The following is a 72,089-nucleotide window of genomic DNA, read 5'->3' on the forward strand; positions in this document are numbered from 1 at the left end:
CGGACAGTCCAGAGAGACTGCTACCCGGAGGAATTCATTCTTCTTTCATCAGGAAAACCTGTCTCTGCAGCCAGCAGACTGCACACGTTGGCTCCAGACGGTGACACCAAGGCCCATCTGATCTGTGTGGGGGGGCGGCTCCGCAAGTGTGAGTCCCAGGAGGAAGACACATTGCACCCCATAGTGCTGAATCCTCATCACCCCATCACCAAGCTCCCATCATCCCCACCGGATGCAACTGGCTGGAGTTACTGGAAGGAACTTTTCTACGCAAAGTTGGGGCGGCTGTACAAAAGGCTGCTCTCCCAGCTGCATCCAGCAGTGCACCCTGCGGTGTAGGCCACTCACAGTACCTGGGGTCCAGGCAGAGGTCAGCCTATCAGCTGATCCCTAGGTTCTGTGGGGGGTCGTAAACCGTGGAATGCCACTGTCTATTGGCCACCACAGAGACTGTTTCATGAAACCTACATTCCTCTGTGGACTGTTTCAAGTCTCCCCCTGAGGCATGCCTGGACATGCATCTCAGCCCCTCTCGCCCCTATATAAGCCCGACCCCCTCTCTGGCCATTTTGTGGGAGCAGAAGCTGGAGAGAGGAGCACTAAGGATTCAGAGACTTTCATTCAGAGACTTTCACTCACTTGCCAAACCACGGATCATTGTCTCATTCAGTTCACGGTTCAGTTCACGGATTCATGCGTGTTAGAAGTCCTTTACACGGATAATTCCAGCATTCATTCATATCTTCACTGTGTGTTGGCAATAAACCTTTTCATCATTGGACATTGGCATTCTTGCACTGTTCTTACCGGACAGCCTGTGGCGATTGTCACTCAACAATCAGTAACCAGCAATACAGTCCTTTCTGGGGATTCAACAACAACCCCTATTTTATAAGAGTGGAAGAAGGAAAGAAAAATGGAAGAAGAAAATAAGAAAGGAAAGAAGAGTGAAGAAGGAAAGAAGAGTGAACAAGAGTGGCTCTGGATGAAGAGATAAAGAGAGAGTGAAAATATTGAAAAAAGGATAAAAATGGAGTGAAGAAGAGAGATTGAGTGTGAGAGAAAGTTGACTGAGAGAGAAAGATGGAGAGATGGAGAAAAAAAATAGAGAATGGGTGGTGTCTTAATGTTCCTAGTTACAGTTAAATTGAGAGGGACAGAGAGAGAAGAGGTTTCTTTGATTTGGCACAGGTGTCAGTAAAGCAGGTGCAAGCCAGTTTAAAGACTCTATTATGATGTCATAATGGCCCAATGTAAGTCAATGGGAGAAATTTATATTCGTTTTTCTTTAATATCTTAAAAAGTATAAAGTTTAGAAAAGTGAAAAATACATAGCATAAGTGTCGTTTACAAGACCTATGCGACAAAGTTTGAATGAAGTTTCTACGTTAAGTGGTTCGGGCTGAATTAATCGCAGAAAAAGGTAACAAGAATAAGAAGAAGAAGAAGAAGAAGAAGAAGAAGAAGAAGAAGAAGAAGCCTAGGAATAACAATACAGGGCATATCATGCACTGTAATTAACACAATACCAACCTCTTAGAAGAGAACATGCCTGTCCTATTTGAATGGGATTTGACAACTTTTTTTTTTTACATTATTTTTGTAAAATATAGTATTATTTTGCACCATATCACATTATTTTACATTGCACTTAATGGAAACAAACAGATGTTGAACAGAAAGAAGAAAGCTTTACACTCAACATACAAAAAATTAAATGTCAGACAGACCTGGTAAATTCTCGGTTGACACCATCCTTGAGCTGTAGTAGCCTCACAAATAAATTCCACACAGTACAATATAGAATCATTTTGTACAAAATGGTTTCATAAATCTCTTGCATACAGAAAAAAAAAACATTAGGCACAATACTTAATTTGCCATATAGAAATTGTAAAAAATATAAAAAATAAACTCTAAGTAATACAACCCCTAATCAGTAAAAGCTTGGATGGTATGTTCAATTTAAATTAAAACTGACAAACAGTGATTTGTAAATTCTCTTTTACATGTATGTAAGTGCCTTTAATTATTAAATTAAGTGCCTATTATCCATTTGTCACCCCAGTGCTGAGCCCTGCTCCTGCCACGCCCCCTCCTGCCTAAACTTAACTGCCTCAGTCACCTTCCCAATCTCCTGATTGCTTTATTACCCAAGCCTGTCACTCCCTCCACCACTATATGAACTTCTCATTCCCTTCCCTTCTATTCTGGCCCTGTTAAAACTATGACTATCCTCCGAGAAGCTACCGCGATCGCCCCTGCTCCGCGTTCTGTCTTCCGTTTATGTCCTGTTTGCTTCTGAGCCCCCGCAATCTTGCTTTGCCGTGTTCCAACCCTGTTTTGCACTTGTTTTCCTGTTTATTCCCCTGTTTCGCTGTTCCCTGGCGGTTTCCGAATCAACCCTCTGAAATCCTATCACTGAGTCCTTACGTCCCTGGCACCATTGTTTTTGGTAACAACCAAGCAAGAAACCAGACAGTCCAGTCGACACAACATTCCTTTCCTTTGCTCCTTTGTCTACTTGCTAAGTTAAAGTATAATTTAGTTTTAGCAAACATCTTTGTGTCATATGTCTTGATAATCATTAGGTTAAAGAAAGTAGAATTTGTGATAAACATACTTTAATTCATATATACCTGTATGGTAGGACTGGTAAAACAAGGTGAACAACACCAAAATCATATGTTCAATTCCCAGTCAGGAAACACACGTGGATTAAATACATTTTAATGTAAATCAGTAGGTCAATGTAAATCAATTACTTCTAGAGCTGCACCTACAGGAACATATGCACAATTTAAGTGCCCTTTTTGGTTCAGCAGCAGAAAAACCAGTTAGACTGCAACACAAGTGTGTCACGCAGAGTAAGGCATTGTCTCGTGGAGAATATACAGGACCATATAACCAAGGCGAGCATACAGAGCAAGATCAGACACAATGCCTCTCTCTACACTTGTGCTGCTTTTGCTGATGCAGTTTTCGATCTCCACTGCCAGTCACTTCTGGGGCGGATCAATGACTTTCTCCCCCAAAGGAGTGTACCCAGATGGGTCTTACAAGGTAATGTAAACTGTTCAGCATTTATCGTGCATGGACCATTTTTTTATGAGCGGCATATCAATTCTCCTTTTGCCTTCTCTCTCCCTCTCTCTCTATCTCTCTCTTGCTACTGCTGAACAGATCTGATTTTTGGTTTAAGGTGGAGTTTCGCTTCAAACAAACTTTTGATTCTTGCCAATATTTCACCTGGAATACCTGTGTCATTGGAAACTGTGGAACCCAAATCAGCTTAGAAAAAGGCGAGATCTACGACACAGCTGGGAGGAATGCAGACCATTTCAACTGGTGCCAGACAGAAGGGGTTATGACCAGGCAGATTCCTGCTGACCACATATTTGCTTTGAGGTAACTTTGTTCCACAACTGCCATAAAAAGGCTCACTGGTTAAAAATGTTTTGACACTTTTTCTTTTGGTTACAGGGAAGACGGTGGCAACTGGGTAAACCTCGCTAATTCTTTTAGAAATTGGAGGCTGCTCACAGTTGTAGATCTTGGAAATCGATCAGACACAAATAAAGCAAACAGATCCCCAGTCACTACAAGCATATCGTTTGTCAGGTAATAGAAGTACATCATTACTCAGTTCACTAATGTTGTGATTTAGTTTTACCCCTTTTTTGAAATAACATTGAACAAACATTTAATGAACAATACAACATAAAAATCAGTAGGCCTATTATGTTATATCGATTCACCCACTAGAGTGCCTCAAAACTGCCCACGGACATACAAGCTGATAACGTTTGATCCAGACAATGACCAAGCCAGATGCAGATATGGCACTGACCGGGTTTCTGAATGTTCTGGCTGTCAGCTTCCTGCAGGGTTTAGGCTGAACCAAACCAGAATCAAAGAGAAGGTGTGTACCTGCTTCACACAAACATTCTTCTCCTGCTTCAAAATTTTCTTTGGAAACCCAACATGTGTTAAGTTCGTGTGTGAGTGTGTGTAAGTATGTGTATACATTTCTGTTTGGGAATCTCTGTAATATGTATGGCATGCATTTTATATACTTTATCATGTTTGGTTGATGCTCTGTATTGCACATACAGTGCCCTCCGCAATTATTGGCACCCTTAGTGAATGTGACCAAACTATACTATTCTCCTAAACAGGGTTGCCACAATTATTGGCACCCCTTAATTAAATGTTATGAGCAGCCTCCCTTTGCCAAGATAACAGCGCCAAGTCTTCTCCTATAATGCGTGATGAGGTTGGTGAACACAAGGCACAGACCTGAGACCATTCCTACATACAGTATCTCTACAGATCCTTCAGATTCTGAGGTCAACACATTTGCAAATTCAGCTTCAGCTCTTCCCCCAGATTTTCTAAGGGGTTTAGGTCTCGGGACTGTGATGGGCATGGCAAAGCCTTTATTCTGCTGTCGGTGAACCATTTTTGTGTTGATTTTGAGGTGTGCTTCGGATTATTGTCCTGCTTGGAGGTCCAACCACGGCCCATTTTAAGCTTCCTAGAGGGGAGCTGTTAGGTTTTTATTTAATATCTGCTGGTATTTGATGGAGTACATGATGCCATGTATCCTAACAAGATGTCCAGGGCCTTTGGAAGAAAGACAGCCCCACAACATCAGAGATCCGCCACCATACTTCAAAGTAGTGGCTATGGGGTGCTCTTCTGTATGGCTATCTTTCTGTCTACGCCAAACCCACCTTTGATGTTTCTTGCCAAGAAGCCTTATTTTGGTCTCGTCTGACCATATAACTCTAATATAAAAGTCTGACTTACATTTGGCAAACTGTAGGCACTTTAGTTTTTTGTTGATTGACAGCAGAGGCTTTTTTCTGATAACCCTCAAAAACAACTTGTGGTGATGTAGGTGCAGTCTGATGGTAGTTCTGGAGACTTTCTGACCCCAGGACTTAACTAACATATGCAATTATCCAGCTGTGAACCTTGGAGATTCTTTTACCAGTCGAACCATCCTCCTCACGGTGCGTGGGGTCAATTTACAGATAGGTCCTCTTCCAGGCTGATTCCTTACATCTCCTGTCGCTTTTAACTTCTTAACTATTGCCCTGATTGTGGTAGTGGGTATTTCCAACTGTTTAGATATTTTCTTATTTCCCTTAATCTGGATGTCAGCAGCTCATCAACTTTTTGTCGCACTTTGACACTGTGTTCTTTTGTCTTTCCCATCTTGATGAATGACTAAGGGTATTTGGCCTGTGTCACCTAATATTTATACCTCTGTGAAGCAGGGAGCCTAATGAAACAGGTGAACTCAAAAATGTAAAACATGCCTGGTAATATACTTTGGTTAGATTTTAATTATAGGATTTTCTAGGGGTGCCAATAATTGTGGCACCCATGTTTTGGAGAAAAATATTTGATGCAATGTCAAAAAAATACATTCTTTCAAGAATTTTACTTCGATGAAAAGGTAAGATTTTTGTGAATATTTCGAGGGAAAGACCAAGATGATAAACAGCAAAGATATATTTTTTCATAGCCTGTTCTGGTCACATTCACTAAGGGTGCAAATAATTGTGGAGGGCACTGTATAACATAATACACACACATATAGGGTAGACACACATACACAATTAGGATAATATACACATGAAGATCATGCAGTCTTCAGTAGAGGGTAAATACATATATTTTTGTGTTTATATGACAACTGCATCATTTTAAGATGTTGATGAAAGTTTCTGCCCTGAGGATTTCTGCATTCTTAGTTATAGCAATGATATATGCAGTATAATACTACCTATAGTCCACTGGTCATTATTGAAAAATAAATACAGACAGGACAAACAGGATCCAGACAATTATTGTCTATAATTCATGTGAATTCTTCACTTCATGCCGTGGAATTATTTGCCTCCACCTCGTCCAAAATATTCGTATAACACAACACCTCGGTTTCTCTTACATATCGGACATCCAAACGTTGGGATGGCCCATTTAAATAGATGTTGTTAAGAACCTTTTCCCTTATGCATATAAAGCAGACAGACATACTGTTTAAGTGAATAAAATGTGTCATAATATTATATTTTTAAACATTTATTTTTCCCTCCTTAGGATTTCTGCACTCTAATTTATGACAATTCCTTAGTTGGTGTCTATGGGATAGAGCTGGCTGTGGAAGATTTCCCCAAACAAAACATCAGTCTCTCTTATAAGAACGGTTCCCACTTTATCAGGAGTCCATTTAATCAAACTGGCATCAACACACTTCCACTTAGCCAACTTCCTCTGCACTTTGCTGTCAAAGGTGAGCTATACTGACACCTCCTCCTTCATGATATATACTGTATTAATGAAGTGCAAGAACACAATGTAATATATCTCCCTCACGTAACATAGATCCTACTTCTTAAACAAATTGCCAGCTTGGATCACTATTCTTAAGTCATTTTGACTGAGTTAACTGCTGTTGTGGATGTCTACATTTTAAAAGTATCATTGATAATAAATCCAGCTATGTTGCCCCTCTTCAGTTGACCCCGCTGTGGAATCTTGTGATGAGGGAGTATACTTGCCAAAGTTCCTTCACCCTACCCCAGAGAACGGAGAACAAATTCACGCTAAGATCAACCAGGAGCTTGAGATCATAATCAGAGCAACAGCCTCTGCCACTGTGTAAGACAGGCAGGGTTGTATTAGTTAAACACTATGATGACAAAGTGGCACTGGTTGAGTGCATGTTTTGCATTTTGTTCCTGATTGCAATATGTATCTCTCATTTTGAAGGGTTCATGACATCATCATAAGTGGACCCCTGAACATCACAGTCAACAAGTACAACAATGGTTCTGAACAGTTTGTTCTGAGATGGACTCCAAGGATCGATGATCTTGGGGAATATTTTCCCATCTGTTTCATTGCTGAAAGTCACACAGTGAAGTAAGAATATTAAGGAGGGCACTGTTTTTCTTGAATACTTTTGGTGAAAATCAGTCAGGTTACCTCATATGAATATTGATTTTAAAGTTCAAGGGCATCAAAAAGGAATATTTACCCATTTGATTCATTGTTGAAAGTAACCAGGGAAGGCAAGAAAATGAAGAAAGAAATTCTTTCACGTATTCTCTTTATGGAAATGGTCAGTTTTGTTAATTATTCAAAAAGCCCACTTTATCAGTACTGTAGTGCTACATTTGGGGTATCTGGAGTGTCTACCAACCCAAAAACTCTAAAATACGATATGGGATGAATTTAGTGTCAACTACCCTGCAATTTGCAGACAAACAGAATGTAATCTACAAATGTCCAGCGATTTGCAAAAATGCAGACCATGGCTGTGTCTCAAATCAAGTACTTTACGAAGTACACTGCAATGCAAGCGTAGTGCACCATACGCACTTACAGCTTTAGTGTGTTCTGTCGCTGATTAGTGTTGTCTTAAATGGAATACTTAAGATATGTCTATGCTTACGTTGCAAATCTGCCAGCCTGTTACCCATAAATCTGTGCACCAGCTACCTCCAGCCAACTGGAAATTTTAAACAAAGATGCAGACCAAACTCTAGTGACGGCCGTGTTTTGTATGTAAATATACATTTTGGGGCGTTTTCTCGCTTAAATGTTTCAAAAGTTACCGAGAAACAGACACTGTTCTATCCGATAACACAGTTATTGTAACCAGCAATAATGGTTGAAGTGATTTGCGAGGCATCAGTCAGCCAACTTTCCAAACTGAAAATCTGCAGAAAGGGCTCCTCCTCTTCCGCCAAGTAGCCAAGATAGATCCCGTTTAAGGCGAGAAGGGTCCATTGTTTCACACTGCATTTGTGGACCGTTTGCAGGACTCAATCCGGGTACTTTCAATGCGCTTAATTCTGCTGGTTTTGTGAGTGTGAACGGCCTATGCCCTGAAAGTCAGTGTTTTAAGTGTGCAAGTATGCAATTTGAGACACAGCCCATGTTTTGTGAGTCTGTCTTATTGATTTTATAAGTGCAACACATTTTTTTACACAACATTTGTGGATCAGATGATTTTTGGCACCTTTTGGCATGCTTTTCATGTTTATAGATAGCTCTATCTTCAACATTATGTTAAGATATGTCACACATCACTAAACATTGCAGACACGTAACTAACAACAACTAACTAACTAATATTGTTAGCTGTACTGCTATAGCTGTATGGCTAATGCTATAATGTTAGCTAGCTTCTTCCGGTTCATACAGGACATCCTGCAGTGCTTTTCTCTTAATAGTGCTATTTTTGATAGCTGAATGCTCAATAACACTTAAGTAAAGTTCTCTAGCTATAGATCCATCAGCACTGTGATAAAGATAATGGAAGGCAGATGCCCCTGCTGTTTTGGTATACCTTTGCAATTTCAAAGGTACAAGCGTTTAATTTTGCAACTCGTACAAGCGTAAACACAGTGCCAAAAATCACCTGATCCACAAATGACATGGTTGCATGGTTGCCCTCTAGTAAAAAATAATGTGTTTCACTCTAAAAAAATGTTTTGCCCTTTTTGTTTTTTCCTTCATTTGTTTGCGAGTATAATTGTTATTTGCAAAAAAACATTGTATTCTTTGATAGACGTGTCGAAACTCTTTTCTAAAAGTGAAACTGGTTAACTGGTTTTTAATGTTGCACTACATATACACCAATTTTGTCGATTATTGTAAAATGTGTATATTAACTCCTGTGATTTGATGAGTATTGTTTTTTCATTATTATACACATCCAATGTAAACTACAGATTGGGTGATGGAAGACTTACATAATGGCTGTGAAAGAGAATTGAATGAAGGGATTTTAATTATGTGGTTTAAATGTTTTCAGTAACACCTACTATCAATCTGACATGAGATGCGTCATTGTTGAAGTTGGAATTGCTAGAGGTTTGTACAACCTTGATGACACTTTGTATTGTATTCCACTTTGATCTTAGTCCCCAGATAAGTAAACATTTCTGTGGTTTTTGTTACATTTATGGACTCAAGTGAGACTAGATGCTTGTGCAGATTCCAAGCAAGAAGGTATTTTTAGATTTATAGACAACGTTATTCATATGATTTTGGCTTCTTGTCATATTTGTGAGATCAACAAGTCCAAACCGATATGTATTAGTTTGATAAAGTATTCATGAAATACTATAGTATTTATTAAGTGTTGAACTTATCAGCTCAAGATACATTCAGGTCCTAATCATCTTTTCTATAATCACCCCCTTCATATTGTTATAGATTGGATAATTGACTTCTTTCTTTACACAATTTACTTCGGGAATACACTGTAATTTTAATAGCATAAAACATCAATGTGATACTGATTCTCATTCATCTTTGTGTTTCTTTCATTCCGATGTTTAACAATTCCTCTTACTGTTGACAGAGATTGTTGGCCTGAGGATGAAGATTGCATCTAAAACTTCCCTAACTGAGACTGAGATTGAAGAAGCAGCCATACAGCTGGTGAGTTTATCTTACTGCTTCAACACAAGGTTGAAGTTATCAAATATTTCAGTTACACTCTGTCTCAAAGATTCAGAAGTTTCACTTATGTTTTCAATCATTTGCTCAGACAGTACAAATAAACCCATTATTCTGTGTAATAAAGTATTAATATGCCTAATCATACAATTTTTTTGTAACAAATTGTCTCAATTGTCAGTTTCAAGAGGAGCTTATCCGTAATGGTCTACCCAACACCACTACCACTCTAAGTCTGAGACGAGTACACCAGATCAACCCATGAGGAATCCATCAGGACTACTATTCCAGGCACAGAGGTGCTCTGAAAGGGACTTTCTCTCTGTCCCAAACCAGTGAAGTCCCTAGTGCACCTCCATGTTTATCTCTCATGTCTTATCTCCCTTCTCTTCATTTCTGCCCCTCTGCTGCTCTTGATGTCTTTTACAAGCTGCTTGCATGTTTTACAGAGACAATGTTAATTTCATGTTACTGTCTTATAATGGAATCTGATGAGGATGGAAATGTACCCGACCATCAGGAGGTGGTGCCTAAAGCGAAATCTTCTAATCGGTTCTGTCGTATCAAACAGATCAAGAGTGAGAAAGAATTGGTGAAGACGAAGGTGTAAATAAATACCAAGTTCAATTCTAAATGCAATTGTGGTGTGAATATCCTTTAAATGAACCTACAAGCATTCATATGTGCATCTGTCTTCTAGAATAATGTCTTATTTTGTATTGATGTAAGCTTTAAGAAACTTCTTCATGTGTCAAATAATAAAAATAAGAATACTAAAATAAAGTTTTCATATAATGAAGATTTTGTATGTTTTTTATTTTTGGAATTGGAATTAGAAAGATATTCAAGATGAACTGGATAGGAAAACCAAAAGGACCTAAATACTCTGAATGTGCCAGGACATACAGTATCAAAATTCACAAGCAAACTGATGTTTTTCTGCCTGCATACGGCCAATGGCTTGGGCAGAGCAGGCTGAGGCACATTGGTGTGGTAGGCTATCTGATGGAGATAATTTTGAACCACTGTTAATGACTTCAGAATATATTTTTCAAGTGCCTTGTACAATAATGTACAATATCATGTTAAGACCAGATGTGATAAGCTTCTTTCAACCTTGTGCAAAACTGCCATCCTTTCAAGACAGGGAGCCTCGGATGTCAGAGATCCACCACGTGGTTACCCCTTCTGAACGCTTAACTTCTGTATTTATAAACCTTTTGCGTATGTTTAATATTGCTTCACTTTCAGCCTTGTGCTGTGAGTGAGCCCGATTGCAATAGTTGTTGTCTAATAAATATACTTATATGCAACTCCGGAGTCCTGAGGTAACTAGTACATTTTCACCTAACATAATTGGAGGTAGCATGGAAAGCTAGACAGCAGTCATCATCTATATGTCATGACATTCATATTTTACCCCCAATTTGTTTGTTTCCCTAAAGCTCCAATGATTAGATCCATTGGATCTCATCATATCCAGTAATGATCTGGTAACAATTGTAGCTGTTCTGCAATGTTTTTGAGGAAGTAGAATAGAGTCTACCTGGTGCCGCCTGGTGGCCCTGGATACTCCTTACAGAAGTTGTGATACTTTGGTTGGTCTGGATCACATGACTCACACAAATATTTGTTCTTTACTGCTGTCAATAATTCTAATTCTTAGTTTGTTAGTTTGTATTATATTAAGCGACTTTAATTATTATTCATTGTTTTACCAGAGACTTGGTAACAGATAGGCAGATAGAGTATCATATTAACAACCCCAACCCTAAACCCCCATTTTTCCTCAGCACAGCACTGCTAGGAAACCGGTCAGTCCAGTAGAGACATTTTTTTCCTCATTCCATTGTGTACTTTCAGCATTAAAGTATCATTTTGTTTGAGCAAACATCTAAACACACTTCCGAGTCAAACTGTGGGATTTTAAGAAAAAATGCACAGGAAAAAAAGAACAAAAAAGTGGTGGTGACTATTTCAATTTAAATCAGGAGCGAGCAGACTAACCAGCTCAGCAACCATTCAATTAAATTCCAATCAATGCATCATCGTCATACACACGACGCAGGGATGAGAATAACAGGTGCCTAATTAGGCTCCAAGCAGGGACGAGAGATTAGTTTGAAACGCCACAGCAAACGCTGGGAAGAACTTGCTCGTGCTGTGTTTATGGAGTGTTGTGCAAACCTGAGAAAGTCTACGAAGTCTGGAGAGGCAGCCGGTTTTTAACCTAATGGCAAATTAACTAATGGCAAATGAACTAATGACAAATGAACTAATGGCAAATTAACTAATGGCTTGATGAACTAATGGCAAATGAACTATTGGCAAATGAACTAATGGCTTGATGAACTATTGGCAAAGGAACTAATGGCTTGATGAACTATTGGCAAAGGAACTAATGGCTTGATGAACTATTGGCAAATGAACTAATGGCAAATGAACTAATGGCAAATGAACTAATGGCAAATGAACTAATGGCTTGATGAACTATCGGCAAATGAACAAATGCTGCTAATGCTGCTGAACTTAAAAGAAAAGAAAAGGAAACAGAAACTACTGCCTGGGACTCAGTTATTCAGTCATTGAATGGAATCCAGTTATCCTAAACCTCCATGTAGATGATTCAGAAAAAGTCTGGGAAGTGAATAATGACTAGGAATCCAAGCTCATTGCTGACGAAGAGGCTGAGCTGGACACTGGAGAAGAATCAGTGTTAACAGAGCAGCAAAAAGCCGACCTGACAAAGACTGCCAGTGACAGTGCATCTAAGTTCAAGTGCTGAGGTCCAACTTTGGAGCCCATGAAATGCTCGCTTCACTGGAAGTCGCAGATTCAGAGTGCAAGTGCACTGCTGCAGTAGACCTCAGTGGGACTGACTTACCCACTTGCAAAAACAGCGAAAGAACTGCATGACCGCTGGAAGCGATGGATTCCATCAGATCAGAAAAAGGCCATCCAAGACCGGCTTAAAGAGGTAGACCTCACAATTCCTGTGTTTGTGTCCAGGAAGGCCGACTTCATCCAGTTAAAGCTGAAAGAAGAGGACAGACGACAGACAAGGACTGTCCCCCCAAATCCTCCCATGCCCACAATCAGAATAAAACCAACAGCTCTTTCCAAGTTCCCTGGCATTAAACGTGATTTCCATAGGATAAAAAAAGATTGTGAAGCGCTACAAAGGCAAGGTGAGCCCACAGGTTCAAGAGAGGTGAAGACATTCCAGTTGTTGGACAGCTTGGATAAAAGCAGTGGCGGTCCGTGCATTTCACGACTAGGCCTTCAGCGATGTCCTACTACACGATGTTAAACTGAGTGAATCCACCTCCTAATACCATCATTATGACGCCATGGCTCTCGAACCAGTATATTTTATACAGAAAGGCAGTATAAGTGAGCATTGCATCACCTTAACATAGTCGAGTACAACAGACTTTATTAATATTTCCGGAGCATTTCAAATCAATACACCCGTATTAACAATACATTAAGAGTAGTAAACTCTAAGTTATATGATCGCTTGGATATTACTGTCACAACTTAAAAATAAAAGGCGATTTTCAGGGATTAGTCTACAAAGTTTTATTAAGTCCACCAAAAGTAGCCTATGTGACTCAATGTGAGGTTTAACAAGTTTAACAAGTAACATCGCATTGTCCCACCTGCAAAGCAGTTTCATTAAACTTCCCATCCTCACGATATCCAGTTTTTCTTGAAAGTTCCGTCTTGAAAATGGCGTTGTAATTGTATCAAAAACTGGAATTATCAAGTTTGTGTAAACTAATTTATTTGAGTTGGTTAATGTAATTATATTTAGTCTTACCAATTGAAACAACTAGAAGAATAAGCATTGAAACCGATGTACGTCGTTTTAGCCAGCTAAACTGAGCACTGAAGCACTGCACCGGTCTGCCTCAGTATCCAATCAAAGCACGTTTACGTGTCACGTTCAACACGAGGAAAGAAATCTTCCGGGCCTTCTAGAAGGCCCAGTGTCGCCAACTCGAAATCTGATTGGTTGTCACAACTGTCTGTTTCAGTTCATTCAACTTAAATGAACTGAAACAGCAAGTTGTGATAGCCAATCAGATGTACACGGGCCTTCAATGTGAATTCTGAAGGCCTCAGGGAAGATTTCTGTTCTCTGGGAAGATTTAAAGGAGCGTGGCAACACATGATAGCGGAAATATGATTGGATGAAAGCTCTAACATAAATGAACAACGCTGGAAGCATGAAATGAAGATAATGGACTATGGGGAATCATTTAATACATATTTATGAAAAGAAAATATTAAAATTAAATTTATTTTATTACATTTATTTTCTGATGATGTTTAGGCCAGCAGAGAAGGCCTTGAAGGCCCTGACGGACCGCCACTGGATAAAAGTACCCCTGGCTAGAAGACCCAGTTTCACTCCTGAACAACAGGGGAGCTGTTGAGGCCACATTCTTCAGAACAGAAAGACATCTTGCCAAAGAGCCCAAATGGAAAGATGCCTATGCCACCCAAGTCCATGACATGGTGCTTTGGGTGACATAAAAAAGATGCACGACTCTGTCTTGCTTGAGGACCGTGAAGTGCACCTGCACAGATTTCTGTGGCGAGACTCTGAGGATAAGTAACTGCGAGAATTTGCTATCACCAGGGTGAACATTGGAGACAAGCCAGCAGAATGCATCGCACAGCTTGCAATGCAAGAGACCTCCAACCTCCCTCAGTTCATGCACCTTGAGGAGAGCCGCCGGGCACTCCAGCAAGACAGCTATGTTGATGATGTCCTGTCGTTTAAATGACCTTGGCCGCCTGAGAGCCATCGCTGCAAATGTTGCACATCCTGAAGGCCAGAGGATAATAGCTCAAGCCGTGGGGGATCTCTGGGCAATGTGGGAGGCAGAAGTTTCATGACGAGCCAGACGACAGCCCAAGAGCCAAAGCTCTGACCAAAGCCCCATAATCAAGCTGGTGGAGTCCAAGGCCAAACTCACCCCTTTGGATCAGAAGGGTGATGCCGTGAAAGGAGAGGGGTGTGGAGCAATGTGAAGAGGTACTTTGAGAGGCACAGCCAAATCAAAGTTGAGAAGTGGTTCTATTTTGTTGACAGCCAAACTCAGTTATTCAGTCATTGAGTGGAATCCAGTTAACCTAAACCTCCATGTAGATGATTCAGTCCCTAGAAGATGAAAACACCAAAATCATGAGTTAAATTCTCAGTCAGGGAACACACATATAAAGTACAAAATCCATTTTAATGTAAATCAGTAAGTCGCTGTGAATCAATGACTTCCAGATCTGCACACACAGGGACACATACACAATTTTTTCACGGACCCGCAGGACAAGCAGAGTACGACAGTGTCCCAGTTCTGTGGTTGGTGGGGGGCGTGTGTCTGTGGGTGTGTTTAAATGGGTAGATCTCTGCTTAAATGTGTGTGTTTGTTAAACCTTGAATATACCCAGCAGCCTCAATGGAAAATGTCAAGGACTTGACCCTGGATTTTTAGCTCTTTACCATTTTGCTCATTCAGCAGTCAAATATCTACTGGAGATCATGGGCCTTAACATTCCAGGTTTGATAGCCACTGTAGGTTTCTATGTTGCTGTCCTGGCCACAGGAATATGGGCTGCCAAAAGATCAAAAGCAAAAAAGTCCACTGGGACAGTCACAGAGGTGGCTCTGTTAGGGGGACGCTCCATACATCTGGCTGTGGGGATTTTCACTATGACTGGTGAGTGATATGTCTCTTACAAACTATTGTACCTGTTCTTTGTGTTAGAAGTTGAAAAACACAACATTAGATGCATATCTATGTCACTAGAGTTACACGAGTTTTTCTCTACTTTTGTTCACCTTTGTCTGGATTTCAATCTATATCTATCAATCCCAACTAGTCTCATTCAACATTGTCAATTGATATAATTATTGAGTAAGTAAAATCTTGCAAATAGAGAGGGACCAAAAGTAAGAACCGCGTATTGATGTTTTCCTGTTCTGATTGGTTGTTGCATGGTGGCTCTTGTGTGAGCATAGAAATGCTGACATGGGGGACTGATAGAACCAAAAATATGGCTATTCTACTGTTGTTAGAGACATGAACAAAATGAAGCATTATTTAATATTGGTAACTCATACCCTTGGATGTGTACTCTGTCTCACTGAGACCTGAACGATTAGCATCTGAACCCCTTTCCTTGCAGATAGCCTCTCTCCTGCTATCACCCTTTGTCCTCTGTTATCATATCATCCCCCTCTCCGCCCATAGGTGAACCCCTCTACACCACTGTCTCCCCTTCCTGCCATCACCTATAGGGTGTGGTCTCCCCTCCCCTCCTGTATTTTGACCTTACTGAATGGTATAGATGCCAACATAGTCTACAATCAGGGAGGCCCAGGGATGGATTAACGAATGGGCCTACCGGGCCCGTGAGCTCAGGGGGCCACTAAGCCAGAGCCTCTGCGAGAAGTCGCTCTAATGTATCTCTTATTTGTGGTTGAAAAAGGTGTATTTTGTTCATTTGCTAATGGCTTTAGTTGAGTGTACCTGTGCTGTGTTAGAAAATGTGCATGTGCGCCAGAGGCGTAACTATAGACAATGCAGCCAGCGCGGAAGGTTTGTAGGCAAAGAAGACCTTTCTTTCAATTTTTTTTTTTAACATATGGTTGTCAAAGTGTCGCCAGTTTAATGCGACAGTGATCAAGGATTTATTTTTTGGGAGTGTAGAAGATACCTTATGCTATATATTCCCTTAAAATGGCATGTCATGGTTTTTATACTCTTTAGGAGAAATCGTCAGTAGCAATCTATAACACAAGTATATGCTTATCGTAGCCTCCATACCCTATAGAAACTATTCAAAAACGCAGATTCAATTGAATTAATAATTTATTAGTTAATTCTTATTTTTGTCATATACATATATGCAATGATGATTACTGGGTAATATGTATCTTGTTGGCCACTGTCAAGTCTCTATTTGATCATGTGATGAGACGATACGATATTGCTAGTTTAGGCGCAGAATCTGAACGTCAAGACCTACAAGCTGACTGAGCACAGCCAGAGGCACAGTACACTTGCCGAACGACGCCTTTCAAACATAAAAGTGGTGATGCATGATTTGCTATTTCAATGGACAGTATAGTCAGCCCATTCAGCCTCTCCTGCCCCATGCTGTTCAATTTTATTGAGTTGATGTACCACAGGAGAACAATTAGCTTGCCTTAAGCTGAATTTCCTTCCACGCTCAGGGTTTGGACATTATTTGTCTGTAAGTACATATTTTGTGTTGGTCTATTGAATGCCTTTTAGAGAATTTGGAAAGTACGTTGAATTTATGTTTATAAATGTCTTACAAGAATTTGCAGCTGGAAATATAGCAGACAGACTATGCTAGCTCTCGTGGTGTCATGCTACCCTTTTGCCTATTTTAGTTTTACGTGGTATTTATGCATCCCTTTGTTTTGTCTGTTCCAGTTTTACAATGATCAATCCGGTATGAGGACTTGCAGAGGGTAAAAACAGTTTACGCAAGAAAAACAACACCCGTAATTCATCTTTATCGAAAGGAAAAGTGTAAGCTAGCTGTCTAACTCCTGCCAAGAGGAAACGTAGGTCGAGGACAGCATAACAGTCATTTTGTCTAGAGATTGAGAACATCTCATACTCAAACTCAGAAAAGTGACAGCAGATTTGAGCCTCAGGTGTTTGTGTATGTGTGTGTGAGGGATTGAGGCAGTCACCCCATGTTCTTGGGATGTGGGCCACTGGACTTGGTGGTTAAGATGAAAAACACAATGGCTTCATATACAAATATATCTATTTACAGTATGTACAGGGGGATACTTAACATCAACCCCAAAACATGTTCACACACAAAATAGACGAACATAAATCAAAAACACACAGAGTACTCCGTAACTCCACGCACCAAAACTTGGCAACATTCTAGGCAACAAACCATATACACAGTGTTCACACATCTAAACACCAGTAACACTTCCTCACAGCAGTTAAGTGTTTTCTCATGCATCTCAAATAGTGCCTCCAATGCTTCTCCCTGGCTAGGATTGAGGCACCCTTTTAATAACCTGCCTTAATTGGGCCAATCAAGCCAATCGGAACTAACCATTGTAGTGGGGGAAGTCCAAGTCTCTCCTGATCTTGAAGGGAAATATGTGTCCACCTCCATTTTGGTGCCTAGGTGAGAAGGGAGGATTTCACCTTCTCACAGTGTGTTTCACAGCCACCTGGGTTGGAGATTGTGCTTCTAACAACATCCCAGAACTGCATTGTTCCATTTGGTTGACTTTCCTACAGCCCTGCTGGTGTTCTAATTTCTTTTCTCTGTCTCTGGTTTTCTCCCTGTGCTTTTCCATGCAAAGGTTAAACTAGGGGCAGGAAAAGTTTTCTTTGTCCTTCAGCTGAATAGATTAGTCTTAACATGGATTTCCGAAACATGGGAATTCTGGTCTATGTAGGTTGTATGTGACCCCCCTCTGGAGAGAACAAACCCCTTCTTTGGGTGAGAACCCTATTTGTCTATTTCAATGTATGATCCTTATCAAGAACCACCACTGTCCAGGATCTGTGCCTCAGGTGTTTGTGTATTTGTGTTTCACAGCCACCTGGATTGGAGGTGGATTTATTCTTGGTGTGGCAGAAGCTGTCTACAGCCCAAAAAAGGGCCTTGTCTGGGCATTGATTCCACTATATGCTTCAGTGTCAATGATATTGGGTAAGTTTATCTGGTAATTCGGAATTAAGAATTGATAGTGAGGAAATGTATAGTTTTTACCAAACCTGATAGAATAGTAAAGACAAAAACAAGCATTCTTATGTGCTCCAATGTCATCCCATAATGCCTCTCCTTTATGTACCCAAGGAGTCATGGTCATGTGATTGTCCATATTTTGCACCAACATAAACAGATTTTAACATTCACTGCGTGTGTGATATGCTTTGCAGCTCAAAGCTCATGTCATTGAAAATGGGCTTACAGTAGTGCAAGACTGATTAATTGTAGAATATTTCTAGGATTTCTTTGCAAATGTATGGCCATCTGTTTCGGGTTTAGTGTCACTGCATTCCTGGTAGTAAGTTGCATGTGATTCATCACATGCTCGAGTCTAGATCTTTTAGATATTGTGACGTATGTTCACACTGCACTTGCATGCGCAACACTCAACATGTGCACCTGTACTGGACTCTTATATCTAAACGCATGTAAATGACATCTCAAGCTTTACAACCATTGGCTGAGGTCTTTGATGTTCAAGGTAAAATGACCATGACCCAAGGGAATCAAAGTGACGGAACACATTCCCTACTCTGAGTCTAATGACGGCTAACATAGGCTACATTCACATAAGACTTTCAGTCAGTGCGTTCATTCAGTTAATTTAGAATCCTTATAACATTTTTTTTTTTTTTCTAAAATGCCAACTCATAAACAAGTTTCAAAACAAATTTCAACCCATAAATAATCTCTGATGACTAGCAGAGGTCCAATGATGGATCACAGCAAGATCCATCTCAGTCAGAGGTTATGTGGGAAGCTTTTTCATTGTGTAAATTGTTTATTCTACATGTAAGCTAATTTTTTTTCTATTTGATCTCAGGTGGTTTAATCTTTGCTAAACCAATGAGGGAGAAGGAGTATGTTACCATGATGGATCCATTCCAGATCAAATATGGCAAAGCTATGACTGGTCTTCTGGTCATCCCTGCCATCATTGGAGATGTAATCTGGGTGGCATGTACCCTCATGGCTCTGGGTAAAAAGAATTAGATCTTTATAATGGAAATGAAGACGAATTCCATATAGTGACACAGACCAGTATCCAGAGTAGCGCAGAAGATGGAACAGTTGTTTGTCTGCATGGTAGACTTTCTCATGAAAAATAAAACACTGCTCTCCTCATTTCAATAGATGCACTATAACCTCAAATGAGCGTGTGTAAGCAGTGTGTATCAGGAACTCTTTATCATGGCCACAACCCTCTTCATTCTGCTGTTAAAGTTGAGGGCAGACTTAATCAGACTGGTAATTAATGCAGGTCAATAAAGTGGAATCCAATTCAGTGTCCCCTTCTCAAACTGGGTAATTCTCAATTGTGAGAAACTTTCTTGATATTTTCCAGGGGGGACTGTCAGCGTAATCCTTGATCTGCCGTATGTCTACGCTGTGCTGGTATCCGCAGCTGTAGCAATCATCTACACTCTCCTTGGGGGGTTGTACTCTGTGGCATACACCGATGTCATCCAGTTGATCCTCATGTTCGTAGCTTTGGTGAGTTTTAGCCAGTGTAAGTGAATGAGACACCATAGACTCCATTACCCACAATTCCCTTATCACATTTCAATCCTTATCAACAGTCAGTGACCTCGCAATTGGTCACATCAAAGTCATAAAAAGGGTGATGCATTTTGCCCTTTAAAACAGTGATTACCCCCCAAATCTTTCTCTCTGGCGGTGGTTTCACACACGTGAACATCATTCAATTAAGAGATACCCTCTCTCTGCAGAACAAAGGACAACGCACGACAGTCGTATTGAACTTTTGGCCGAAGTTAAGAAAATACTTTGACGCGTCTAGTTGCAACCAAGTTATACCGGTAGTATATTACTGCAGCCCAGCAGTATTCTGAGTAGGATAAGGCGACCGGCTTCCCTTATTCGTTTCTCCAAGTCGACAGAACTTTACATCTTTCTAAACCATCGGACCTCCAGCAAGGCCTCCGCGAATTCGCCTGACGAGGCGCAGAAAGGACAGACGGACATCCAGTGAACCTACGTGACGCGTTGTTCCAAGGATTCCGCGAAAACACCGTTGAATGCTTAGCAAGAGCGTAAGGCTGACATCTGGGCAGAGATTAGTCTTATTTGTGTGTTAATACATGTGTGAAAGTATTGTTGTTTTATTTCATTCATGATTTAAATGCTTACTTTGTAATTCACAGTGCATGGTTTGTAACCGTGCTATATCTTGCGTTTGTTTTTACCTTCGCTACGCTAACTTGTTAGAAACGTGCATGCACCTTTTCTCTCTCTCTCTAAATCAATCATCATCTGAACATATACACGTCCACATCGCGAGTTAAGTGTTGTTGAATATCTTGTTTTGAATTAAGGCAGCTTGGATTTAGTCCTTAGGACAAGAATCCCTTTGTTCAGGCATTCTTTACCCTGTACCCCTTCCCCCTACTAGGGTGGTGCCCTTAAGAAACATATGAGTTTAGGTCTCGGACCCGCAGCCTTATCTCCTGAATTTAGGGCTAGCGCACTCTTCACTTCACGGTCGCTCACAGCTTTTATCATCTTTACCACATAGCTCCTCTCTCACTCCCCCTCTCTCCACTTAGCGCGTAACCGCGCATACCTGCGCACGCACGCACGCACGCACACACACACACACGGACGAGCAGGCTCTCATGCCCCTCCTCTGAAATCCCAACTCCACTTTGTGCCTGGTTTCATTGTTATACTCAGTTGTTTATGTGATTAGTATAAGCCATTCATTACTGTTCGTTACCTTTAATAAATTGTTTATTTAGACTTAAACAATTGTCTTGTCTGTTGTTGTTCCAATATTCCACTGAAAGCCATTTTCCGCCCATCAAGAATTCCAATTGCCTTCACTTCTCTGGTTGGTCCATGAAGTGTTATAGACTTTGCAGTGATATTGTAGTACGATAGTATTGTGGTACCATACTTAGACTGTAGCATAGTGGTACAACTAGAGCTTTCCATTATTTTAGTAATTTAATTATAAAATATTAAATACTAAATTTAATGATTATAAAATTTTATGACACTGATTTAATTAAACTAATGTAACAACCCCGGTTTCACCTACACCAGTGTGTAACTCAGTGGCGGTCCGTGCATTTCACGACTAGGCCTTCAGCGATGTCCTACACGATGTTAAACTGAGTGAATCCACCTCCTAATACCATCATTATGACGCCATGGCTCTCGAACCAGTATATTTATACAGAAAGGCAGTATAAGTGAGCATTGCATCACCTTAACATAGTCGAGTAGGCTACAACAGACTGTATTAATATTTCCGGAGCATTTCAAATCAATACACCCGTATTAACAATACATTAAGAGTAGTAAACTCTAAGTTATATGATCGCTTGGATATTACTGTCACAACTTAAAAATAAAAGGCGATTTTCAGGGATTAGTCTACAAAGTTTTATTAAGTCCACCAAAAGTAGCCTATGTGACTCAATGTGAGGTTTAACAAGTTTAACAAGTAACATCGCATTGTCCCACCTGCAAAGCAGTTTCATTAAACTTCCCATCCTCACGATATCCAGTTTTTCTTGAAAGTTCCGTCTTGAAAATGGCGTTGTAATTGTATCAAAAACTGGAATTATCAAGTTTGTGTAAACTAATTTATTTGAGTTGGTTAATGTAATTATATTTAGTCTTACCAATTGAAACAACTAGAAGAATAAGCATTGAAACCGATGTACGTCGTTTTAGCCAGCTAAACTGAGCACTGAAGCACTGCACCGGTCTGCCTCAGTATCCAATCAAAGGACGTTTACGTGTCACGTTCAACACGAGGAAAGAAATCTTCCGGGCCTTCTAGAAGGCCCAGTGTCGCCAACTCGAAATCTGATTGGTTGTCACAACTGTCTGTTTCAGTTCTTTCAACTTAAATGAACTGAAACAGCAAGTTGTGATAGCCAATCAGATGTACACGGGCCTTCAATGTGAATTCTGAAGGCCTCAGGGAAGATTTCTGTTCTCTGGGAAGATTTCAAGGAGCGTGGCAGCACATGATAGCGGAAATATGATTGGATGAAAGCTCTAACATAAATGAACAACGCTGGAAGCATGAAATGAAGATAATGGACTATGGGGAATCATTTAATACATATTTATGAAAAGAAAATATTAAAATTAAATTTATTTTATTACATTTATTTTCTGATGATGTTTAGGCCAGCAGAGAAGGCCTTGAAGGCCCTGACGGACCGCCACTGGTGTAACGATATATCCATAGATTAAACCACACATTCTCCCATAGACCTCAAGGCAGTTTAAGGCTTGACAGGTTCAGTTATTTTAGTTGTATGAAAGATTTATAAAAAGGATTCAACTTAACCTTTATTTAGTTCACCACTAGTTATGCATCTGCATTTTTTTTCTTTCTTCTTTTAGTACATCATTGTGTTTTATGGTGGAATGTGATGACCTCAATTCATCGTTTAACCGTGATGTGACGTAATGTGTGCTGTGTTGTGTTCTCCTCTAGTGGCTCTGTGTGCCGTTCATCCTTTTGAATCCCATCCCCCTTGACATCTCCGTCACAGCCTTCAATTATACCTATCAGCCACCATGGCTTGGTCAGCTGAAGACATGGGACATCTGGATATGGCTGGATGAAGCTTGTGCACTGGTAAGGATTGTCATCTCTGCAAACGATCAGATATTTATGGTTTTGCCATTTGGTGAACTTTGTACATGCTACTTGTACCCTGATGATCACCTGATGACTGTACCGATATTATTCACTATTAACACTACACTACTTCACTCCAGTAACTGTAATACAACATAGATAGTTTGTAATTACTATACCTGTGAGATTAATACTTGAGTTAAAAGTTGAGTGAGTAAGTTGTTTCGTTGTGTGTCATGAATAGAGCCTAGGAGGCCTAGGTATGCAGACTTTTCACCAGAGGACCCTGTCTTCTGCCTCAGCAGCCAAAGCACAGATTGCGTGTTATGCTTCAGCGGTGTTGGTCCTAATCCTGGGCATTCCATCTGTACTGATAGGAGCAGTGGCTGCATCTACAGGTTTGGGCTGCTTATCCATTGCCACTGAGCCACTGGTCCCGCATCTTTTATTATGATGTGTATGTAAATTAAACCAATCCCAGAGTATACCTAGTCTTATACTGGGGAGTCTTTTATTTGTTACACTATAAACACTCCCTTGACTGTACTGTATGTTCATATGTATTTCCACAGACTGGAATCAGACTGATTATGGCACCCCTTCTCCATACGAGCGCGGAGAGGCATATAGTATCCTGCCTATCTGTTTGCAGTACCTTTCTCCCTCCTATGTTGCCATATTAGGGATCGGAGCAGTGGCAGCAGGAGTTATGTCCTCCACAGATTCAGCCCTCCTCTCCAGTACATCCATGTTCTCTACTAACATCTACAAGAACATCAGAGAACAGGTTTGCCCAGCCTAGCAAGAATGCCCCAATAGGTAGAACTGAATGAGCTGACCTAATTTATCTGAGGTCCAGCCAATTGTTGCTAGAAGTCTCACAATTAATTAAATGGGGATCAGTGTGCAGTGAATGTGTCTCAACTGATTGTAGTATAACGTCACCTGTGTCTGGAAGGTTCATTCACTGGTCAGTATTCAGTATTCCTGGCAACCGTTCCAAAATTGAGACAAAAGAACACTCTGAGCAACTCAGAGAAAAGGTTTTTGAAAAGTATAAGTCAGGGGAAGGATACAAATAAGGCACTAAATATGTCCAAGGCACTAAACATCCCCTGGAATTTTGTTAAATCCATAATCAAGAAAATGGAAGGAATATGGCACATGTGTAAATCTGGCTAGAACAGGCTGTCCTCACAAACTGAGTGACCGTGCAAGAAGAATACTCGTGAGAGAGGCCACCAAGACACCTATAGCTTCTCTGAAGGAGTAACAACCTATAGCAGCTGAGATGGGAGCAGGGGCGGAGTGGCCATCGGGAGCACCGGGATTTTTCCCGGTCTGCCGGTCGGCCTATAATCTCTCGAGAACCAGCCTGCAGACCGGCCTTCGCAGCCGTTGAGTCAAATTCATGAGCGGCCCATTGACTTTGCATGTACGTCAAATAACTGTGAAAATCTCTAAGTTCTCCAAAGGTTACATAAATTCATAGTCCAACCACTATTTATAGCACTATTTGTGTCTATACATCACACCTATGGTGTGTGTCAAACTCACTCCCATTAATCCAACCTTCTGATTTTTGTTTAGCCTCCTATATTGATGTAATTCTTTTTATTCAGACGCTCCATTACTTTCATGACAACAAATATATAGCGATTTAATTCGTTTTTTTGTTGAATGTAGAATGGTCGAAGCAAAGCATCATGGGAAATGCGTATCGTTCTGCCTTTATCAAGTGAACCTAGGGAGATAAATTAGCGGCTATCAGGGAGAGAGAGCAGGTGAAGCGGACCTGATGGAGGGACATAAGAGAAAGGAGAAAGGAGGGGGCAAAGGCCAGACTGAAAAAGAGGCGGATGCTGGAGGAAAGTGCATCAAAATGTACAAGAATTACGGATTTATTCAACCAGCCGTCAACTAGATGCGAGTGAGTTGACAGGACACATTGTTGCGAATTAGCATAACATTTGAGCCATACGGGATGCGATTTGTTCCGTATTTCCATAAATGTACATATACAAATACACTGTCACTGTCATGTCTGTCACCCACACATCAACTCTAAATCTAACAATAATGATTAAAAGCCGCCCGTTTGTTTCTGTAGTTGATATGGGAGGTAGAGGGAATGCGGGTTGGGCCAGTTTTGGGCACGTTGTGAGCACGTTGTGAGCACGTTGTGGGCCGGTGGTGGGCCGGTGCAGTCAGAATTGTCCCGGTGGATTTTTGTGTCCCACTCCGCCCCTGGATGGGAGAGACTCTGCATACAACAACTGTTGCCCGGGTTTTTCACCAATCAAAGCTCTATGGAAGAGAGCCACTGTTGAAAAAAAGATCCACTTTGGTCTCATCAGACCACAGAACCTTTCACTTGACCATAGAGTCTCCCACATGCCCTTTGGCAGACTCTTGTCGATATTTGATATGAGTTTTTTTCAACAGTGGCTCTCTTGCATAAAGCTTTGATTGGTGAAGAACCTGGGCAATAGTTGTTGTATGCACAGTCAACCGGAAGGAATAGAGGAGGTTTACCCAAAAATGGGCTTGGTGGACAAGAGCAATATCCTGTATTCACATTCTCTAGCTTCAAAAAGCACTGTTTGCACAGTACATATGACGCATGTCATTTTGTCAAATTGTGGCTTAATATCTGTGCAACAGAAGGGCATAGCACCATGCTGTCCATGATTTTTACAGTTATTGATCCCAATCAAATGATAAATAATTATGTTAAGACAGCTCTACTATTTCACATGATCATATGCCATCAAAAGGATTTTGTAGATGTCATACAAACTAGTTACCTAAAGAATCAAGATCAAACTGTTCCTTAAGAACATAAGTAAGATGTGTTTGTGATAAAACCAGAAAACGCAACGAAAAAGTAACAAATCACTTCATGTGGGCATGTGTTTGTGTGTGTCTACAGGCATCGGAGAGGGAGCTACAGTGGGTGATCCGAATAGCAATTGTGGTGACTGGTGTGGCAGGCACAGCTTTATCTTTCCTTGATAACAGCATTTTGGTACTTTGGGTCCTTGCATCTGATTTGGCGTACTGTGTCATCCTCCCGCAGCTGATTTGTGTCCTCTTCTGCCCTGTCTCCAATGTTTACGGGGCAGGTGTGGGGTACTTCATGGGCATATTGCTGAGGTTGTTGAGTGGGGAGCCACTGATAGGCCTTCCACCAGTTATCCATTTTCCAGGTGGTGAAATAACCGATGGTGTGTACGTCCAGCAAGCACCTATCCGATCAATAGCTATGCTCTTCACACTCCTCTGCATCCTTTTGTTCTCTTACCTCTTCACTCAACTATTCCGCCGTGGCATACTGCCCAAAACGTGGGATGTCCTTGGGATCATGACACCAAGGCTGGATCAAACAGTAAGCAATGCTGAAGGAGAGAGACTGATGATGATGTCACCGGCTGGCTCCAGCACTGTGAACAGGAGCAATTTGGAGGTGGAAGACAAGGCAAATCTCTAGGGGTCTGACCTGCTTGTTGACAGTTCTAGAGTTCTGAGGTCAAATGGAAAAGTGTATTTCTCATTTTTGGTCAGGCAATTTGCAAAGCACATTAAACCACTACACCTATTCACTGTTTTGGAACATCTTTATGAAGAGTATAGATCAGTTGTAAATTAATTCTTGTTTAATGTTATACATGTTGTCATTTATTGTTTGCAAATATGGATGTGGTGATTTAGACTTGTCACTCTTTTTGAAGGAGTGTTGATTCAGTTTTTGTCATGCTCACTGTAAAAAAAGAAATGTTGAGTGAACTCAATTTCAAGGCAACACATTCGATAAAATTTTAAATTTGGTAATTCAACTAAATATTTTAAGTTTTGCTTTTGAGTTTGCTCAACTCTGAATTCTGATTTTGTCAACTCAACAGTATGTTCAACTAACTCTTAATTTTATATAGTAATAACTTTTAATCCTTACTATTGCTATCTCTCCCCTCAATTGTACTAATTTATAATGTTACATTGTAATAACTTGTAATCCTAACTTCTGCTAACTGTCCTGTAAATTGTACTAACCTATAATTTTACATTGTAATAACTCTGAATTCTTACACAGAATCCACTTTCATTTGATTAAGTTAGTATAGCAGAATTATTTTAGAGGAATTTAAAATTGCACACTGCAATAGTTTATAATATAACTCAACTTCATAATTTAGAACCAATAACTTCTAATCAAATGTATAAATAATTACATATGCAACATACCTCTATACATTCAAAACATTTGTTTTATTTACACTGTACCAGCATCAAATCCCTTCTAACAGGGCCAAGTTAATGCAAACTAATGAGACCCAATTCTCCCAGTCGTTAACTTGTGCTACATTTTGTCAAATTTAAGATTGAATAAAAGATCAAACACTGAGTCATGTATACAAGACCATACAGAAGATACACAACTATGAATCTAATAAATCTGTTAACAAGGTTACCGAGGATACTGAGTGCCATAACTTCCGGTCTCAAAATAGTCAGAAAATATTTTTTTGTAATACTGCTCAATACTATGTGATAATTTACAAACACTGAATACTAACATGTAACATGTTTAAGAAGAACCCAATAAAGTGCATAACTGTTAGAGAGTGGGAGATCGAGGTACATAAGAGTTGAGAGCAAGTAATAGCAAGAGTAAATTAACATGGTGTTGGCTGGACAGAAGGGAACTTTTAGAGGTCAACAATTCTAGATCCAACATTATCAGTAAACTTGTGGATTCACTGAAGGAGTTTGTTTTTGAGGGATCTGACCCTGGCAGAGAGGTCTGTACCAAGTTCCATGATCCTTCTGAACACTTTCAAATGTGTACCTGAGATCCTTTGGGTACCTAAGGTTTAAAGCATAGATCAGTCCAAAGAGGTAAGCAAAAGCAGTTGGCAGGTCGGAGATCTTGAAGGACAATCTCTTCTTCCACAACAACAGCAACAACACTCATGACACTTTGAGGTGCTGCGCTGTTATCATCCTCCAACACAGTGAGGATACCCACAATGAGGCCCTTTGGCTGCTCCTCTTCTGGGTCAGCGTCCTTGTGTTGACAGACAGGAAAAGACCAACACATGGATTGCAAGACATTTGTCATTAAAATACTGTGAATCAGAATAAGCTCTTACTGTAAAATAACTCCAAATTATTGGATACACACTTTTTTCCAAATACAATTAATTATGAGTTTTAAAGCTGCAGTTTGTCCATGTGCAGTGATTTCAGATGTCTGAACCAAGAGTTGCATGAAACCTTACAAGATGAAATTGATATAAAAGAAAGGGTAACTTGGGCCCTACTGCTCACTGTGAAGGTATGTCCACTGAAAGTGCTTTTTGTGTCACTGACAGGCTAATATAATTTTCAGTGTCTGACAACATTATGAAAAGGCTCCCCGCAGAGCATTATTATTTTTTAAAGATTAAGATACCCTTTGTTTAACAAGAAAAAGCCACTATCACAGTCCTTTTATGTCTTTGATCAACCACTACCTGTATTGGTTCGCTTGTTTGTGCTATTGTGTCCCTTAGATACTCATGCATTTATTCTGAGGGGTTGTCATTTCAAGGTAAAATTACTTTTTATATCCATAATGATCAGAGTTATTAAATTATCTAGAATTCACCTCTTGATCCAGGCTGTTAAGGAGCTGATCCATCTCAGATGAAAAGGCTGTTCTCCTCCCCTGATAGAGTCTCAGGAGGAATTTGAATCCTCAAAAAATCTTTTGAAAAAGACTAAATCATACACACAACATAATATATTCGTGGTTAACCTGGTTACCTCTGCCTCACTAAACCGAAAATGAGCTTCCCCTCTTTGAAAGACCAGCAGCCGCCACTGGTAGAGAGGCAGGCAGCAAACAGAGGACTGAGCCACAACCTGTGGCTGGCTCCGCGCTCTCTCTGTCCCTACTAAACCAGCCTGCTCACCTGCTGCCATCCTGGAGCAGAGACGGAGAATGACTGCTCTTACCACTGTGTAGTAACACTGCCAACACTTCTGAAAGATGACATAAAATGTCAGCAAATATTGCAACCACAATTTTGAGTTAGCATTAATTCTCTAATGGCAACTCCTTTAGCTATAACAAGTTAGCAAGCATGAACTAGAAAATGCATTTCCTGAAGGAAATACCAGTGCATGAAATGCAAAGGTTAAGAAAGGAAAAAGAAAAGAAAGAAGAGTTAAAGAAGGAAAGAAGAAAGGAAAGAAGAGTGGAAGAAGGAAAGAAAAAAGGAAAGAAGAGTGAAGAAAGGAGAGAAGAGTGGAAGAAGGAAAGAAGAGTGAAAGAAGGAAAGAAGAAAAGAAAGAGTGAAGAAAGGAAAGAAGAGTGGAAGAAGGAAAAAAGAAAAGAAAGAAGAGTGAAATAATGAAAGAAGAAAGGAAAGAAGAGTGAAGGAAGGAAAGAAGAGTGTAAGAAGGAAATAAGAAAAGAAAGAAGAGTGAAAGAAGGAAAGAATAAAGGAAAGAAGAGTGTAAGAAGGAAAGAAGAGTGAAGAAAGGAAAGAAAAGTGGAAGAAGGAAAGAAGAGTGGATGAAGGAAAAAAGAAAGGCAAGAAGAGTGGAAGAAGGAAAGAAAAATGGAAGAAGAAAATAAGAAAGGAAAGAAGAGTGAAGAAGGAAAGAAGAGTGAACAAGAGTGGCTCTGGATGAAGAGATAAAGAGAGAGTGAAAATATTGAAAAAAGGATAAAAATGGAGTGAAGAAGAGAGATTGAGTGTGAGAGAAAGTTGACTGAGAGAGAAAGATGGAGAGATGGAGAAAAAAAAAATAGAGAATGGGTGGTGTCTTAATGTTCCTAGTTACAGTTAAATTGAGAGGGACAGAGAGAGAAGAGGTTCCTTTGATTTGGCACAGGTGTCAGTAAAGCACAGGTGCAAGCCAGTTTAAAGACCCTATTATGATGTCATAATGGCCCAATGTAAGTAAATGGGAGACATTTATATTCATTTTTCTTTAATATCTTAAAAAGTATAAAGTTTAGAAAAGTGAAAAATACATAGCATAAGTGTCGTTTACAAGACCTACGCGACAAAGTTTGAATGAAGTTTCTACGTTAAGCGGTTCGGGCTGAATTAATCGCAGAAAAAGGTAACAAGAACTAGAATGCGTTTCGTGAACGAACTGCGAGAGTGTGCTTGCTCTGTTGCGGCCATGACCGAGAGAACAAGTGCCTTGGAATTGGGGCAGGTGTCAGCTCTCCAGCTCTCCCTGCTGGATGAGCATGCACAAATGAGTATGCACAAATGAGTATGCATGAGTGAGTATGCATGAGTGAGTATGCATGAGTGAGTAAACATGAGTGAGTATGCACGAGTGAGTATGCATGAGTGAGTATGCATGAGTGAGTATGCATGAGTGAGTATGCATGAGTGAGTATGAATGAGTGAGTATGCATGAGTGAGTATGCATGAGTGAGTAAACATGAGTGAGTATGCACGAGTGAGTAAACATGAGTGAGTATGCATGAGTGAGTATGCATGAGTGAGTAAACATGAGTGAGTACGCATGAGTGAGTAAACATGAGTGAGTAAACATGAGTGAGTAAACATGAGTGAGTATGCATGAGTAAGTATGCATGAGTGAGTATGCACGAGTGAGTATGCATGAGTGAGTATGCATGAGTGAGTATGCACGAGTGAGTAAACATGAGTGAGTATGCATGAGTGAGTAGAGCCCTGGTACGGAAGGTGTCTCTTAATATTCCTAGTTATACAGTTGAATGGAGAGGGACAGAGAGAGAAGAGGAACCGTGCGCTGGTGTCAGTGAGAGTTGTCAGTGAATCACAGGTGCAAGCCAGTTTAATGAGCCTATTATGATGTCATAATGCCTCAAAGTTCTGCCATGCAAGTCTATGGAGAAAAAAGGTGATGGAAAAAGAGGAATAAAAAAGGAGTGGCAAGGAGTACCGCCACGAAAAGTCATAGCAACCTGCACCGGATCGGGCCGGACGTTTTGGTGTTTGAATGGCGTCTCTAGCTCAATCGGGCGAGGAGTAGTTAGCTGCAAGAAAAACTACTAGAATAAAAAAAATAGTAAAAAACGAAGAACAATAGTGTGCTTCCCTTCGGGCAAGCACACTAACTAGAAAATGCATTTCCTGAAGGAAATACCAGTGCATGAAATGCAAAAGTTAGGAAAGGAAGAAGAAAAGAAAGAAGAAAATAAGAAAGGAAAGAAGAGGGGAAGAAGGAAAGAAGAAAGGAAAGAAGAGTGAAGAAAGGAGAGAAGAGAGGATGAAGGAAAGAAGAGTGAAAGAAGGAAAGAAGAAAAGAAAGAAGAGTGAAAGAAGGAAATAATAGTTGAAGAAGGAAAGAAGAAAGGAAAGAAAAGTGAAAGAAGGAAAGAAGAAAGGAAACAAAAGTGAAAGAAGGAAAGAAGAGTGGAAGAAGGAAAGAAGAAAGGAAAGAAGAGTGGAAGAAGGAAAGAAGAGTGGAAGAGAAAAAGAGTGAAAATATTGAAAAAAGGAGATAAAAATGGAGTGAAGAAGAGAGATTGAGTGGGAGAGAAAGTAGACTGAGAGGGATAGAGAGAAAGATGGAGAGATGGAGAGAAAAAAAAGTAGAGAATGGAAGGTGTCTTAATGTTCCTAGTTACAGTTAAATTGAGAGGGACAGAGAAGAGGTTCCTTGGTTTGGCGCAGGTGTCAGTGAAGCACAGGTGCAAGCCAGTTTAAAGACCCTATTATGATGTCATAATGGCCCAATGTAAGTCAATGGGAAAATTTAGATTCGTTTTTATTTAATATCTTAAAAAGTATAAAGTTTAGAAAAGTGAAAAATACATAGCATAAGTGTCCTTTACAAGACCTACGCGACAAAGTTTGAATGAAGTTTCTACGTTAAGCGGTTCGGGCTGAATTAATCGCAGAAAAAGGTAACAAGAATAAGAAGAAGAAGAAGAAGAAGAAGCCTAGGAATAACAATACAGGGCATTTCATGCACTGTAATAAGAAGAAGAAGAAGAAGAAGAAGAAGAAGAAGAAGAAGAAGCCTAGGAATAACAATACAGGGCATTTCATGCACTGTAATTAACACATTATTATTTTTTTACATTATTTTTGTAAAATATAGTATTATTTTGCACCATATCACATTATTTTACATTGCACTTAATGGAAACAAACAGATGTTGAACAGAAAGAAGAAAGCTTTACACTCAACATACAAAAAATTAAATGTCAGACAGACCTGGTAAATTCTCGGTTGACACCATCCTTGAGCTGTAGTAGCCTCACAAATAAATTCCACACAGTACAATATAGAATCATTTTGTACAAAATGGTTTCATAAATCTCTTGCATACAGAAAAAAAAAACATTAGGCACAATACTTAATTTGCCATATAGAAATTGTAAAAAATATTAAAAAATAAACTCTAAGTAATACAACCCCTAATCAGTAAAAGCTTGGATGGTATGTTCAATTTAAATTAAAACTGAAAAACAGTGATTTGTAAATTCTCTTTCACATGTATGTAAGTGCCTTTAATTATTAAATTAAGTGCCTATTATCCATTTGTCACCCCAGTGCTGAGCCCTGCTCCTGCCACGCCCCCTCCTGCCTAAACTTAACTGCCTCAGTCACCTTCCCAATCTCCTGATTGCTTTATTACCCAAGCCTGTCACTCCCTCCACCACTATATGAACTTCTCACTCCCTTCCCTTCTGGCCCTGTTAAAACTATGACTATCCTCCGAGAAGCTACCGCGATCGTCCCTGCTCCGCGTTCTGTCTTCCGTTTATGTCCTGTTTGCTTCTGAGCCCCCGCAATCTTGCTTTGCCGTGTTCCAACCCTGTTTTGCATTTGTTTTCCTGTTTATTCCCCTGTTTCGCTGTTCCCTGGCGGTTTCCGAATCAACCCTCTGAAATCCTATCACTGAGTCCTTACGTCCCTGGCACCATTGTTTTTGGTAACAACCAAGCAAGAAACCAGACAGTCCAGTCGACACAACATTCCTTTCCTTTGCTCCTTTGTCTACTTGCTAAGTTAAAGTATAATTTAGTTTTAGCAAACATCTTTGTGTCATATGTCTTGATAATCATTAGGTTAAAGAAAGTAGAATTTGTGATAAACATACTTTAATTCATATATACCTGTATGGTAGGACTGGTAAAACAAGGTGAACAACACCAAAATCATATGTTCAATTCCTAGTCAGGAAACACACGTGGATTAAATACATTTTAATGTAAATCAGTAGGTCAATGTAAATCAATTACTTCTAGAGCTGCACCTACAGGAACATATGCACAATTTAAGTGCCCTTTTTGGTTCAGCAGCAGAAAAACCAGTTAGACTGCAACACAAGTGTGTCACGCAGAGTAAGGCATTGTCTCGTGGAGAATATACAGGACCATATAACCAAGGCGAGCATACAGAGCAAGATCAGACACAATGCCTCTCTCTACACTTGTGCTGCTTTTGCTGATGCAGTTTTCGATCTCCACTGCCAGTCACTTCTGGGGCGGATCAATGACTTTCTCCCCCAAAGGAGTGTACCCAGATGGGTCTTACAAGGTAATGTAAACTGTTCAGCATTTATCGTGCATGGACCATTTTTTTATGAACGGCATATCAATTCTCCTTTTGCCTTCTCTCTCCCTCTCTCTCTATCTCTCTCTTGCTACTGCTGAACAAATCTGATTTTTGGTTTAAGGTGGAGTTTCGCTTCAAACAAACTTTTGATTCTTGCCAATATTTCACCTGGAATACCTGTGTCATTGGAAACTGTGGAACCCAAATCAGCTTAGAAAAAGGCGAGATCTACGACACAGCTGGGAGGAATGCAGACCATTTCAACTGGTGCCAGACAGAAGGGGTTATGACCAGGCAGATTCCTGCTGACCACATATTTGCTTTGAGGTAACTTTGTTCCACAACTGCCATAAAAAGGCTCACTGGTTAAAAATGTTTTGACACTTTTTCTTTTGGTTACAGGGAAGACGGTGGCAACTGGGTAAACCTCGCTAATTCTTTTAGAAATTGGAGGCTGCTCACAGTTGTAGATCTTGGAAATCGATCAGACACAAATAAAGCAAACAGATCCCCAGTCACCACAAGCATATCGTTTGTCAGGTAATAGAAGTACATCATTACTCAGTTCACTAATGTTGTTATTTAGTTTTACCCCTTTTTTGAAATAACATTGAACAAACATTTAATGAACAATACAACATAAAAATCAGTAGGCCTATTATGTTATATCGATTCACCCACTAGAGTGCCTCAAAACTGCCTACGGACATACAAGCTGATAACGTTTGATCCAGACAATGACCAAGCCAGATGCAGATATGGCACTGACCGGGTTTCTGAATGTTCTGGCTGTCAGCTTCCTTCAGGGTTTAGGCTGAACCAAACCAGAATCAAAGAGAAGGTGTGTACCTGCTTCACACAAACATTCTTCTCCTGCTTCAAAATTTTCTTTGGAAACCCAACATGTGTTAAGTTCGTGTGTGAGTGTGTGTAAGTATGTGTATACATTTCTGTTTGGGAATCTCTGTAATATGTATGGCATGCATTTTATATACTTTATCATGTTTGGTTGATGCTCTGTATTGCACATACAGTGCCCTCCGCAATTATTGGCACCCTTAGTGAATGTGACCAAACTATACTATTCTCCTAAACAGGGTTGCCACAATTATTGGCACCCCTTAATTAAATGTTATGAGCAGCCCTCCCTTTGCCAAGATAACAGCGCCAAGTCTTCTCCTATAATGCGTGATGAGGTTGGTGAACACAAGGCACAGACCTGAGACCATTCCTACATACAGTATCTCTCCAGATCCTTCAGATTCTGAGGTCAACCCATTTGCAAATTCAGCTGCAGCTCTTCCCACAGATTTTCTAAGGGGTTTAGGTCTCGGGACTGTGATGGGCATGGCAAAACCTTTATTCCGCTGTCGGTGAACCATTTTTGTGTTGATTTTGAGGTGTGCTTCGGATTATTGTCCTGCTGGGAGGTCCAACCACGGCCCATTTTAAGCTTCCTAGAGGGGAGCTGTTAGGTTTTTATTTAATATCTGCTGGTATTTGATGGAGTACATGATACCATGTATCCTAATAAGATGTCCAGGGCCTTTGGAAGAAAAACAGCCCCACAACATCAGAGATCCGCCACCATACTTCAAAGTAGTGGCTATGGGGTGCTCTTCTGTATGGCTATCTTTCTGTCTACGCCAAACCCACCTTTGATGTTTGTTGCCAAGAAGCCTTATTTTGGTCTCGTCTGACCATATAACTCTAATATAAAAGTCTGACTTACATTTGGCAAACTGTAGGCACTTTAGTTTGTTGTTGATTGACAGCAGAGGCTTTTTTCTGATAACCCTCAAAAACAACTTGTGGTGATGTAGGTGCAGTCTGATGGTAGTTCTGGAGACTTTCTGACCCCAGGACTTAACTAACCTATGCAATTATCCAGCTGTGAACCTTGGAGATTCTTTTACCAGTCGAACCATCCTCCTCACGGTGCGTGGGGTCAATTTACAGATAGGTCCTCTTCCAGGCTGATTCCTTACATCTCCTGTCGCTTTTAACTTCTTAACTATTGCCCTGATTGTGGTAGTGGGTATTTCCAACTGTTAAGATATTTTCTTATTTCCCTAAATCTGGATTTCAGCAGCTCAACAATTTTTTGTCGCACTTTGACACTGTGTTCTTTTGTCTTTCCCATCTTGATGAATGACTAAGGGTATTTGGCCTGTGTCACCTAATATTTATACCTCTGTGAAGCAGGAAGCCTAATGAAACAGGTGAACTCAAAAATGTAAAACATGCCTGGTAATATACTTTGGTTAGATTTTAATTATAGGATTTTCTAGGGGTGCCAATAATTGTGGCACCCAAGTTTTGGAGAAAAATATTTTATGCAATGTCAAAAAAATAAATTCTTTCAAGAATTTTACTTCGATGAAAAGGTAAGATTTTTGTGAATATTTCGAGGGAAAGACCAAGATGATAAACAGCAAAGATATATTTTTTCATAGCCTGTTCTGGTCACATTCACTAAGGGTGCAAATAATTGTGGAGGGCACTGTATAACATAATACACACACATATAGGGTAGACACACATACACAATTAGGATAATATACACATGAAGATCATGCAGTCTTCAGTAGAGGGTAAATACATATATTTTTGTGTTTATATGACAACTGCATAATTTTAAGATGTTGATGAAAGTTTCTGCCCTGAGGATTTCTGCATTCTTAGTTATAGCAATGATAATACTACCTATAGTCCATAATACTACCTATAGTCCACTGGTCATTATTAGAAAATAAATACAGACAGGACAAACAGGATCCAGACAATTATTGTCTATAATTCATGTGAATTCTTCACTTCATGCCGTGGAATTATTTGCCTCCACCTCGTCCAAAATCTTCGTATAACACAACACCTCGGTTTCTCTTACATATCGGACATCCAAACGTTGGGATGGCCCATTTGAATAGATGTTGTTAAGAACCTTTTACCATATGCATATAAAGCAGACAGACATACTGTTTAAGTGAATAAAATGTGTCATAATATTATATTTTTAAACATTTATTTTCCCCTCCTTAGGATTTCTGCACTCTAATTTATGACAATTCCTTAGTTGGTGTCTATGGGATAGAGCTGGCTGTGGAAGATTTCCCCAAACAAAACATCAGTCTCTCTTATAAGAACGGTTCCCACTTTATCAGGAGTCCATTTAATCAAACTGGCATCAACACACTTCCACTTAGCCAACTTCCTCTGCACTTTGCTGTCAAAGGTGAGCTATACTGACACCTCCTCCTTCATGATATATACTGTATTAATGAAGTGCAAGAACACAATGTAATATATCTCCCTCACGTAACATAGATCCTACTTCTTAAACAAATTGCCAGCTTGGATCACTATTCTTAAGTCATTTTGACTGAGTTAACTGCTGTTGTGGATGTCTACATTTTAAAAGTATCATTGATGATACATGCAGCTATGTTGCCCCTCTTCAGTTGACCCCGCTGTGGAATCTTGTGATGAGGGAGTATACTTGCCAAAGTTCCTTCACCCTACCCCAGAGAACGGAGAACAAATTCGAGCTAAGATCAACCAGGAGCTTGAGATCATAATCAGAGCAACAGCCTCTGCCACTGTGTGAGACAGGGAGGGTTGTATAAGTTAAACACTATGATGACAAAAAAGGCACTGGTTAAGTGCATGTTTTGCATTTTGTTTCAGATTACATAATTTGTCTCTCATTTTGAAGGGTTCATCATATCATTATAAGTGGACCCCTGAACATCACAGTCAACAAGTACAACAATGGTTCTGAACAGTTTGTTCTGAGATGGACTCCAAGGATCGATGATCTTGGGGAATATTTTCCCGTCTGTTTCATTGCTGAAAGTCGCACAGTAAAGTAAGGATATTAAAAAGGGTATTGTTTTTGTTGTATACTGTTTGCGAAAAATCAGTCAGGTTACTTTACTTCAAAATAATATTGATCAGAAGTTTAAGGGCCTCAGAAAGGAATATGTTTGCATCTGTTTCATTGTTGAAAGTAACTGGGTAAGGTAAGAAAATGAAGGAAGAGATTATTTTTATGAAAATGGTTAGTCTTGGTAATGATTCAAATATCAAAACCATGTTTTGTATGTCTGTCTAATTGGTTTCATAAGTAAAACACATTCTTCTACAATTACACAGCAACTACAACATTTGTGGATCACATGATTTTTGGCACATTTTTTTGCTTGTACAACTTGCAAATGTAAACACTTCTACAAGTTGCAAATGCAAAGATACCAGCAGGTGGCGCTGCACGGGCATCTGCATTCCATTCCATGCCTTCCATGATTATAGATAGCTCTATCTTCCACATTAGGTTAAGGTATGTTGTAGGTAGGGGATCCGTATTTCTGCTGGGACTGTGAGTACTTAATTCAGTATAATGTATTTGTAATTTGCTGTTGTATGCGGTGTACAGAATAGCACTGATAAGAAGACTTTAAAATTATTTAAATGTGTAAAAATTAATTTGATAGTCTGCATCTTGTTTTTTTGCACTCAGAGCACATCACCGCTAAACTCTAGGTCTAGCTAGCTTGTTAGCTATCCAGTTGTTCGCCAACTGATTAGTTCGTTACTTGCTATTACCACAGGCTTTTTTTTCTATAATCAAATCTGCTGACATTTGCATATTTTACACAATGGGTTTGATCACTTGTCGGAATTACATAATCACTTCTGGTTTGAATACCGATCCCAGCTAAAAAATACAGATCCCCTACCTACATTCTCTAGTCCCACGATACACCAGCCATTTCATGAGGTAAATGGAAGGCAGATGTCCCTGTAGCTTCACCTGCTGTTTTGGTACCTTTGAAATTGCAACTCCTAAGCGTTTACATTTGCAACTCGTACAAGCGGAAAAACAGTGCCAAAAATCACCTGGGCCTCGTATCTTAACGGCCTACGTGGATTTTCGCGACATCGTACACTAAGTAACACTTTCTATGTACGTGCGTTTCCCAACCATCAACTAAAAGTCAGGTGCACGAGCGCAACGTGCACGAGTTCTTAAGTAGCTCTTAGGAGCTGTTTACGTCAGGTTAACCTGTTTACGTTAATTGCTGTGAAATTAGCTAGCCTATGCGTGCATCGAACGTGCAATGTGCACTGAATTCGGGGCGGGGATAGTAACGCCATCTCCAGCAGAGTAGCCTATTTAAACTGTGTTCCCATTGTAAGGACATTTATTACGATCTGAGAGTGGGCTGTCAAAGCTAGCATCATCAAAGTCATACAGTACAGTAGGCTACATACATTCAATAAAATTAACCTACATTTGAGTCCAACTGCATGACCATTCTTACCCTACACTTACCCTTACAATAAAGAAGTGATCCTATTTCAACCATAACTTCATTTTAAATAATGTCTTTCTTTATGACATTTAGTTTATAGTTTAGACAGCAACGTTGACATCTACAGTATATTCAACTGCATCCACTACATAATCTCAAACTTTATTTGTTGGTAACTCTCCAAAAAGGCTACCATTAACACATTTCTTAATGAAAAGGAAACATGCATCACAATAATACTTCAGTGTAACCTGTACCTATGTGGAGTGCAAATATGTCTTGCCATTACACTACCCAACAGCCCTACGTCTGCTAACACTACAGAATGCATAATTCCTACGGGCACTGCACTAGTTTTGTATAGCCTAATCTTTATTTTCAAATACTCAATATTCTTTATTTCTATTTTGATGGGAATAGGCAGGTGAAACAATGACATTCTCATGATGTGCTATACACAGAAACATCGTTTGGATTTCTTCTACAATATATACAACCATCTAGCTAGAAAGCTACCATATAAGCCAATGGAGTGGTGGCATAAGCGCTAATTGTGCCATAAAACTACTGTTTGAAAGCTTCAGTTAAGACCTACATACTCTCCATTGGTCGCGTAGCACATTTCAGATGAAACCGAGTCATTATAAACATATAAAAAGTTGTGTAGATAGCTTTATTAATGTAAAATATTCCTCGCTTCAAGTAGCCATGTTTATTTTTTAAATTCCCCTTTCTTCCGAACGACGGTCGAACGACGCCCCTGGTGGATTAAATCGCTAAGTGTGAAGTTACTACTGGTCCTGACCACACGTAGAATTCTTCTCAATGAAAGATACACTTAAGCTAAGTGCTGCGTTGGGAAACCCGTCTGCAACGTAGGATTCCTCTTACGAACGATTTCAAGTGCTTTTTAGGCTAAGTGCGCGTTCGGGAAACGAGGCCCTGATCCACAAATGACATGGATACATGGTTGTCTACTTGTAGAAAAAAATGTGTTTCACTTTCTAAAACTGTTTACATTTGTTTGCAAGTAGCATTTTCACTTTCAAATATAAACTATATATATACTACTATATTCGTTGATACACTTGTCAAAACTGTTTTTTAAAGTGACCTCAACGGGTTTTAATGTTGATCCACATATACACCAATTTAGCAGAGAACCGTAAAATGTGTGAATTCATTCTGGTGTTTTTCCATTATTATAAAAATACACATCCAATGCAAAATACAGATTTGTGCGAAAGACAAATTGAATACTTACACAATGGCTGTGAAAGAGAATTGAATGAAGGGATTTTAATGCTGTGGTTTACATTTTTTCAGTAACACCTACTATCAATCTGACATGAGATGCGTCATTGTTGAAGTTGGAAATGATACAGGTTTGTATAACCTAAAATATACTTTGTATTGTATTCCACTTTGATCTGAGTCCCTAGATTACTAATTATTTCTGTGGGTTTTGTTATAGTTTTGGACTCATTAGTGAGACTAGTTGCTTGTGCGGAATACATTCCAGGCAAGAATGTATTTTTAGATTTATAGACAACATTATTAATATATGTGTTATAGCAAAGAGAAGCCAACAAGTCCAAACCGACATGTATTAGTGTCATATAGTATTCATGAAATACTAAAGTATTTATCAAGTTTTGAACTTATCAGCTCAAGATGCTTTGAGGTCCGATGGGATAAATCCGTTATACATGCAAAGGTTATTTGCAGTCGGTCGGCTATAGAGTGAGAGCTTACTGGAGGTCAGCCACGACTGAGACACAAACACTCGTACTATCCTACCGGGCAAAGGTTTGTGGGGGTGGGATCTGGGATTGCCGGCACTCCAAAGAAGCTTCAACAGCAACATCAGTGTCACCTTGTGTCTCAACTATAAGAAACATTAACACAAGCTTGAAGTTACCCAATAGCACAGCAGCATATTCATTCCTTAGGAAACACTTGAAATATTGCCATTTGCAATATCATTTACAGATGAAATTGTGCAAAACCCTTTCAAACCTATTTTAATTTAATCACTACTTACTCAATTATTGTTTGAGTCCAGAGGCTGAGAGGGAGCATTTGCTTTAAATAACCCTTTCTGTGTCTGAAATCGCTTAAACATGGTTGGATACTGTAGATATAGTCGTGGGTCTTAAGATGATCACGTAGTACTGATGGTTAGCATGGCTGTTTGCATTGCAAGATGTCTGTCATACAGGAACGCTTTAAAAAAAATGTATTTACTGAAATCACTCCCTTCATATTGTTATACAATGGATAATTGACTTCTTTCTTTTTTTACTTCAGGCATACACTGTAATTTGAATTGCATAAAAGATCAACGCTATACTTATTCTCATTATCGTTGTGTTTCTTTCATTCCTCCGTTTAACAATTCCTCTTAGTGTTGACGGAGATAGTAGCTGGCCTGAGGATGAAGGTTGAATCTGAAACTTCACTAACTGAGGCCGAGATCGAAGAAATGATCATAAAGCCGGTGAGTTTCTCTTCAATCATGGCCCTGACAGCACAAATAAACCTATTATTACTTGTAATAGAGTATTATTATGCTTAAGCACTCGCTCTCTCTTTATATTTGATTTATTTATTAACAGATTACAAATTAAGGTGTGTTTTTGATGTACCTAGTTTTGAAAACATCACATTCATTGTGGTTTTTCAGGCATGTGATGGAAAGATGAAGCCTGGCTATATAGTTTTGTGTACCATTTTAGAAACCCCCTCAAAAGAACAACATTTGCACCATGCATACAGCAATATAGTTAAGAAATACATACATGTTTTATCTAATCAGCTAATATGTTTCATAGAAAACCTTCTAATGCCTCTTTAAACAGCTGTCTTTCTCAATTGTCAGTTTCAAGAGGAGCTTATCCGTAATGGTCTACCCAACAGTACCACTCTAAGTCTGAGACGAGTACACCAGATCAACCCATGAGGAATCCATCAGGACTACTACTCCAGGCACAGAGGTGCTCTGAAAGGGACTTTCTCTCTGTCCCAAACCAGTGAAGTCCCTAGTGCACCTCCATGTTTATCTCTCATATCTTATCTCCCTTCTCTTCATTTCTGCCCCTCTGCTGCTCTTGATGTCTTTTACATGCTGATTCCTGACTGCATGTGTCACTGTGACAATGTTCATTTCATGTTACTGTCTTATAATGGAGTCTGTTAATGTTGGAAATGTACCCGACCATCAGGAGGTGGTGCCTAAAGCGAAATCTCCTCATCTGTTCTGTTGTATCAAACAGATCACGGTTGAGATGAATTTAGAACATTTTTGTGACTGGACATCAGTGTAAACATTCTAGGGAGCTTTTAAGACATTTTGATTTCACATTTAGAATCCAGACGAAGGTAAATAAATACCAAGTTCCATTCTACAGTGCCCTCCACAAATATTGGCACCCCTAGTGAATATGAGCTAAACAGGCTGTAAAAAAACATGTTTTTGCTGTTTATCCTCTTGGTCTTTCACTCAACATATTCACAAAAATCTTACCTTTACATTGAAGTAAATTTATTGAAAGAAAAACAAAAACTGTTGACATTAAATAAATATTTTTCCCCAAAACATGTGTGCCGCAATTATTGGCACCCCTAGAAAAATCTTTAATTAAAATCTGAAGTACATTTCCAGTCATGTTATACATTTTTCAGCTCACCTGTTTTATAAGGAACTCTTATGAGGTCAACCATGACTTCCAGTTCCACTGGCGTACAAATTTGAGGTGACACCAAATTCCTTTAGTCATTCATCACTATGGGAAAGACCCAAATAACACAGTGAAGATGTGCGACGAAAAGTTGTTGAGCTGCCCAAATCAAGAAATGGACACAAGAAAATCTCTAAACAGTTGAAAATACCCATTTCCACTATCATGGAAATAATTAAGAAGTTTAAAGCGACAGGAGATGTTAAGAATCAGCCTGGAAGAGGACGTGTCTGTACATTGACCCCACGCACCGTGAGGGGAATGGTTCTACTGGCAAAATAATCTCCAAGGATCACAGCTGGAAAATTGTAGAGGTAAGTTGAGTCTTGGGGTCAGAAAGTCTCCAAAACAACCATCAGACGCCACCTACATCACCTCAAGTTGTTTTGGAGGGTTGGCAGAAAAAAAGCCTCTGCTGTCAATCAACAACAAACTAAAGCACCTACAGTTTGCCAAATGTAAGTCAGACTTTCAATGGGACCAGGTTATATGGTCAGATGAGACCAAAATAAAGCTGTTTGGCAACAAACATCAAAGGTGGGTTTGGCGTAGACAGAAAGATAGCCATATAGAAAAGCACCCCATACTCAATGTGAAGTATGGTGGCGGATCTTTGATGTTCTGGGGCTGTTTTTCTTCCGAAGGGCCTGGACATCTTGTTAGGATACATGGTATCATGGTCTCCATCAAATACCAGCAGATATTAAATGAAAATCTAACAGCCCCCTCCGGTAAGCCTTCAAATGGGCCGTGGTTGGACCTTCCAGCAGGACAATGATCCAATGCACACCTCAAAATCAACACAAAAATGGTTCACCGACCACAGAATAAAGGTTTTGCCATGGCCATCTCAGTCCCCTGACCTTAACCCCATAGAAAATCTGTGGGATGAGCTGTAGCCAAGTCTACAAACGTTGACCTCAGATTCTGAAGGATCTGGAGAGATACTGCATGTAGGAATGGTCTCAGATCCCGTGCCATGTGTTCACCAACCTCATCACGCATTATAGGAGAAGACTTAGGGCTATGATCTTGGCAAATGGAGGCTGCACAAAACATTACATTAAGGGGTGCCAATAATTGTGGCACACATGTTTTGAGAAAAAAAATCTTTATTTAATGTCAATGTTTTTTTTATTTTACTTCAATGAAAAGGTAAGATTTTTGTGTATATTTCGAGTGAAAGACTGAGAGGATAAACAGCAAAGACATATTTTTTCATAGCCTGTTTTGCTCATATTCACTTGGGGTGCCAATAATTGTGGAGGGCATTGTAAATGTAATTGTGGTGTGAAAATATATTCTTTAAATGAACCTACAAGCATTCATATGTACATTTGCGTTCTAGAATCATGACATCTTTTTTATTTGACTTTGGGAATTGGTGTAAGTTGTAAGAAACTTCCTCATGTGTTTTGTCAAATAATAATACAAATAAGAATAAAAGAATAAAGTTTTCATATCATCAAGATTTTGTATGTTTTTGTTGTTGTAATTGGAGTTAGAAATGTATTCAAGATTTACAGGAGAGGACCACCAAAAGGCCCTAAATTCTCTGAATGTGCCAGAACATACCGTTTCTAAATGGACAGGCAAACTGATGTTTGTGCCTGCAACTGGCAATGGCTTGGGCAGAGCAGGCTGAGGGACATTGGTGTAGGCTATCCAAGGAGGTAGCATGGGAAACTCGACCACAATCATCATCTATATGTCATGGCAATCATATTTACCCCCAATCTGTTTACTTCCCTAAAGGTCCATTGGATCTCAACATATCCAATAATGATCTGGCCTCAGGTAAAAAATTGTAGCTGTTCTGCAATGATTTTGAGGAAGTAGAACAGAGTCTACCTGGTGCCGCCTGGTGGCCCTGGATACTCCTTACAGAAGCTGTTCTACTTTGGTTGGTCTGGATCACATGACTCACACAAACATTTCTTGTTTACTGTTGTTAATAATTGTAATTCTTTTTATGTATTATATTAAGTGACTTTAATTATTATCCATTGTTTTACCAGAGACTTGGTAACAGATAGGCAGGTAGAGTATCATATCAACAATCTCAATCTAAAACCTTATTTCCCCCAGCACTGCTAAGAAACTGGTCAGTCCAGTAGACACATCATTCCTTTCCCATTGTATACTTTCTTATAAAGTATAATCTTTTTTTTGCAAACATCAAAACACACATCTCTTATTTGTTTGTTATAATCATGCAATCAGTTCTATGTTATAAACATGCTTGAATTCATATAGTATACCTGTATGAGTGACTTTAATTATTATCCATTGTTTTACCAGAGACTTGGTAGCAGATCGGCAGGTATATACACTGTACATATTATGTTTTCAAAGCAACTCTGTGTAGTGTTAAGATTAGGAATTGGCGCCCCCTTCAGACCCATAAGTATTATTACATATGGATTCAGGAACGTGTTAAACTTGTCAGCGCAAGCCATTTTCAGGTCTTATGGGACATAAAGTAATTTTTATTCTGCATTGAAGATGCAGTCTGCGATTTGGTTTCACGATATTAAATGATATTAAATGTGACATATTCAGTGCTTGTCTTTGCTGTTGACAGAATATTTGGTTGGCCTGAGGATTGAGGTTAGGTTAGGTTAGGTTTCTTTATTAGTCTCCACCAAGGAGAAATTTGTCTCGGAGACAGGGAGGTTGCAGCGCCATAAGACACATAAGACACATAACACCAACACAGAAAACAAACAGAGTAGGAACAAGAGCCTGCACGCACAAGAAAACAGTGTACATGCTCAGAAGCATTGGATAGTAAAAACAAGGGTACATTCATGTCTGCATACCCCCCTCCCAGTTTATACCCTTGTTTCTTCATTCCATCACCACCAACAGTGCCGACGCTACAGAGGTCCATTTTGTCCCACTCAATCTTTTGTTTCCCGTTTATTCAGTAATTTGATAGAATGAGGTATAAAGGAATGTTTGTAGCGGTTGTATTTACACCAAGGGAGTCTAAACCTCCTCCCAGAGTTCAAATAAATATATTCCCCGTTTAGTGCATGATCACCATCTGATACAATGGCATTTGCCTGACTGATAGTGGTCTGCTCAAAGAGCTCCTGCGGGTTAAGGGGGGGCATTACCCCCATAATCCTACCTGCTGTTTTAATTAGGCTTGATATTTGTGCCCTGTGTTTAACTGTGAGATTGCCAAACCAGCAGGTAATCCCATAACGGAGAACAGACTCTATCGTGGCTCTATAGAAGATCAACATGATGTTTTTACATACTCCAAAGACTCTAAGGCTGAATCCCATTTCTCCCCCTACCCCTTCGTCTTTCCCCTTCCCCTCCGTTTTGCGCGTTCATGTGGAGGGGTACGGCTGTCACAATTCACGTTAAGACAGAGGGGTAGGGGAGAGGGGAAGGGCTTTCTACCCCTCCAAACGGAGATTTTCCGAGGGCACACTTCAAACGGAGGGGTAGACTGATTTCCCTCAATGCATTGTGAACCCGTGATCATTAAAGAAGAAACATCGCGCGAGTCAATTTAAAAATGTCGGAAACAGCAGGGAAAGCATCACACAAATGAAAGTATTTTCTTTGTAATTCATGATTTTAAAACTTGTTTGATGAAATGTTGCATTGTGTAAATAACAGCTGCAGGCGCCATGTTTGTTTATGTCTGGTGAGTGAAGCTGTCGCTCTCCGGTAACGTAACAGCTGACGCAGCGTACTGATGACGTACGTAAGTGTTGAAGGGCTATCCCAATTCGTAAGGCTAGAGTTTAAACCCCTTCAGCTACCCCTCCGTTTGAAAAAGCGAGGGCAAAGGGGTAGGGGTAAGGGTAGGGGTGGAGATTAGAAATGGGATTGGGCCTAAATCTGCGCAAAAAATGGAGACGCTGGTGGCACAGACATTGGTCACCTGGGTGCGCCAGCTAAGATCACTTTCTATATAGCCTACCCCCAGGTACTTAAGGTTGAGTCTAAAACACCACTGACTAAGGCAGAGACTGAAAATATGGTCATACAAGTGAGTTTCTCTCGCCCTTCTGAACACAAAGGTCAAAACTATAAGAAATTTCCTTCAAACTCAGTCATGGCCTCAAACATTACAAGAACTCTGTTACTATGTTTGGTAAAAAATGATGACAGTTTCAAGAGCAGCTTATCTGGAATGGTCTACCAAACACCACCAGTCTAAGTCTGGGACGTGTGTACCAGATCAACCCATGAGGAATCCATGACTAATCTGAAGACTAACTTTGCTTTGCGAGGCACAGAAATTACCCTCAATCCACAATTCATATCCTCTCTCCTTGCCTTCCTCTGTCCCTCCCCTGTGGAATAACAGGCAGTTATTCTAGATCATTCACATGCTGATACATGATTTAATGTCTACATTTCACTGGAACAGTTAGAATTGGTCATGCCATAATCTTCTAATGCAGTCTAACGACGATGCCAATGCACCAGAGGAAAGTGCTGGTCACATATTTTTTTCTGTTACTAGACAATCCATATAAATGTTTCCCCAACTGTTCTAACAAAAAGATCAGATTTGGAGAAAAAAATCAGCATTGTAAGGAACTGTATACAATAATTCCATGTTTACATATAAACATATGTAGGTGCAATTTTTAATGGAAATGTTTATTTGCATTATGAAGTAACAAGATTGTTATTAAACTGTTCAGTTTGGCTGCTCTTTTTCCTAAAATACCATTGTAACCCTGTAGAAAATACAAGGTTAAGTTTCCTTTGGGTTTTTCTGTCTGTTTACCAGACAGACAATGTATTTGTTTTTTGCTTTATTTTCTAATAAGGTAAAATGTTCATTTAAAAACAGAATTGTAATTTCTACGATTCTTATGTGAAACTATAATGAAGTGGGTAAATTATTTAATTTCTTTTATAACATATTGGCCAATCAGTGGAAAAGGTGAGAGTTCACGGATTAAGGAAAATCCGGTGTATGATGAATGCACGTTCACTTTCACGACGGACAAGCAACAGAGAAGGTCACGGTCGAGGACTGCAAGTTAAATATATTAATCTTAAAATACTCTAAGTATGGTTGTCGGCTAGATAACCAGTGTTTGTAGTGTATATGCTTAAGTGGACTATTTTACTTTAAACAGAGATGTTTTTGCAGATTTCATAGACTTTGGTTCGTCTATATAAAAGTGTGCAGTTAGTTAGTGTAGCCTGCTGCGTTGTGTTAACTTACAATTGAAGAGACGGAACGTGAGGACTGCTATCGGGCAGCGCGAGGATTCACGGGATCGCTAAGCAGGAGAGAAGCCAGACAAGCGCGTGAGTTTGACGGCGACTACTGTACGGCGGTGCACGGATTTCCTCCGTGCTCGGAGCTCATCCAATTCGTAAGTTACCAGTTGGTTTTGTTTTGATGCCCATTGCGTGAAGAGGTAATTTTAACGTTTCAAAGGCCACAACGCTCACAAGCCACGACTCTTGTCTGAAACAGGAACATTCTAGGTTTTGGGTTTAAATAGATAAATGCCGGCTTAGCTTATTACTTTATGGGCCCATTAGCTAAAAGTTTGATGTAATATATATATGTGAATGTTTTATATGAGGTTATATGTAACCAGTTCAGTTTGGTTTTGAAAGCAGTATAACTGATATCATAAGGTATCTGATTTAATTTCATAACAGTGCATTTTACTTTTATTTTATATACAGTGTTATCTATTTTCATTTATTTTATTGAATACCTGTTAATTCATTTTCAATACAGTATCTAAACTATACTTATATGGTGGAAATTCCTGTTTCTATGCATTGTGGTGTAGTAAGTGGGTTATTGCAGGTGAGTTAGTATAGGTTTCAAGAGGGTTCATCACAGTAAGTACAGTTGTAATATTCATAGCATAATTCACAGTAAGTTTAGTTAATTAACAGAGTAAGAACTCGGGGCGTCACTGACAGTACCACATATATGGCACTGCATGAAATGTGGGATTTACGACATTTTTTGACCCTGTGTATTGCCGTAGAAGCCCACATTGGTGTGAGCCCCCCCCCTTCCCCTTGGCCAGGCCTAGCTTTTGTTATGTTAATTGAATTGACCTGGATTGAAAACAACCCCCCCCCCCCCCCCCCCCCCGTCACTGCCTCACTGATTTAAAAAACCTGAAAGTCAGGTTTGATCCCCACTAGTGGCAACCATGGCCCAAGTTGCTTAACGACTGTTGCTTAACGAGTAAGCCTGACTCTGTATAATTACATGCCAGAAACGAATCTCAAGAACATTTAAGGTGAAATAATAATATATGTTAGGAACATTACACACAGCCTAAGTTAAAACGTTTAAACACATACCACCATAATCATGTGAGATAATTCAACAAGAGATATTCAAAGACAGCTAACTCACTGCTTCGTCAAATAAGACAGATCAACTATATATCTGGAAACCACTTACAGATTCCGATTAGCTAAATTTGCGTCTGGATGGAAAGGTGTTATCTTTCCCCATCCCACCCTTGCTAAGCCATTTATAGCATAACCTGCGATCTACCGTGGAAAACAGAAGTCAGGCGATTTCGACGTCTCATCTTTGCTCCTTGAATGTCGATATGTAATAGTATGGTGTTATTGAAACTTACGTGTAAAAAAGACTAGAAATTGAACGTTTAATATTCGAGTCTAAAGTTTCTAATGTTGCCTCGGGCGCCTTTAAGTGAACGTAGGCTAATTAAAACTTCACATAAGTCCACTAAACAATTCCGAATTCCCACACTCCAGTAACAGAAAAGAAATACCCAAGGGGAGGGAGGAATGATAAACCAGTGACTTGGTCGCACCGACGAGCGGGAAATTCCGGGAATTTGCGGCAGACGGATATTTCGGGGGAATGTCCGATATCAACCAGGAATGCTCATCATTCGCGGGTGTATCACAGCGTTTACGGGCCCGATAATCTTGCTTTTCGTGCAGTGTGGGCTGGGGGCGCTACACCATTCATTTTTGTTAGGGCAGAAACTCATGACAACAACACTGACACTGCTCAAGGCTCATGAGTTGCTCACCCCTCCAATCAGGTAGTCAAGTTTGGGGTATTCTAATTTTGGTTATTGTTGGCAACCAACACAGCTGTATTATTTAACCGAAGACATCACTGCTAGAATTGGCTTAATTATACTTTTAAAGGGATTAGAGGAAACCGGAGATAAGTTGGCTTGAAGTTAGACATTCGCCAGAAATTCAAAACATTGCTAGGTCTCCTTTTCAATTCAGGTTATATGTCATCCTCAGACTGGTATCAACTAAATACACTCATAATTACAACTGTGAAAGGTACAAAATATAATATTCTTTTGTGTCTCTTGTCTATTGTTTCTATATGCAGGTACCAGTCTTGACGAGGGGGAAAAAATCTACAATTACAGGCACTCAAGAGCCCGGAGGGTAATTGAAAACACCTGCGGGATCATGGCAGCTCGATGGAGGATCCTCGGTCGGCCCATCGAGTTGCACCCAAAAGGTTGCTGTGGTGAATGCATGTGCTGCTCTCCACAAATACCAGTGCTACACAGATGCTGCAAACCCCTTGGCCACTAGGTATCAATATAAGTTCATGTGTTATAGTAGTAGCAACAGGAATCAAATAGAAAATCAATGATCTTCAAAATCTAGCCTTGTAATACTTAATATAATTCAAAGTATTTAATTTCCCACCATATATTGGAAGACTCAGTCGTGGATTTGTCAGTCATGATCCAGGTTTAATCTTTAAACAATGGTGGCCTACCATTGTGAGACAGAGCTTGAGCTCCACTCATCCAGAGCTTCGCCTCAAAATAATCTACCCACTCCTTAAAGGACACGGTCTTATATACATAATGTTTAGGGGTGTAACCATCTATTAAAATAGGCCATGGCTGCAATACTCTCTGTCCCGGCCCAGAGGGGGGAAGGGATTTCTCACCTCCGTCTCAAGGCCAAATCAAAAGAGTCTCACCCAGGACGGCTTAAATGCTAATTAAAGTAACATTTATACTAGGTAAAAATAAGAACAAATTATTGACTATGGCATATCATTATTACCTATGAATATCAAATAACCGGTCCCTTCATAATCCAACTCATCACCCTGTTTAATGTGTGTTTGTGCTCTCTCTCTCATCTGACAGATATATTCCGCCAAATTTCACAGACTCCGTGTCTGTCTCTCAGGAGGTCCAGCCTGGGGAGTGGAGACGGGTGGTTGAAGGGGAAAACAACCTCCTGGGTATTGGGCGAATGTCTAATGCGAGGGCATCCCAAGCTGCCGTTGCCACGTGGGATGATCTAAGGAATTATTTCCAAACTTTACAGGGTCAGGTACCCTGGCAACTTGACCATGTCAGAAGAGGTCTCCTCAATCCCCACCCACAGCAATTACTTCCATAATAAATAATAATATACATCTTTGATTTCTTTTTTTATTTACAACTCCGTGAATTGAGTTTCTTCCATTTCATAGAGAAGTTTGTGGATCCTGAACTTTGCCTCCGATTTTTCCGGAGGGGGTAGCTTATTTAACATAGTCATCATCATGTTAATAAAATCATTGTCCTCATTATGAGGACGAGCCTGCCTCTCCTCCCTGCTTTTGCGGAGCTCCTCCAGCCTCTCCAGGATTGCCTCTTCAGCTCTTTTTCTCTTTCGGCGCTGAGATGGCCTCGATGTTGTAGGTTGCTGTGAGTCAGCTGGCTGGGAAGGCTGGGGTGTGCTGGGATGTGTCTGAGGGTGTAGGTCTTCATGATTTATTTTCACTAATGGCTCCTCTTCTTCATTCTCCGACTAGGAGGCAAAGGAATAAATTGTAAAATGTCAAGCATTGCATAGTGAATACCACATTGACAGGAAATATATTACATGTATTATATAAATGTAATTTTAGCCTGATAACAATCATTTCAAGCATTGTGCCTCATCTCAGATTGCTTAGCTACGGTGTATTTAAATAGTTAACAAACTATGCAAAGGAATACATTGTAAAATTAATCCATAAGCATTGCATAGTGAATACCACATTGACCGGAAATATATATATATATTTATATAAATGTAAGCCTGATTCCAATCATTTCGAGCAGTGTGCCTCATCTCAGATAGCTTAGATACTGTGCATTTAAATGTTTTGACAGCAGCATAATGACACAAAATCACACTACTCACCGTCACCTCTTCTCTCTCTCTGGAAAGTTCGTCATGGTGTTGGTAATCCTGACGTCGTACATCCATGACAGGCTGATGTAAATCTCAGGGATACGTTTCCCCCGTCATCGCCGCTTCTCCCCAACATCCTCTTCTTTGCCTTGCCATATCTTATGGGTGACCTTTATTAAGATAACTTAACACTATCTATAGCTATTCTACTGTTCGCTACATTAGCCACCAGACCGGCCCCTCGGCAATCTCCCCCCACGAGTTACATGCCACTTTGGCATCTTTGTAAAATGGCAATGCGGGGTTATACAGGTGAGGATACTTCCTCACTTGCTTTGATAACATTTCCTCTACCCCCTTCATCAGAAACAGCTGTTGGAAATCAGCTGTTGACCGCTCGCGGAAAATTCAAAAAACGAAGTCAACGACGCGTGCCGTCTATCTAGCCAATCACACGTTTCTGTCTCATAAAGTTACAGTTAAGTCTTGTATGTAAGGATAACTTATCCACAACAGATGTAGGGATAGTTTTCAAGGGTTATAACATTCTTTCTTTCTACCGTTAAATATAAGTTACCATAGTTACCCATACATTATGTGATATAAACATATATTAATCTTACGCATAATATACACAGAGTAACAGAAAACAATAGTGCCAAGCTTGCCAGAAAGCCAAACTAATAGGTAAGTGATCCAGCTAAAACGTAGAGACCCGATGCTTTTTCAGTCGTTTTAGTTTTTTTTTTTTTAATCAACGACACAACGATATCCGATCTGCTGCAGTACAAAAATGAAGTTTAAGCTAATTCACCTGATGCTAGCTAGCAGCCACTGTGCGATATTGACCTTTACCAAACCTGATTTAAATAGAGCTGTAGCTGAAATACACTCGATATGATAAATAGGCTACATCGGTTGGTAGATTAAGAAAACGTAACGTGTGTTTTTAGGTGATTCGGAAAATAAGCAATTAGCTCTGAATGTAAAAACAGTTGGTTATTCAAAATGAAATGTATTCAATTTTTTTCTGAAATCGAACTGATATTACCACCTTTGTTTACAGGTAACTTGGCTAACATTACCTGAGTAACACTGAGTATACATCGTAAACCGACCTATTAGGTGTTCTAGAAATGGAAAAGATGCGTCGATTCAAAATATTGATGTCGACGCATTTTCAGCGTCTACGTCATCAATGACGTTTAACCAAAAGATTCAGTGGTTGTATTAGCTCATAATTCATCATATTCATATTATTTATATTTTTTGCTTAATATCCATGCTCAGTTCAACTTAATGATGATAATTACAGGGCTTTGAACCAGAATTTTTTTCCCAATTGGTTCGTTCCGAACAGAAACAGTATTTTAACGTTTCCGGTTTTCGTTTCAACCCTAAAATTGACGTTCCTGAACCGGTTAGAACAAAAAAATAAAGTTCCTGAACCGGTTAATATGTCAGCTGCGGTAGGCTACATACAAATAAGTAGGCTGATCATTAGGACTTTAAAATGATCTTATATGTCTCTATCCTGTCATTAAACCTTAAAAAAGCACTATAGGCTACATTATGTAAGCGGCATAACTGTAATTCTGACATTTTGTTAGTATTATACATGAGTTAAGACAAGGAAAATGTATGCTATGTTGTTGGGCAAACAAAAAGAAAACAGCATTTGGCCAAACCTCGTCAGGGCCTAATCAGTGCATTTTTGTCAACAGAGACAATACAAATATTACAAAACTACAATGGTATCTACAAAGCTACCATTGTGAATATTTAACTCATTAACACATGCCCAAAACCTTATCAGGGCCCAGAGGGAAATGAAAAAAGGATTCTGCCTATACTGCAACAGAATCAGTGGCGGTCCGTGCATTTCACGTCTAGGCCTTCAGCGATGTCCTACACGACGTTAAACTGAGTCCTCTTAATACCATCACTATGACGCCATGGCTCTCGAACCATATATTTATACAGAAAGGCAGTATAAGTGAGCATTGCATCACCTTAACATAGTCGAGTACAACAGACTGTATTAATATTTCCGGAGCATTTAAAATCAATACACCCGTATTAACAATACATTAAGAGTAGTAAACTCTCAGTTATATGATCGCTTGGCTATTACTGTCACAACTTAAAAATAAAAGGCGATTTTCAGAGATTAGTCTACAAAGTTTTATTAAGTCCACCGAAAGTAGCCTATGTGAGCTTTAACAAGTTTGTCCACTAACCATCGCATTGTCCCACCTGCAAAGCAGTTTCATTAAACTTACCGGATTCTCACGATATCGAGTTTTTCTTGAAAGTTCCGTCTTGAAAATGGCGTTGTAATTGTATCAAAAACTGGAATTATCAAGTTGGTGTAAACTAGTTTATTTGAGTTGGTTAATGTAATTATATTTAGTCTTACCAATTGAAACAACTAGCATAATAAGCATTGAAACCGATGTACTTTTCGCATTAGCCCACTAAACTGAGCACTGAAGCACTGCGTCGGTCTGCCTCAGGTTCAAAGCCTTGGATAATTATGGTAGTCTGAGATTGGACAAGAAGTGGCACAGCACTCCACCAGTGGTGCCAACCACCGGTGGTGCACTATGCTGGCTATATGGATTCCACTGCCAACCACCGGTGCACTAACATGCCGGCTGTCTGGGTGCTAGGTTCAGGCAGGCGGCTCTTGTCTAACTGTTGTTACAGCTTTACTTGAAACTGAAATCCATGCAGTACAGGAAGGGGTGCATAAATGCACAGAAATAGGAAAAAACATCAATCAAAAGCAATATCTAAATCAAAAGTAGTATGAAAGTTGTATGTAGATGTATGAAAGACAGTAGAGGAGTAGTAATAATACATAGCCCAGCCACAGATCTTAGAAAGACTTTGAGGCTAGTTTGAAGCAGAACACCTACATTGAAATCAGCTTGAGCCAGGGTAGCTAAATCTGGAACATTCTTTAAAGAGTGAGTTATCTTAACTTGCCTATTCAAACACTTTATCTAGCTTTCAAACCTAGCTTTCAAACCTAAGTGACACTCAGCCTTGCTCCATTTGATGTTATAGGATCCCTTTTGGTATTCCCATAACTGGATGGATGATAACTTCAGTGTGTACGGACATGATGGATAATACAGCTGGGAGTAGATTGGCCGTGTCAACGATACTTTTGTCACTGGTGTTAACAACAGTATCACCTCTCTCTGGTAGGTCCATTTTAATATTATGTAACAGGAATAAATATAATTTTTAGTGCTGTCAATCGATTAAACTAATATTATCTAATTAATCGCACAATCTGCTTTGATTATTGATTGAATGTAATGTGGAGAAGAGGAGTTTGAAAGTGGAATTTTGACAGCACTAGTCATTTTAATCTTGCTTATAATTATATATGATGATGCTCTGACAACTTGCCACAATTTGTAAAATGTAAACGTTTAATCATTGCATCTCTTCCATCTTTTAGTATCATCCGTTGACTACTGTTACAATGAAGCGTGGTGTGGTAAGGGCCCTATTTCTATCAGTTTGTTTGCTGTGTGAAATACAGCTGGATTGGAAGAATATAAGTTGAAAATAGCCTCTTTGTGAGGTATTTAGAGTGATTCCAGATTAGTATATACATTATAAAATGATCAGTCCTTATGAGGTATTTAGACCGATAATAGATTAGTACATGTAGTGGCAAAAAACTGTTTTTCGGTTTCTTCCTTTAAACCCACGGGTCCTATTAATTCCTATAGTATCCTTAATGATTTGCCAATGGTTTTATTGCAGATTTTTTTTTACAAAAAATAAGGAAGCAATTGTAGTCAAAGTTTAAAGTCCAAATGACTGCACAGGCCCAAATGCCAGCGTGGTTTAAGGTCTCAACTTTGCGGTCAATGACGGTATTTTGCGTCCCGCCTTCTCCTCGTCATGCCCGTCTCGCAGCCATTTATAGGGTGGCACCGTCACCACCTATAGAGTATGGAGGATTATCGGGGCCAAAACTAAATAAATAAATAACTAAATAAATGAATGGTTAAATACTTGGATAAATACATAATAAGATAACAAAATGAATAAAATGAGATACTAAATATATAAATGTTACATGTACTCGTGTGTGTATATATATATATTTACGTTTTCATGTGTTCACATTTATTTATTTATACATTTATTTATTTATACTTACATATATTTATTTATGCGTACATTTATCCACAGTGTAATTTGCTTGCAGCAAAATAAATCCGTCATCCCCCGTCACCAAGTCAGGGGGTGGGTTAAAGCCTCTGATTGGTGAATGAACAGTATTACACACCAGGCAGGCTCAACCAGTCGATCAGGCTCTGTTCGATCCAGAGGGATACCGAATTTTGGCGTTTATGGATGCCAAGCGCCAGATTTAGTTTAATGAATTATTTAAATAAATCAAAATAAATCAGCTGCTGCGTGAGGCTGCATCCTTAATTGAAGAGGCCCTCAACTCGACTACTACCAGTAATAGTAGTATTTCTAGTAGTGTGATGAAATGTTGGGTTTAATGTGGCCTTAGCCATGGGTGCACTGGCCGATCGAGTAGTAGTCGTAGCGCTGTCGTTACCCCATCACGTCTATCTCTTCTTCCATAGTTTGCATCAGGCTGCTATTAGGATGTTACGCCATCCTAACTATGCCAAACCTGTAGGTTTGCATTAGGCTGCTAATCCATTAAATTGGCTATGAGTCCTAGATATCCTTTACGTTTATTTGGCTACAACAGGTGGACAAGATGGAATGTAAAACTCGTAGTCCACTGGTGGAAGTGCAGGGGATACCATTGTTAAAGCCAATAGTCACACACTGGGGAAGGGTTGAGAGATTCAGTAAGAATGCAATCCTGCGTTTGCATTAACGTATAAATGACAGGGTTCCCACGGTACCTGGAAACTAGGGATGGGCATAATTAATCGACGATCGATTAATTGATCATTAAGAATTTCGTCGATGACATTATTTTTTCATCGATAAAACTAATGCACGTTCTGTTGCATAGTGCGAGTCTTGAAGGAATGCAATGGATTTCGCTATGTGGCAGCAATTCAAATTTTACCAAACAAGGGCAATGTTTGAAAAAAACGCCACAGGCCTACTCAGTTACCTGCAAGTTTCCGTGTCTTTCTAAAGTAAACATGACGAGGTCACGGCGTGTAGCGTGGGACCATTTTGATTAAAAAAAAAATGACTTAGTTCACTGACAACACTGCAAAGCTGTGTATAAGTACAACTCGGCCACAACTCAAATGATGTACCACTTGAACAACGCACATCCGACCATGGTTAGTGACAGTACACAACTTAGTAACTATTAAACATTTGGAACCCACCATATTTATCAGCACTGTTGGAAATCCTACCAGCCTCCATCACTTAGCTTACCGTGGCTAAGTTAGCATCCCTACCTAACCTAGGATTGCTGGCGAACTTGGCTTGAAGGATTCCAAAAGGTAGCCAAGCTAGCCAACTGGTTGTTTTAAAAACGTGTGCTTTAACAGTTAGTTACTAGTTTTCAATACCTTCCATGGTTATTGTTTCTGGTTAGAAAACCGGGGAATGACATAGCTTGAAATTGGCACTGGTCAAGAATCATCTTAAAAGTTGACGTTTACTATCAGCTGTTATTCTAAGCACCTGGACTTGTAGGTTTAGGGCTTAACTATTAATATTCTCTTTACCGGTGAATTGTATGGCTTGTCGATAATACTGTTACTGGTTGTTTTGATGGAGCTTTGTTAATTAGCCTAATTCATTGTTAGGTAGGCTAACCGAGTAAGTTGTGTTTATGAGCACTGGCTTCTAGCTGTCGGCGCCGCTGCTTAAGAGTACAGCGGCGCATATTTTTGTGTAACCATTAAACGGATCCGGTTTAACTGCCACAAGAGTTGTCAATCTTGTAATAAAGATCTCATTGAGGAACACGCTATGTTTTATCTTTTTTCACTGCATTTTAATATAGCCTATAAATAGTGCATTTTTGATATAATTTTTTTAATGATTAATCGAAAATCGATCGTTAATTCTCCCGACGATCGATTAAGACATTTTAATCGAATGCCCATCCCTACTGGAAACCATGGAAAACATGGAATTTATTTTTTCATTTTCCAGGTTTGGAAAAGTCATGGAAACTGGGCAAAAGTGAACACTTACATGGAAATTGAAACAGTTGTCCTGGAAAATTTTATTGGATGATGTGAAAAATAGTACTATTGAGCACAGAATTAAGATGCGTTTATAAAAACCTTTACATGTGAACAGCTTTTACTGTTGATAGAAATGGATGATCCCATGTTGTAGATGTAGAGCATGCTCTTGGCATCCTTTCTGGTATATTGGATGTTGGAATTTGATGCAGGCAACCTGGCGAAATGGACTTTAAAAGTATAGTTTCGGATTGGTGGACTTCGGGAATAGAGCCAAGAAACGTTACTCGCGATCTCAATAGAAGGGTCAAATACATACATTTCCCAGCCAACATGGGAGCCTTGAAATCTACAGTGAAACATCTTACGCAAGTTAGGGTTATTGTTTTAACTGTGCGGTAAACCTGGGTTTGTCAATGTTAGGTAGTAAGCAGTGCAATCTTGCTAACTAGCTGGCTGCAACTTGCTGATTTTTACCTTGTTTTTAAAATACTAGAACTATGTTTGATCCCCATATGCAGTTTTACTCATTGACTTTTCCTTAAACCGTGTTATTCACCACATTTAGGGGAGTTTGTTTTGAATGTGGATTAATTAATGATGGTTAGCAAGCACATGCAGGTCTCAGCAGGGACGGGAGGAAGAGAGGGCCGTGGGAGCTGGGTTTGAAACGTGTACCTAAGGGCCGTACACCAGCACACTGCTTTCTGAGGGCCGTACACCAGCACACTGGGGTGAGAGTAACGGAATCGGTGAAGGGAGAGAGAGACAGGGGATCGGTGGAGGGAGAGAGAGAGAGAGACAGGTGATCGGTGGAGAGAGAGAGAGAGAGAGGCAGGGGATCGGTGTAGGGCGAGAGAGAGACTTCTAGCCAACTTCTAGCATAGGTCAACCTCACAGTTGATTGTTCATCTACAGCTTGTTGCATTATTTCATGCATGAATATTATAAAAAAGACATCATCTCTAAGCATTTACAATGTAGACTTGACTGACACATCTTTTAAATCAAGTAAGTAGTCAGGTGTTCTAGGGGGTTGTGTGTGTGAGGGAAGGGGGGCGCTTCAGGGGCCTATAGATCATCACTTTATATGGTACCTGGAAAATCAGGAGGTAGCATGTAATTTTTTTTCAAGGCAAGCGTGGGAACCCTGAATGAGCACTACCTTAAAGCAGCACAACGAATCAATAGCTATTCGCTAAAGGTATGCTAGCAGCTAAAACTAACAAATTCTCTTGAAATGTGCTGACTTTGACATTATGACAAACTAGTTACTCAACGACTGTCCTTACACTGTCAAACATCAAGCAAGTGCAACATAAGACAAAGCAAGACGGCAAATAAGCCACTTACTAGATCGGCAGAAAGTAAACAAGTCAGGTCGGCGGGCTGCGGCAGGCAAAACTACAGAACGCAGTTATATGCCTATGGACCCTGCTATCGAAATGGCACGGATGCGATTCTCCATATTAAAAGTCATTGTAGTGCCCCAATTTTTTTTAAGCTGTTATTTTAAGGTTAAACTGCTTATCCTAACCCTAATCCAAGTATAATTGTTGCATATTGGGGCTTTAACAGCATCCATGATCAGTAAGCAAACTAACTGTAAACATAGGACGCTCACATGACGAATGCATTTTTAGGCGCATATGTGACGTTTGATAACCTAAAACTCCGTTTGACCCAGTGCACACGCAAAAACTGAGTTTTCCTGAAATCTCCACTTTTGCCGGAGTTTTTAGAAATGATCGTTTTCCGTGATAAAACCTCAGTTTTTTCTCGTAAATGAAAGGCCAAGCCGCATGAAAAGAAAGTTTTCCCACCGTATAAACGGGGTCTAAGTTCAGTTGAGTTCTGGATTTTAATAAGTTTATCAATCTGTAGATTGGGAGAGAAACCCAGACCTCTGACAATAAAAAACAACACAACACCAGGCTTAGGTCTCAATCATGTCTCTCTCTGCTCTGAAGGCCGGAGGACCATCTTCTATAGGGCACAATAATGTAAACATAGATAGTGACAGTCAAGCAGTAATGACGTTACAACAGTCTCAGAGAAAGATATTCACAGCTCCCCAACACATGACAACTCTCAGACTAGAGAGTTAATAGTTGGAGCTCTCCTTCTAGTCATGACAAGGGACGTTTACCGATTACTTTCTCCAGACCCCGAACATCTATACCCCTGACACAGACACAGTCTACTCTTATTAATACCTGATACCACTCTGCTGCATTTGTCGCCTGATAGTACGCTTGGACACTCGAAAAAGGTTCGCAATATCTTGTATTTTCAGGCCAGAGAGTGCGAAGTGTTCAATTGTGCCAGCCGAAGATCAAACAGAGTACGACCACCTCCAGGGTTTATGGGTTGTATCACTCAGCCTCATCTGCTGTACCATCTCGCTGAGGATCGTGAACACATTTTCATCTATGTCTGTGTCAGTCAGGGCCGATATCGTTGATATAATCTTAGCGAAGCCCTCAATATGATTTAAAAAAACATGTCAGTTGCCTCCATCTCCTCAGCTGCAGCCAACATTTCGACTACTGTAGCATGCAATATTCCATTTATTGAATCCACACTGGGTGCTGCCATCTTGAATTAGTCAAAAGCAGTCAATTCAAGTTGAACCACCAATCAGAGGCTTTAACCCGCTCCCTGACTTGGTGACGGGGGATGACGGATTTATTTTGCTGCAAGCAAGTTACACCGCTGGATAAATGTAAGTATAAATAAATATATGTAAGTAAAAATAAACATATGTAAGTAAAAATAAATAAATGTGAACACATGAAAACGTAAATATATATACGCACACGAGTACATGTAACATTTATATATTTAGTATCTCATTTTATTCATTTTGTTATCTAATTATGTATTTATCCAAGTATTTAACCATTCATTTTTTTAATTTTTTATTTATTTAGTTTTGGCCCTGATAATCCTCCATAATAGAGGGCGCACACTCTCGATTCCATAAAAAAGGAAACAATCAACAAATCATTCAAAAGTACAAAAACCTAAATGCGGCTCCTACACACCGGCCCCTAATTGTTCTCTATAGAATCAATTACTTAAATTAACATAAAGGAGCCAAAAGAGGGGCAATTTATCAATAAAGTAAATCAGCACTTAATGCTTTCAGAAGCGTGTAATGAATGATTTAGAGAAAGTATGAAATCATGTATACATTCCTTTGTCATGTGATCAGGAACCCTGGTCACTCTTCAGACTCAAGGATTTGGCACAGTTTGGTGATGGGCCTCTCAAGGACTGAAGTCTTTGTCTTGAGCTCTACTGACCGCACCAGACCCCTTGCATCAGGTTTGGTCTTCAGCACTCTTCCTAATGGCCAGGACCCTCGAGGAGCAGTGGGGTCAACGACCAGGACAAGGTCTCCGACAGTCAGGTCTCTCTATACTGAAGTCCATTTCTGCCTCTCCTGCAGCAGCAGAAGATATTCTTTGGTCCACCTTTGCCAGAAAAGGACGGCCATGTACTGGACCTGTTTCCAGCGACGTCTGGCATAGATGTCGGACTTCAAGAAGGTTCCGGGGGGTAGGAATGGCTTGGCTTTAAGTAGCAGGATGTGATTTTGGGGTCAGTGGCTCTAGGTCATGTGGGTCTGAGGACACTGTACAGAGAGGACGATTGTTCAGGGTTGCCTCCACCTCGCAAAACAGCGTTTGGAGGCCTTCATCATCAATGGACTGTTGATGGAGGGTAGAGTTCAGCACCTGGCGGAAAGATCTTATGAGCCTTTCCCAGGCTCCGCCATGGTGTGATGCTGATGGTGGATTGAAACTCCATTCGATTCCATCTGGGGGCAAGGCATCTTGGATTTTCCGCTCGATAAGGGACATTAGGGCCTTCTTGAGCTCTCCGTGTGCACCCACCAGGTTCGTCCATTACAGACCTGATGTGCTTCACCTGGCCCCTCCTGCAGACAAATCTCCTTTTGATAGCAGTTCTCCCTCGTTTCACTTTAAACAGGCCAAAGTAGTCCAACCCGACATTGGTAAATGGAGGGAGGTCAGTTAGGATTCTTTCTAACGGCAAATCTGCCATCTTCTGTTCACCTGCTTTGCCCCTTGAACGTCGACACATGACACATTTTGAGAGCACCTTCCTTGCAACTGAATTGCCTTTTACAATCCAGTTCTTTTTCCGGAGCTCCGATAGCATGTGGTTTCTGCCATTGTAGCCACAGCGTTCATGGATGTGTCTTAAAAGCAGTATTGAGATGTGCGAGTCTTTGGCCAAGATGCTGGGGTGTTTGGTTTCCTCAGGCATGGCAGATTTGTGCAGTCGGCCACCTACTCTCAGAATGCCCTTGTCTAGGACAGGATCAAGCCTGCAGATCTTACTGCCCTTGTGCACTCTAGGTGGGGTCATCTGATCTCCAGTGTTGCAATTTCAGCACTGAATGCTTGTCCTTGGGTGTATGTGACGACTGACCTTTCTGCGTCTGCCAGATCTTCAACAGTGAGGAGTTGTCCACCATGGTAGGTCCTGAAATCCAGTGTTGTGCATGACGCATTCAAAAGAACGTGTTAATTGAACACGTTCATTTTTACGAGAACAATCAACTGAACGCAACCTAATTAGAAATAATGAATTTGAACGGTGAACACGTTCATACTATCTGGGTCAGGTGCAAGTGCAACTGAGGTCTAGCTAAAACGTTACGGAATGTTTTCCTTCTACTGAGGAGAGACGATGTTTAAATCGAATGCTTACAACCTGTCATTGCTCAGTACCTAAAAAAAGGCTGTTAAAAAGGTGGCAGTTAACATCGGGAATATTTTCACATAATTGAACGTTGCACTTTGTTGAAGTTGTGTGCGACCTTGTAGCCTATAGGTAAGTTTGACTTTGTAGCCTACCTTGTCATTACGTGTTTGTTATAGTTTAGCTTGCTCATAATTGTTACGAGCACTGTCACTTAATTAATCTAGCAGGATGGTACTGTTCGTGAAGTCGCTTAGCATAAACTGCTAATGTACAAATACGAGTGTTACAGGGTTTACCTTTGCTAACTTTTGAGCGGCCATTCATGCTCTTGTCTATCTTATATTAAGCCAGTCGCATATCATTGCTTAAGAGGTTTGCATTCTTACCGTTAGTTCCCTGTATAATTCATTATTTAAATGGTAGCCTACAACAGGGCTGTGTATCTGATACAGTTTCCGACAGTAAAAATCGCACCTTTCTGTGCAAACTATGTCCTTCTGGAAAATGAGCAATTATTTAAAAAAAATGAAAATGAACTGAACTATGAACGAGTTCAGAATTGAAATGGTGAACTATGAACGTGAACGATTCATATTTACTTCTATGAACGGAACTTTGAACGAGTTCATGTGAGGTGTGAACGTGCACAACACTGCTGAAATCTTCTACCTTTTTCCTGCTTGAGCGGGTGCTGATTCGAGATGAGGGCTGCTCCTTTCCTCTTTTCACAATCAGCATCAACATCTTTTTCAGTCTGAGATACCATGCCACTGCCTTAAGTAGTCTCCTCCAGTCAGAAAAGAACAAAATAAGCTGGTCTGTGGGTGTCGCAGGGTTCACTACTGCTGCCAATACAGTAGCACTTTTCCTGACCTCTGGATCGTCCTGTGACACCGAGTCCAATACCTCCTCCACTGGCCAACTTTCCTTTGTGTTCCATAAGAATTCAGGGGCATGTATCCATCTCCTTTGCTCCATGAATCTTCCTGCATTCAATCCTCTTGATGAATCATCAGCAGGATTGTCCTTGGTGCTTACGTTTACCCATTGGGACAGGTCGGTATTGTCCTGAATCAGTGAGACCCTACCCTATTGGCCTCAATGGACTCTTCAGTGGTCTCCTCAGAGGCAACTTCGGAAAAATCCTGATTGTTCTGTGAGATCAGAAGCTCCTCTAGCCTTGCCACTGAAATCCTATTCACAGTAACACTTTTAGCACTGCCAGTTCCACTTCTAAGTGGCCCATTTACAACCCACCCCAATAACGTTCTAGCTGCATAAGGGCCCCCACTTTGGCTATTAACAACTTCCCATGGCTCTATCAGGGTTGGAGCATTTGTTCCAATTAACAGCTCTACCTTTGCCCTAATAGAGGGGATTTTGACTTCACTTAAATACGCCCATTGCGCTAAGTCACTCTGTCTTGGGATGTTGTTAGTGATTACCGGCATTTCCTTCTGAGTGAACGTGTCAGGAAGAGGTGAGAAGTTGTCGCTGTCCAATGCTGAAACTTCAATTCCTGAGACAACATGCGTGGGAACAGAATTTTCCTGATTCATAGTTCGTAGCAGAATTTGTGTTCTCCTTCCTTTGAGATTGAGACGTGTCATGAGCTCCTCTGAGCAGAAGGTAGCAGAAGACCCTGGATCCAGGAGAGCACACACTTGCAAGACCTGTCTGCCCTTTGCTGCCTTAACCTTAACTGGGACGATGGAAAGTGCGTACTCTTGGTCTCTGGCCCCTATATGACCACATATCTCTGCTGATGCACTGCCTATGACACCAGAGGGTTTTTATGCTTCTTTAGCTGTGCTGTCGTTAATCCCAATATGCAAGATGCTTGGGTAAGTTTTCTTGCAAACTTTACATGCCGCTTTTTGCACTCTTTACTTATGTGGCCTGCGGAGAGACATCCAAAGCATATGCCCTTGGTTTTTAAGAAACTGATCTTGTCTCTATACATTTTCTTTGAGAAGTCTTTGCACAAGTCCGATGTGAGGTATTAAGACCGATAATAGATTAGTACATTATACAATGATCAGTCTTTGTGAGGTATTAAGACTGATTATAGATTAGTACATTATAAAATGACCAGTCTTTGTGAGGTATTAAGACCGATAATAGATTAGTACATTCTAAAACTGATTGTTCAAATCCTTGAGTGTGATTAGCTGAAAGACATTGTAAAATCCAGCATTACCTTACAATTTGTCCTCATAAGATTCAGATTAGATTAGATTAGATTCAACTTTATTGTAACATTCTATGATAACATTCAGTATTACTGCGCAGCGAATGGCAAGGCAAGGCTTTGTTTTCATATAGCGCATTTCATACCCAGTGTTCCATCTGGCTGTTGCGTTACTTCAAGGGTTGCGTGGCAACGATTTATTTAGGAACTATATTTTTTAGTGGCGGAAGAATGACGGTTTGCCATTAAACTATTGTTTCCTAAATTGAATTGTCTTTATTTATGAAACCATATCAAATATTTGCAGTAAAAGTTCTAGAAAAGCAATAAGCCCCGCGAGTCTGTGGTTTTCGCTGATTTTAGAACAGGTAAGGGGGTTTCAAGCACTCTGTTTCGCGTCGTGCCTATCAACCCCCCTTACCTGTTCTAAAATCCTCGCAAACCACGGCCTCTTGGGGCTTATTGGTTAATTATACAATGATCAGTCTTTGTGAGGTATTAAGACTGATAATAGATTAGTACATTATAAAATGATCAGTCTTTGTGAGGTATCAAGACTGATAATAGATTAGTACATTATAAAATGACCAGTCTTTGTGAGGTATTAAGACCGATAATAGATTAGTACATTATAAAATGATCAGTCTTTGTGAGGTATTCAGACTGATAATAGATTAGTACATTATAAAATGATCAGTCTTTGTGAGGTATCAAGACTGATAATAGATTAGTACATTATAAAATGAGCAGTCTTTGTGAGGTATTAAGACTGATAATAGATTAGAACATTATAAAATGATCAGTCTTTGTGAGGTATTCAGACTGATAATAGATTAGTACATTATAAAATGACCAGTCTTTGTGAGGTATTAAGACCGATAATAGATTAGTACATTATAAAATGACCAGTCTTTGTGAGGTATTAAGACTGATAATAGATTAGTACATTATAAAATGACCAGTCTTTGTGTGGTATTAAGACTGATAATAGATTAGTACATTATAAAATGACCAGTCTTTGTGAGATAAGTATGACTGCACAAGAAGCCTTAGGATGTCCTTTTGTAGGAGCACAAAAAACTCAAACCACAAAGGCACTTTAGACTCTTTTTGTATTTTGCAATTTTATTTATATGTATCATTACAGTGCATGAAATGCCCTGTATTGTTATTCCTAGGCTTCTTCTTCTTCTTCTTATTCTTGTTACCTTTTTCTGCGATTAATTCAGCCCGAACCACTTAACGTAGAAACTTCATTCAAACTTTGTCGCGTAGGTCTTGTAAACGACACTTATGCTATGTATTTTTCACTTTTCTAAACTTTATACTTTTTAAGATATTAAAGAAAAACGAATATAAAAAATATAAATTTCTCCCATTGACTTACATTGGGCCATTATGACATCATAATAGGGTCTTTAAACTGGCTTGCACCTGTGCTTTACTCTGCCGTGCTAAGGCAAAAGACCGTAACTTCAAGTTTGGTCAAAAATGAGTTTTTGACGTATTTGTAAAATATCAGCAGTAATTAAACAAATGTACTGATATTAAATGTACTACTAACATGCCATTATCAAATTAAAGCCAGTGACATCAGTATTTTGGTTGATTTCACGATGTATAGGCTACCGACAGTTAGCATACCAAGCTAGGTAGCATTACCATTAGAATTGCATGGCAGATATGCTAAGCTATCGGGCTATTCCCCCACCCAGTGCCTGTGGCTAGTCCGAAAAAGGTGCATCTAAATCGGGTAACTTCGCTTGGCGAGCGGGGGCATGTGGAGGGGGAAAATGGGCCTCATTCTCTATCGTTCTCTCTCTCTCTCTCTCTCTCTCTCTCTCTCTCTCTCTCTCTCTCTCTCTCTCTCACACACACACACCAGTGACGTGCGGTGAAGTCAGTACGAGGGTAGGCACTGAGTTATGAAAGCCAGATAACCTTCTTTATTGTTTAGGCTAATAGGCTACGTCACAAAAGTAGGTACAAGTGAGGCACACAGGCACGGTCGATCGATTTATTTAAAAAAAAAAAAAATCCAATCACGACAACATATCGTGTGGCCTACTACTCTCAGTCTCGCACACGCACGCACTCACCAGTTAATGTCCATCATCAGAAATGCAACCATCTTTATCCGCACAGCGGCCAATTATGTACCGTAAATCCTCCAATTGTGGCCGGGGCTTTTATTTACTTAGGCTGCACAGCGCATCGGCCTTTATTTGGGGCAGGCTTGTATTAGGGGCAGGCCTTTATTTCTTACTTATCTTCTGTTATAGAATTGTATTATTTAAATAATGGGCATAATTGCAGTAGGCTAATCTAATTCATTGCATATGCGTTCAACACTTCCTGCACATCGCGTAGCGCTTTAGGTGCGGTGTGTCAACGTAAAAAATAAACATCGGAGTTATGGTCTCCACTGTCAGTCACGGAGAAAAAGATTCCCAAAGCCTTGATTTTAATCATTTTTCTAGACACTCTATTATGCTTATCGCGGACTGAAAAAATGTATTCAACGACCTGGTTTGATATACAGCCTAACTTTCTTTCTACCTCCACCTGCTAGTCGTAGCCTATCGCATTCGTCTCGGGTCAATGTCAAACTTCTTTGCTGCTTTTTCTCCCGAATGTTCTTCAGCAATCAATCAGCATACACCATCTCTTTGAATTTAATATCAAAGTTACGTAAGTCTACAACTGTTTTATGATACCTTCTGGAAAAAGTAACCTAGCCAACTAAAACGTTACAGATAAACAACAGTAGGCTATACGATACGTGCATTTAGGCTAAACATTCGCCTAGTAGTCCTACGTGGGGAAATTTCTTTTTTTATTGCAAACAGCCCATGAAATTAGCCAACAATATTACATATTATAATATTAAACATGAGGAGAACATCTATTTGTGAAATGCATTCAATTAAATTGTGATGCCTACTTTGAGCCGACAGACTGATGCTGGTAGGCTACAGTAATAGGCTACTTTATTTTACCCCCGGCTTGTATTCGGGGCCCGGCCTTTATTTGTTCGTAAGGACCACGACCCCGGCTTCTAATTGAATCCCGGCCACAATTGGAGGATTTACGGTATGTCAGTCAGCAGCAATGAGAACACACACTGCTCAATTGAATATGAAAGCAAATGGCTCGCAGTCGGCATTAATTCAACCCCACACTTATCATTTCAAAATTAAGCTCAAAATAGTTTCTAACTCACCTGACTAGCACAGCCACAATGCCAATCTTTTTTGTCATACCAGTCCGTTTGAAACGACAATTTTTGGTCCCTTTTTCTGCAGAAGTTAATTTAGTGTTGGAATAGGCCTCCCTCTTGCTAGTTACTCCTTTTTCTATTAAAGTCGAGTTTAGAGAAATGTCTAAGTTCCACAATATCGGTAGATACCGCTGTTGTCATTTTTACTTTGATTTTCGCGGGGATTACGCTTAGCTGGTGTAATGACGTCAGCTGCGCAAATGTCCAGTAATATCTTGATTTTAATTGGTCCATGTTTGATACGTAACGTAGATGATTACTGGCATAACATATTTACGTGCAAAGGCACAGTAGAGTTGTGCCTTTCGACGTACATATTAAAGAATACAGAATCAAAGTGCGCATGCGCGACATGAATTTTCAGTTGCCGTTCACAATGAATGGACAGTAAAGGCACTGCTTATTCTACCGGTTTTTTGTATTTGTCTATGCGTAACTGATACAATTGTCATCGTAACGTCTAAACAATTAGAATAACGTCTGTATTGCATATATAAATCACAACAATACTCGGTACAAATACAAATACAAGTGTATTAAATAAAATGATTTAATAAACATTTTTACGTTTGAATTTTGTCAGGGTAGGCAGTGCCTACCTTGCCTACCCTGACTGCACGTCACTGACACACACACACACACACACACACACACACACACACACACACCCCAATGGACTGACATAGATGTTTTATGTGTTTCATGTGACAATTCAAGTTCATTGTTTTATGTGCTTAATGGGATAATTCAATGGTGTGTGTGTGTGTGTGTGTGTGTGTGTGTGTGTGTGTGATAATCATTGTATTGGTAATTGTGATAAATGAAATAGTATTACTACTGATTAATTAATAGGGTCATTATTCCATTGTTATCATACCACTGAGCTTTAACATAGAAGTTACTGCCTTCTGCCTTAGTATGCTTCACTGACACCTGTGCCAAATCCAAAGAACCTCTTCTCTCTCTGTCCCTCTCAATTTAACTGTAACTAGGAACATTAAGACACCATCCATTCTCTATTTTTTTTTCTCTCCATCTCTCCATCTTTCTCTCTGTCAACTTTCTCTCACACTCAATCTCTCTTCTTCACTCCATTTTTATCTCCTTTTTTCAATATTTTCACTCTCTCTTTATCTCTTCATCCAGAGCCACTATTGTTCACTCTTCTTTCCTTCTTCCACTCTTCTTTCCTTTCTTATTTTCTTCTTCCATTTTTCTTTCCTTCTTCCACTCTTCTTGCCTTTCTTTTTTCCTTCATCCACTCTTCTTTCCTTCTTCCACTTTTCTTTCCTTTCTTCACTCTTCTTTCCTTCTTACACTCTTCTTTCCTTTCTTCTTTCCTTCTTTCACTCTTCTTTCTTTTCTTCTTCCTTTCTTAACCTTTGCATTTCATGCACTGGTATTTCCTTCAGGAAATGCATTTTCTAGTTTACTGTTGTTGTTTTTGTTTGTCTAGATTCTCATAATTGGTGGGACACATTCGAAGCGTGCGCCGCTGATTTTGGAGTACAGTCCCCGATAGACATGAACCCTAGAAATATGTATAAGAATTATTCTATGGGCCCGATCGAGTTATTGGGCTATGACATCCTGCAGTCAGGTTCCTGGACTGTGACCAACATCAGAGACACTGGTAAGCACTACAATGTCATAGGCATCCTTGTTAGTTGTAGAAATCCAGTATGGCCAAGCATTTCTTTTTTTTTATGTATTTATGGGCTTTTTATGCCTTTATTTGGACAGGACAGTGAAGTGAGGCGGAGAAGAGCTGGGGAGGGGAGTGGGAAATTACATCAAGCCAGACTTGATCCTGAGGGCAATGTAGCCCATAGATTTGATTTAACTAATTGGCTTGCGCCACCGTGCCCCCCCAGTATGGCCAAGTTTATTGAAGAAAAATAGGTATAGATAAATAGATAGATGGATAGATAGACTACAGGTCACACACAGGTTTATTTTGCATAATACAACAGTAGAATGAACTGTTCCAACAGATTAATTGGAATTATTATTATTATTGGAGTCACACAATTTGATTGCATAGAAACAGCTGAGACAACAACAAATTGAGCAAAATATCAAGCAATTTCTTTTGTATATAAGTATATCTCAGTTTACATATTGTTGTAACTTCATCATCAATAACCAATGTGAGCATGAGGTGAAGGTTTGAATTTAGAGAAATGTGTGTGCTTTTTTCAGATTAAAGTAGTCCTCTGGTATTTTATCAAATTGAAGTAGTCCTCTGGTGATTTTATCAGATTTAAGTAGTCCTCTGGTATGTTATCAGATTAAAGTAGTCCTCTGGTGATTTTATCAGATTAAAGTAGTCCTCTAATATGTTATCAGATTAAAGTAGTCCTCTGGTTTACTGACTTTAACCTAGGAAATATGATAAGGTGACATGCTTACATCAAAGAATATACTGTATGGACAATAGCATTCTGATAGTAATCATATCCCATCACGAGTTTAATAATTCAATTCTTATTTAATGAAACACTGAAGGAAGTTGCCTGCTTGAAAGCCCAAGTAAAGCTTCCCTCTGGAAAGCAGCTTTGTTGTTGTCATTTTTTTTGCCAGCCGGTCTGGTTAAAAGTTTATCGAAGGCAAATATTTAAGTCCATTTTGGTGATAATGTTATGCAGTATGCAACAGAACGTAGTTCACCCCTGTGCAATATCGCTTAAATGACAAATGATACTCAACAATGAAGTAGAGTATTTTTCTCTCATGGACAATTAAAACACAAATTCTTTAGAAAGACTGTTTAAAATACAGGCCTCAAAATACAAACTCAATGCCACAAAGGTAAATACACCTGTCATCATTGGCACAAGTCAATGTAGTATTAAAGGTTTGAATATTAGAAAGGTGTACTGACATTTGTTGCATTGAGTTCTTACTGGATTTTTAATATAGTAAATCTAGACAGTTTTTTTTTACATAAACATAATTTTACATAACAGCAAACAGCCTTCTGTTCAACTAAGAAGTAATGCAATTACTGTAAGGTGATAACATTTTGAATCATTAGACATTTAAAGCAGCAATTCGGTGTTCTGTTCCAAAACTAGCAAGCTAACTACCTAAAAAGTATGCAAAAACCTTGCAAACACCCCAAATAGCCCAGCTGACACTGATAGAAGCTTGCTAACACACTAATTGGTGTGTTTTGGCAGCTTAGCTGGCAATGTCATGAGTGTGAAAGCTTTTCTTCCAGCCCATTACACTGAACTAGATAGGGCAAATCCTGGATGGCAAGTGGGGAAGACACAGATGTTTATCTGTCCTTCACATGACCATATGCTATCAAAACAAATGGTACCAAAACTAGTTGGCTATTAAAACCATATCTCAAAAAGTGTCAAATTGTTGCAAAGTGTTACTTTAAGCGATATTACACAGGGTAGTACTCAGGGTGTTGTGTACTGTGTAGGTCCAATGGGCATCATCCTCACACAGGAGCAACAAAGAATGTAGGTACCTTACCTTGTGAGCAGGGGCCGGATAAATGTGTGTGCAATTGTGAATAATTAGTAACAGTGTCTTCTCAAGGGCCACCAAGACAACATCGGTACTATCCTGACAACACCACCAATATGTTGCCAATCTCACCCGATTGGACAGGCATCAACCATTTAACACAAAGGCAATTAGGTTGACCATATAGGTGGGTGCTTCACAAAGTGTAGTTCCTCCACAGTGGTCAAGATAAAGATCAACCACAATTCTCAATGTAAAACATCAGTCTCATAAAACATATTTTATATCAATATATAATATATTAATCTGGAACTAATTTGGAATTAATAATTCAATAATAATAATACGTAATAATTAAATTAATAACCACAACCAAAGTTACCTTATTATTAGGAAGGTTTATGGTCTTTGGAGTTCTGAATATAAGAAGTTGGCAGCATTCATTCTTGTGTAACATTGAATAGACCAGTGTATATAAATGAAAGCATTTATTAACACAGTGATCAGAAATAAAAACAAAG

General features: G+C 39.7%; 1 protein-coding gene across 1 annotated transcript; it reads left to right on the plus strand.

Annotated features, from left to right (window-relative positions):
• Positions 1-15,040: 15,040 nt before the first annotated feature.
• On the plus strand, positions 15,041-26,402 carry LOC308362625 (high affinity choline transporter 1-like; the record flags this gene model as incomplete). The annotated part of the gene is made up of 8 exons (XM_080835356.1): positions 15,041-15,218; positions 18,112-18,225; positions 19,109-19,264; positions 19,631-19,779; positions 22,766-22,909; positions 23,157-23,310; positions 23,485-23,699; positions 25,845-26,402. 8 exons carry the CDS (start codon positions 15,041-15,043, stop codon positions 26,400-26,402), a joined length of 1,668 nt encoding a protein of 555 aa, XP_080691482.1.
• Between the last annotated feature and the right edge of the window lie 45,687 nt (positions 26,403-72,089).

Source organism: Sprattus sprattus (genome assembly GCF_963457725.1).
Source record: "Sprattus sprattus genome assembly, chromosome: 3".
NCBI classification, from domain to species: Eukaryota; Metazoa; Chordata; class Actinopteri; order Clupeiformes; family Clupeidae; genus Sprattus; species Sprattus sprattus.